This window comes from Elaeis guineensis, chromosome 6 (genome assembly GCF_000442705.2).
Source record: "Elaeis guineensis isolate ETL-2024a chromosome 6, EG11, whole genome shotgun sequence".
Lineage (NCBI taxonomy): Eukaryota > Viridiplantae > Streptophyta > Magnoliopsida > Arecales > Arecaceae > Elaeis > Elaeis guineensis.
This window is the reverse complement of record NC_025998.2, coordinates 82,314,330-82,386,418: the sequence shown is the minus strand read 5'-3', so window position 1 is coordinate 82,386,418 and position 72,089 is coordinate 82,314,330. Positions and strand designations below refer to the sequence as shown.

The 72,089-nt window shown below is 38.5% G+C and overlaps 1 non-coding gene across 1 annotated transcript; it reads left to right on the top strand.

The window, feature by feature from the left end:
* The first annotated feature begins 52,948 nt into the window (after positions 1-52,948).
* On the top strand, positions 52,949-53,055 carry LOC140858975 (small nucleolar RNA R71). Its single transcript, XR_012142377.1, has one exon. It is a non-coding gene; the product is annotated as a small nucleolar RNA R71 (small nucleolar RNA).
* Positions 53,056-72,089: the final 19,034 nt, after the last annotated feature.

The following is a 72,089-nucleotide window of genomic DNA, read 5'->3' as shown; positions in this document are numbered from 1 at the left end:
TCTAGGATTGACAATTAAATCTTAAGTCATCCTCGAGCATTAGGGTCAAAGGGATGAATTATACGGTAACCATACGCCAATAGGTTCTTGAATGTTGCTTCGTCATCATTCGACCTATCCAGATGTCAGATCATCATTGCTAGATGGTTACATCAATTGATTTAGAAAGTTATTCTTATGCTACTGGCTTAGGTTCGAACCTATGGGGTCACACTCAAAAAAAATTTCTGACTGATCATGTGGCTGATCAACGATTGAGAATCATTCAAGGACTTAATCATCAATTCGATTGATGATTAACCTTATGCAAAAATTATAATAAATTAATTTACCAAGTGTTAGTGAATTAATAGAGAAGTAATTAGTAATTAGATTACTGATTAGCTCAATTTGATTGACCAAAGAAGGATTAAATAAAATCTAGTTGAATTAGATTCAATTGGTTTGATCCAAATAGGTTATGAGATGACCTAATTGCTAAGGGAGAATTATTCCTGATTTGATCATGACTTTGATTCAATCAATTTTTAATTTGATTAAAATTTGATTTAAAATTGATGAACCAAATTAGATTGGATTTTATATATTTCATTTAGACTAAACCAGATGTGATTTGGTTTGGATTCAAATAAGGAAACATAGAGTCCTTGTTGGAATATGACTCTTCTCCCTGCACCAACCCAGTTTGCACATCATATATCTCCATGCACAAAATTTTTTTGTGTGAGATTTTCTTACATCAAAGAGTTCTTTCCTTTGTCTATCTCACTTCTAAATCTAATTTAGTTTTGATAAAAGAAAGGTTCTAAAATTAAATTTTAAACTATTTCTTATCAGAAGAATCTGTTCTCATCTAGATCAACCTCTCCACATCAATAAATTTTTTTCTCCTTTTATGTATGACATTTTGAGGAGATTGTTTATGGAAGATCAGTTGGAGAATTTATTTACCATGAAAAAATATGAAAATAAGTGTCCCATGTTTTTTTGGTATATTTTTGGGATGTAGAATTGTGAAGGAAAGCAAAATCCTGTAAGAGTCCAGGATCACTAGGACTCTTCACCCCATCTCTTTACATGCCTATTAAAGGGATTTTTGTAGTTTCTTTTATGTGTGTAAGATGCCAAAAGAGAATTATTCACATGATAGAAGCTTGGGCATGATTCATGGTATGAAAAATAGAGAGGAGGGTCCTCTCTCTTGGGGTGTGCACAAAAATCTGAATTTTAGATTTTTGGTTCTAAGGATTTGGGAGGAGAAAATAAATTAGAAAAAAATTATTTTCTTCTTTATCTTTCTTCTACCTATTCATCTCCTTCAGAAGTCCATCTTCAACTTTTAAAAAAGTTTTATAAATTTGAAAAAAAGATCTAGTCAGCCAAGAAGAAGGTCTTCGCGCGAGCTAGCACTCCCGAGAAGACTGATCAGATCGAGACTTCGAGTTGATTTTCTGTAGAGATCGGATGTGTATGCGGCTATGAGCAACCAGCAAGGATCCTCTCCACCATGTCTCCCAGTAGTGAAGAACATCGACCCATGATTAGGTATGGAGTTCTGAACTTAGATTAGAAGTAGATGTGATCTACTGCTCATATGCATGTATGTTGATTTTATCTTCAGATTATTTCATATTTTATGTGCAACATAACATGTCATAGATCCTAGAGTAGGTTGATTTGATGATTATATCATATGCATGTTAGATTAATTTGATTAATCTAGTTATCTTTCACTATAATTATTTTAAAAAAGTTTCAAAATATATGTATGAAATCACCTACGCATCCCAACAGATTCTGAAGGAAAAAACACATTTTTCTTTTGTAGGATCTTCCAGAATTCATCAAATTTGGGGCAGAATAATTTAAATTTTTTATCCTATGCTACTTCAGATCTAATATTTATTATATTTAATTTTATTATCTGATATTTAAAATCTAAAATTAAATCTAAAAGTATGAGAAGTATAGACATACCTCAAGGGTAATCTGATTACCCTGTAGATGATCTCAGCATAGCCCGAGGTTCTGATATAGCCACGCAAGTGCCTGGCCTCTACCTATATTTAATCAAGTAGGACTTGGAACATCTTCTCCTCATAAATCTATGCTCCAAAAATCAGATCTCTATCTAATTTGGAAGTGCTTTAGAACTCCTTCAGAAGTTGGAGCAGCAGCCTGTCGAAGATGTCCTGCAGCCTTCCTGTTCCAGGCATCACCATGCCTTTTCCTTGCACCAGATGAACATCCAACTCCTTGGACATGAAGAGGGGAGATCAGAGAGTAGGGAGGATATAGAGAAGAGGAGAGAATTCTCATTTTGGTTGGGTATTGAGCAGAAACTTACAAACCCTAGGCGCAGATAGGGATTTTATAAACCCTGTATGCTGCGCAGTGCCACATCATTCGATCAATCGAAAAATTCCAATAAATTTTGAAAAAATTTTGATTGGTGGAGTGATATCATCTGATCACATAAAATAAGAACCCCACCTTCTCTCCAATGTTGGCACCAACAATGGATAAGCACAAGGGAGATGGCGTCCAAGAGTCCATGTTGATCAAGACACCTTCCATTCTTATCCATTTGGGGCACCCACTTTAATCCAATTGGGCTCATGCCATAATCTGATTATGGCACCCAATTCAATATGGATTTGGCATGTAGACACTTCACAAAAAATCCTCCAATGAGCTCTCATCATTTTAAGACCCATATGTCAATATTTGACAGATGTCCTAAAATGAAATTGACGGGTGACAGGAATTAGCAGGTGCTTGTCTTAAATTCATCTCATGAATTAAGACAAGCCTTTTCTGAGCTGGACAAGCTTCATTTCAACTGAGAGAAATCTTTTTAAGATTCTCTGGATGAGTCAAATTACATTTGGCTCAGTAGAGACAGAAAAGATTACACAAGGAGAAAGTTAGGCTCAATCGTGTGCTAGCATGATTTCTTTTAACCTAATTGGATCTTATCCAAATCAATTACGTTAGCTCAATTGATGACATCTAGACCCGAACCCTTATTTGTGTGACTCAGTTAGGTTCAATTCTATATGGTAATGAGACATGTCGTGATCTCATCATCGACATCATCGAAACTCCTTTCGATGGACCAAAACTCTTCTGATTCATACAATTAGAATGATCGATCATCAAGATCATTCTAATTGCTCTCAAAATCCACCAATGACACCTAGCTGTATATGGTGGCAACCCATCAAAACTAAAGATGAACCTTTCAGTGCAGCTACCTGTGTGATTGAGTTCCTCTATCATGAGTCCCGACTAAATTAGGGTTAAGGTGAACTCGTCAAACCCAACATCAGTCATATGAATCAATCGATCAATTCGAGTCTCATGTGAAACCCTAATGGAAAACTCTTTTCTATTATTTCACTCTACCATAGCCATGGGCTTAAAGACTCAATCTTTCGATTACCATAGGACTACTCCTCTCTTCTATCGAGGTTGATAGATCCCATCTTGGTGCGACTTAGTTCCTACAATGAATATGCTACAGCCAACATACACCTCAGGGTTCTGAATGGCTAGGAGACTGAGTTATGGTGTAGTCAAACTATAACTCACTCAAGGTGAACTGTCGATGCACCTCAGGTCAAAGAACTAGACACACAACTGCAGCATTGAGCTAGTCATCGACGAGAAGGTAGACTCCTTATGACTGCTCGATATGGTCACGCTCAGTACTCTCATTCTCAATGAATATCTGTACTCTCACTCTGGTGTCTCCACACCATAGACTCAAGATACATCTATCCTAAGAAAGCGATCATACACCAATCTTTCGGATCAATCACCATCCTCGTGATGATCCTATGGTCAGGAGCTGTTTATAAGTTAGTTATGTAAATTCATGCCTTAAATTTTCAACTCTTGAAAATATGAATTGACATTCCTACTAACTCAAAGGATGTATCACAGACACAATGTACATAATGTGATAGAAGAATAATCCATTTATTGATTTATAGTCAAAATTATAAATTTACCCTTAGATTTGTACAGGAATGTGTCAGCCAATCTGGCATCTAGGGCACATATCTAACAAACTCCCACTTGACCTAATGCCAATTGGCTACATATCTAAGTCCCATCTTCTCAAGGTGGGCTTCGATCTTTTGCTAGCCCAATAGCTTAGTCAGCGGGTCTGCCACATTGTCTATGGAGTCAACTCTCTTGACCTCGACATAATCATTTTCGAGATAATCACAAATCAGATGGAATTGCCGCTCGATGTGTTTGGACTTTTGATGAGACCTTGAGTCCTTAGCTAGAGCTATGGCACCATTATTGTCGCAGTAAAGAGGTATAACATCCGATGACATCACTTCAAGCTCTACGGCAAACTTCTTGTACCAAAATACCTCCTTCGCAGCTTTCGATGCAGCAATATACTCTACCTCCATAGTGAAATCAGCAATCACCGTCTGCTTGAAACTCTTCCAGCTTACTGTACCACCATTGCAAATGAACAGACTCCCAAATGTCGACTTTCAATCATCTATATCAGACATAAAGTCTGAGTCTGTATATCCCTGAATCTGGAGTTCTCCATTCCCAAAGACTAGAAACATATCCTTAGTCCTTCTCAAGTACTTAAGGATACATTTCACAGAAGTTCAGTGATCTTCGCCTGGATTCGACTGATATCTGCTTGTGACACTCACAGCATGGGCTATATCAGGTCATGTACATAGCATGGCATACATGAGGCTCCTTATTATCGAAGCATAAGGGATCTTGCTCATGCGTTCAATCTCCTCAGGTATGCTAGGGCACATCTTCTTGGAGAGATGAATGTCATGTCTAAAAGGTAATAAACCTCTTTTAGAGTTTTTCATGCTAAACCTTTTTAGCACCTCCTCTATGTACATCTTCTGTGAAAGTCCCAGCATCTTATTTGGTCTATCTCTATAGACATTAATACCCAGTATAAAGGATGCCTCTCCTAGATCTTTCATAGAGAACTCCTTAGACAATCATACTTTAACTGAGGTCAACATGAGAATGTCATTTCCAATTAAGAGGATGTCATCTATGTACAATATGAGGAAGACAACTACGCTCCCACTGACCTTTTTGAACACACATGGTTCCTCCTCGTTCTTGATAAAACCAAATATTTTGATCACATCATTGAAACGAGTATTCCAGCTCCAAGATGCTTGCTTAAGTCCATAAATGGACCTTTGCAGCTTGCAGACCTTGTGATCATCATCACTGGATGTGAAACCAAGTGGCTATTCCATATAGATATTTTCCTCAAGATATCCATTTAAGAATGCCGTTTTCACGTCCATCTGCCATATTTCATAATTAAAATAGGCTGCAACAGCAAGCAATGTGCAGATGGATTTTAGCATGGCTACAGGCGAGAAGGTATCTTGATAGTCAATGCCTTCGCACTGACTATAACCTTTCATCACGAGCCTAGCTTTGAATGTCTCTATATTCCTATCTGCACCTATCTTTCTCTTGAAGATCCATTTACACCCAATAGGTACAATACCTTCAGGTGGATCTACCAAGGTACAGACTTGATTTGAGTGCATCGAGTCAATTTCTGATTTCATTGCCTCTAACCATTTCTCAGAGTCGATATCTGATATCGCCTCGTCATAGTTCTTGGGATCATCACCATGAACCCCATTTCTCGTGAGGAATATTTCCTCTACATCCTCTTGTATGGTACCTAAGTACCTTTCAGGAGGATGGAAAATCTTAGTCGATCTACGAGGTGGAAGAGATTGTGTTAGGACTGGTTCTGATTGATTTGGTTCCTCAGGTTTTTTAGCTCGTTGCTCTTGGGAGACATTCTCTTTAAGCTTAATTATTCTTCCGATGCTACCATCTTGAGTAAACTATTTTTCAAGAAAAATAGCATTTCGACTCATAATCACATTGTGGTCATTCAAAATATAAAAATAGTATCCTGATGACTCTTTAGGATATCCTATGAATCGAGCTCTAAAAGATCTGAACTCTAACTTGTCCGTCTGCTGTCTCTTGACATGATTCAGACAACCCCAAATTCTGAGATGATTCAGACTTGACTTCTTACCATGCCATATCTCATACGGTGTGGTAGAAATAGTTTTAGAGGGAACCCTATTCAATACATAAATTGCTGTCATGAGATAATATCCCCAAAAAAATTCAGGGAGGTCCGTGAAGCTCATCATGGAACAGACCATATCTAATAGGGTCCAATTTCTCCATTCTGAAATCTCATTGAGTTGAGGCGTTCCAGGTGGAGTCCATTGAGAGACTATGCCATTGTCCTTAAGATAGTCTAGGAACTCCCGACTAAGGTATTCACCTCTTCGATCTGATCGAAGAACCTTAATGGGCTTTCCTATTTGTTTTTCTACTTCATGTCTGAATTCTTTGAACCTTTCAAAGGCTTCAGACTTGTGTTTCATTAGAAACACATACCCGTACCTAGACATATCATCGGTAAAGGTAATGAAGTAGATATAGTTGCCTCTAGCCGGCACATCAAATGGGCCACACACATCCGTATGTACTAGGGCAAGTAGGTCTGTGGCTCTTTCCCCATATCCCACAAAAAGAAGCTTGGTCATTTTGCCTTGAAGGCATGATTCACAAACTGGATATGACTCGGAAGTCAACGGACTCAATAGCCCAGATTTTTCCAATTTGTTAACCCTGTCTTCCGCTATATGACCTAGCCTTAGGTGCCACAGATACCTATTATTAAGACTATCTCTAGGCCTTTTAATTCCTATGGCATTCACATTTTGCTCGATATTAAATACAGATACATCAACATATAACTGATAGAGACCGATAATGATAAAACCATTTGCAACTTTATTATTTTCATAAAAAATGTTACAATGGTCCTTATGAAAGCTAATCACATAGACTTCTTGTCCTAAATATGAAACAGAAATCAAATTTTTGCTTGCTGTAGGCACATAATAACAGTCTCTTAAAACTAAATCTAATCCTAACGGTAATCGCAGAGGGTAGGTTCCCATGGCCACAGTAATAACTCTTGCTTCATTTTTGATGCATAGGATCACTCCCCATTCCTCAGCCTCCTGCTCTCCTCAAGATCCTGCATAGAAGTGCACAAATGAGCACTAGAACCAGAGTCAAGTACCCAACTAGATGGAAAAAAAATTGTAATGTTAGATTCTATAACGAGTATACCTCCAAAAGGACCATCCTTCTTGTTCTTTAGGGTGGCCAGGTACTGAGGACAGTTTCCCTTTCTCTTCTTTCCATCCACCTTTTGCTTCTTCACAGATCTCTTTTTCTTTCCAAAATACTTTCTCTTGGAAGAAGTTCGCTCCACAGTAAGAACTAAGCCTTTTTAACCTTTCATAGAAAGCTCAGCCGTAACCAGCATGTTCATTAACTCGATGAAGGTACACTGCATCATATGCATATGAAAGTTCATGATGAACTGACCATATGCATCGAACAAGGACTGAAGGATCACATCAATCTAAAAATCCTTGTCTAAGATGATATCGAGTTTTTCAAGCTCCTCAAGGTCCTTGATCATTGTCAAACAATGATCTTGGACTGACTGCCCATCACGCATCTTGGCCTTAAAAAGTGTTTGACAGACTTGATACTTAGCTGTGCGACTCTGTTCACCAAACAACTCTTGTAGGTGAGCCAACATTTGGCAGGTAGTCAAAATATTTTTATGTTGGCACTGCAAGTCATCAGACATTGCACCCAACATGTAGTACCTTGCTTTGTTATCATCATCCGTTTATTTTTCCAGAGACGCTCTCTGTTTAGCAGTCGGACGTGCTGGCATGGCAGGTGGGTCCTGGTCCAAGATATGAGTCAATTTTTTGAAATCCAAAATAATTTTGTAGTTCCTCAATCAGTCTTTGAAATTTGGTCCAGTCAATCTGTGGGTGTCTAGTATTTTGGTCAAGGGGTTGGAGGTAGACATGTTTCCTGTAGAGAGTCGAAAGTTTCTAGTTAGATTTTGTAATAAGACTTAACCAATTTATTTAGGAGTTTTATTTTTAAATAAATTAGGCTCTCATGATTTTCTCAGATCCCTACACTCCCTTAGTAGACATGTGAAAATCTCCATGATCAGTGATTTCTAGTGGATGGTGTGGTCTCACCAACTGGCTCATCACCTCACCTAACAATTATTGGTGATGGGTCAACTGATGAGTGAACAACTCTTGTCTAATGATTCTTTAATCATGGTGCATCCAAAACTTGATCTCTAATTCATGAAGCTCATCGTGTCCAAAATATTGCTCCAATTCTTAGTTAAGTCAGACTCACCATTTGCACGAACTAGATTTTTGATTGGGTCCCTCACCGTATCTGAAATATTGAGCCCAACCCATCCTTTAATCCGTAGCATCCAATGCCTAATGGATATGGTTGCATCTTTCCGCTGCAACTGAGCCACTGTAACCAGTCGAGAACAATCAACCTCGGGAAGGACCAGCACATCCACAATGGTGGAAGACCTAGACTTAATATTTTCTTAGGGAGATTTGATTTAGGTCTCATTAAACTTGACTTGACATAGTCATAATAATTTTGACTAACCTAGTGGCATGGGTCAGCTCGAATTGTTAGCCACCTCAAATCAGAACTGGATTGACACATATGGCCAGGTAAGTGAGACCGATGGAAGGGATATGCCATTGACTTAACAAGAATGCATTCGAGTTGAGTAGCTCTCAATTAAAAACCAGTCGGTCGTATCTGCCCAACTTACCTTAGACACCAAATTGTCGAACCAGAACCAATTGTATTAGCCTACAATCCAGACTCTAACCACTGAGCCAAATTAGGTCTTAACTTGATCGAGTCACATCCAAATATGATTCGACCTTGACCCAGACTTAATTCTATTAGGCTGGTCAATTATTAGCTTTCATGATACTACCTAACCAACTCTTGATTCGATTTGATCAACTGCTAGACCTAATTAAGCTACCCAAGCCCGAACCTAATTTTATGAAAATATCTTAGATCTGAAATTCCCAATTTTAGACCAGATTGATTTCATAAACTTAATTCATTAATTAAGTTTGGGTTCATAAACAAAACATGTAAAATAAATCCTAAGATTTTAGGATCTAGGGTTTTGCAGAAAAGTAAGTTTTGATTTTTGATTAAGGATGAACGTGCGGCACCCCTACACATCATAAGAACACCCCATTGAATGGAAAGAGAGTGTTAGATGTGTGCCCTAGATGTCAGATTAGCTGACACATTCCTATACAAATCTAAGGGCAAATTTGTAATTTTGACTATAAATCAATAAATGGGTTATTCTTCTATCACATTGTATACATTGTGTCTGTGATACATCCTTTGAGTTAGTAAGAATATCAATTCATATTTTCAAAAATTGAAAATTTAAGGTATGAATTTACATAACTAACTCATAAACAACTCCTGACCATAGGATCATCACGAGGATGGTGATCGATCCGGAAGGTTGGTGTACGATCACTTCCTTAGGGTAGATGTGTCTTGAGTCTATGGTGTGGATATTGGGAATAGTGTCTCAAAGTCAATCGTCAGCCTGTTGATGATTGTGCTCTTTCTTATATTAGTATATGAATTATAAATAAATAAAAGTTATTTTGATATTTTTCATCACAAATTATTTCATCTTCTAATGAACTCCTGTGTTGTGGTGAAGTCCATAGGACTATTTAGACTCGACAAAGGAGGATTTGTCGTTTAGTCCTTAAACCTATTCACGACCAAATGATACATTGTTATCAAGGACAACAATATTTATCAAGTATAGATCATTGTGTGCCATATGGATTGGTTGTCCTCTTAACCAAGGAGTGTGGAGATATTGGTATGGTATATAGGTGAGATGTAAGGGTACATCTGCACTGAACGTGATCGACTCTGGAATTTTTTTTGCTGTCAAGATTTACTCCGATGGGATATGGGAATAACTGTCCCTCCGATCTGAGACCGCCACGGTGACTTGCAAGCAACTCACTGCACTTAGGCACTGGACTATCTGAATTTCTATTTTAGTGATGGAAAGCTGCTGGGTGTAGTCAAGTACTTGACTTGTCGGTGCGTGTGTCAAGATGGAATTGACCACTCTAGTTCAGGAGCTATGTACAGTCGTGTTTCAATTTAGCAAAATCTTGGCCAGGGTAGTCCTAGTAAGGAGTCACAGGACTGTTTGAGTTGAGCACGATTCGAATGATCTAATCAGGGTTGACAGTTAAAACCTGAGTCATCCTAAACACAGGGGTCAAAAGGGATGAATTATACAGTAACCATATTCGCATAGGATCTGAGTGTTGTGATTGCGACTATTCGACCTATCCAGATATTAGGTACCATTGCTAGATGGTCACTTCGATTAGTACAGGAATTGGTTCCTGTGCTATCGGCTTAGGTTCGAACCTGCAGGGTCACACACATTAGAGGTTCCTATCTGATCTAATGGCTGGTGAAGAGTCTTAATGCTCATGGACCTAATCTTAGTGCTGGTGAAGAGTAATTATTTTTGGATCAAGTTCATTTGAATTGGATTCAGTTGGGTTTGACCCGATTAGGTTAAGTGTTGACCTAATCGCCAAGGTGGTTTGGTCCCTGATCTGATCAGGGGTTGGGCTTAGTCAATTTCTAATTTGATTAAAATTTTATTGAGCCTAATTAAGCCTAATTAAGTTGGATTTAACTTAGTCTAATTGTGCCTAACCTATTTTGATTAGGTTGGATCAATTAGGTTGAAACCACCTTTTGAATTCTCTCCCTACGCCCCTCACTCATCTGCGCCCATTTGAATTCACGAGAAACAACTTCTTATGAATTTTCTCCCACAAAGAAGCCTTCCATGCCCCTCCATTTGTGCACCATTTGGGTGGATAAAAATGGTTGGTTGGCCATTCAAATTCAAATGAAGTTTGAATTTGAATGGGCAACTAATCCATGCGCCACCTAGCCTTATCCATTTGTGCGCCATTTGCTTTACACAAGAAAGAGTTTCTCCTGTAAACACTCCACGCACAAGGGAGCCCATGCCCTTCTCTTCTCATGCCAATAGTGGATGAGGATGGGTTGGTTAGCATTTGAATTCAAATTCGATTTGAATTCAAATGAGCAACCACCTATCTTTATCCTCTCACGTGTTTAAGACGTGTCTTGCATTGTTTTAAAAGTGAGAAGAAGGTAGGGCGTGCATAAGAGAGATTTCTGAGCAAGAAAAGTGGGCGTGAGGAAGCTTTCTGCATGATTTTGAAAAGTTCAAAAATTTCGAGAGGAAAGAAAAGAAAGAGAGTGGGCGCAGGGTTTTCTGAGAGCACCCTAGGGTTTCTGCCTAGGGTTCGGGAAGTGAGAAAGTGAGCTACAAGTGTTGTGAGCCCACAAGATTTTAGGGAGAGCTTCATCAACCTCTTAAGTACATCTGCTGATGTTCTGAAACATCCGAGGAGTCGGTAGATCAAGATCGAAGAAGTTCGATCAACATTGGTCGTCGAAAAGGTTCTACAACGAACTAGCATTCGTGAGGAGCCGATCAGATCGGAAGCTTCGTGTGGATGATCCACAGAGGCTAGACACACTGTGTGGCTATATTGTGATGATCAGACCCTCCCGAGGGTGATCAGATTGTGGTGATCGACTACCCGCATGAAGGTAATATGTTTTGAACACATAACAGTAAAATATTTACTATAGAAAATTTGAATTTCAAATTTAAATGCATGTTGTATATATCATATTTAGATCTTTATGTAGGGTTAATACATATTAGTTAATTAAATTAATTAATATTTTTCACTGTAAAATTATAATTTTGAAAAAGTTTTAAAATTATCGTTTTACCCCTGCACTCAAATTTTATTTCAAATGGTATCAGAGTAGGTTCTAGAATATGATATACATTTGCATGTGTAGATTAAGTAGTAATCTAAAAGTTTAAATTTAAAATTTGAAATTTAAAATTTGAAATTTAAAATTTGAAATTTAAATTTTGTTCGAAATTCAAAATTCAAAAATTTGAAATTCAAAATTTGAAATTTGAATTTTGAAATTCAAAATTCAAAATTCAAAAATTTGAAATTTAAATTTTAAAATTTAAAATTTAAATTTTTTTTGAAATTTGAAATTTGAAATTCAAAATTTAAAATTCAAAATTTGAAATTCAAAAATTTGAAATTTGAAATTTGAAATTTATTTAAAATTTAAAATTTAAAATTTAAAATTTAAAATTTGAAATTTAAATTTTGAAATTGGTATATTTAGATATACTTGATCCAAGTAGCAAGTAGTCTAATTGGGTTGGTTGCCATGGTCGTCCAGTCATAGGAGAAAAGTAGGGTTTAAAGGCCCTCTCCTCCCATTCGATGGAGTTCTCCTATGGCGGTAAGGGTGCCGATATGATTATATCCCATGCAGACAAAGTAGTGAAAGGACTTAATTGTAAAGATTCAATTATAAAATTTATCATGAATGTGTTAGATTAGATCTAAAAGAATATTCATGATTTATTTTGATTGAGTTATTTCTGTTATGTAATTAGCAATAGGATTGCTGTTTATGAAATGTGCTGATCTGTTTGTGAAATAAGTCAACACATTTGGTGAACAGAAAATAAAATCTTTCAAATTTGAAAATTATTTTTGAAATATCAAACCCTGACCCATCAGCCCAAATACTTAATTAAAAGAATTAAGTGTTGTCTAGTTGGTCTAGAATTGTGAATTAAGACCTAAGATAATTACATAAACTTGTGGGTCAATGGGTTAGATGGATTAAGTCCATAATTGGATTAGACCTAAGGTTAGCTTAAAGAAATGGACTAAATTAGAGTAATTGATCAAATCTAATCAAAAGTTGAATTAGATTAGGTCAAGGATACTCTAGACTCAACTCTAATAGTTGTAGTTGAATGGGTCCATATCTTTAACTAGACCAAGATGGACTTAATTCATGGCTATATGGTGGAACCCTATTTACTAAGTTGATCAAATTAAAACTAATGAATCGGTTGGTGTCTAAGATAAGTTCGACAGTCTGACCAGTGGTTTTTAAGTGGGAGCTACTCGCATTGATTCGATCTCTGACGAGTTAATGGCTTATCCTCACCACTGATCTCACTTACCTGGCCAACTTGGTGAGTTAGGTTTTGATTAGATCACTTGGTGATTAGGGCTCACCCATGTCATTAGGTAAATCAGTGTGACTGATTTAGGTGCTCCTAATGCCGGCTTTAATTAAATTCTTTTTTAATCTGACTCGATGAAGTCAGTGGGAGGATTGAAATTGACTGGTTAATTTCTTCTCTTCTATCCTTTAATAAAAATCTTCAAAAATTATTAGATCCCTAAAATGATTAAGTTATAGTGATAACTAAGTCATAGCCTCCCATTAAGTGAGTGATAATGAGTCAATTAGTTTAATAATCATTGGAGGCCCAAAGGCCTGGTGCTTATTGACTAATGAAATTATCATTCATAATATGATAATTTGGTTGAGTCTTTCTGATGGTAGTCAGATTGGCCGGCCAAAGTCGGGCCTGATCATTTATTGGTCTGATTCACCAAATCAAGTCATGTTAATGGTTGGACCTAACCAGATCTTTTTAGTGGAGGCCAAAGCCTGTCGATTAGGTTCTAGGATAAAATTAATTACTAGAAGTTGTTTAGAGAAACAACTGGTTATGAACCTACCCATAGATGCACATGGGTTGACCAACCAAAGTTGGGCTCGTGTGTAGTCTGTGTGGATTCTAGTACCCACTAAGAAATTAAAGTAATTCCTCGAATTGAAGGTTGAGGCTACCAGTTTGTAAAAATACTGGGAGAAACTTTAGACTAAAGTCCAAGTCTTTAGTATTAATAATTTATATACTAATTAAGGTCTGGTTTTTCTTTATGCAGCTATGGCCACTACCCTGTCACTTCGGTCATTATTAGATAATGATAAGCTCATGGGACCTAATTTCGATAGCTGGTATCAAAAATGAAAAATCATCCTTGAGCATGAGTGGATCATTTATGTAATAACGGATCCGGCACCTGAGGAGCCAGCCCCGAATGCTAGAGGGATGGTCCGAGATACTTACCAGAAGTGGCTCAACGATCGCACCACTGTTCGGTGCATAATGCTGGCAGCAATGAATGATGAGTTCAGCTACAGGTTTGAGAATGTCCAGCTGTAGGAGATGCTTCAAATGTTGAACGACTCCTTTGGCATGCCTGATGATGTTGAAAGGCACAAAAATAGTTGTGCCATTTTCAATGCTCGGATAAGGGATGGGGCCTCAATCACCGATCATGTACTGTACATGATCAAAATGATTGAGCGCTTAAGTAAACTGGGCTTTCCCTTGCACGAGCAGCTCGCTAAGAATGCGATCCTTAATTCTTTGCCCAAGTCTTTTCTCCCCTTCCTTACTCATTTTTGGATGACAAAGCCTGCAGTGAACTACCACGGCTTGTTGGGGTTGCTGCAAAACTTTGAGAAGGACCACCAGCTCCATAAGGAGTTGATGAATGTTGTGGGAGAGTCTTCTTCTGGACGTCGACCCTTTAAGAATGGGAAGAAGAACAAGAAGAAAAAGAATAAGAAGGTGCAGCCGCATGCTGGGACGTCTGCACAAGGTCAGACCAAGAAGCGCAAGCCCGATCAGAGCCAGGCAGAGTGCTTCTTTTGCAAGAAGCAGGGGCACTGGAAGAGGAACTATCCTTTATACATTGCCTCCCTGGACCCGAACAGGCCGAAGAAGAAGCAAGGTACTTATATGATAACACCTTGCAACTTTTTCATTTGTGATACTACTGCCTGGGTATTGGATACCAGAAGCCCTTACCATATTTGCAATTCGATGTAGGGTCTGCAGGTCAGTAGGAGATTTGATGATGGTGAGAGGTACCTGAACGTTGGAGATGGAAGCAAAGTTTCAGTTCTAGCTTTAGGAATCATGAACCTTGTAATCAATTCTCGTAATGTAATTCTGAGTGAATGTCACTATTGTCCAAGTTTTTTATTAAATATTATCTCTGTAGGCTTTTTGGTCATGTACAGTTATGAATTTTTAATAAAAAAAAATATTTGCAATATCATTTTGAATGGTGTTCTAATGTTTGTTGGACAACTAAATAATGGAATTTACTTACTATCACAGCCTGTTAATGTGGTTCAAACCTTCGGTAAATGCCCTAGAATGAGTAATGTGTCAGAAGTCTACCTTTAGCACTGTAGGCTAGGTCATATCAATAAGAATAGGATAAATAGGTTGGCTCAAGAAAAAATTCTTGAAGTTGGTGATTGTGAATCACTTCCAACCTGTGAGTCCTATCTTCTTGGGAAGATGACCAAATCACCTTTTACTGGAAAAGGTGAGCGAGCCAGTGAACTCTTGGGTCTGGTACATTCTGATGTATGTGGACCCATGAGCTCAAGTGCAAGAGGTGGATATTTCTACTTCATAACTTTCACAGATGACCTATCGAGGTATGGGTATATCTACCTAATGAAGCATAAGTCAGAGTCGTTTGAAATATTCAAACTATTCCGAAATGAGGTAGAAAAATAAACTAAAAAGTGTATTAAAACTCTTCGATCTGATCAAAGAGGTGAATACCTTTCCAATGAGTTTCTGACATATCTTAGGGAGAATGGGATTCTCTCTCAGTGGACACCTCCTGGAACACCACAGCATAATGGTGTGTCTGAAAGGAGGAATCGGACCTTGTTGGATATGGTTCGATCCATGATGGGGTTTGCTGATCTGCCGATCTCCCTCTGGGGATATGCACTCGAATCGATTTGTTACCTTCTAAATAGGGTTTCGAGTAAGTCTGTAACCAAAACACCATATGAGATATGGATAGGACGTAAGCCAGTACTCGCACCTTAGGGTTTGCGGGTGTCCGACTTATGTTAAACGTTTAATTACGGACAAGCTTGGACCTAGATCTGATAAGTGTTATTTCATAGGGTATCCAAAAGAGACTAAAGGGTATTATTTCTACCTAGCTGATGAGCAAAAGATGTTTGTCAGCCTTAAGGAAATCTTTTTGAAAAAAAAGTTCCTTGATGAAGGGACTGTTGCCTCTAAGGTCGAACTTGAGGAAGTTCGACAGGTAAAAAATCTGACATAAGTTGTTGAACATGAACCGGATTTGGTTAGATCAGATTCGGAGCCCATTGTTCATGCACCCTTAAGGCGGTCTGGTAGAGTACCACATCAACCGGATAGATACTATGGTTTCTTGGTCCAAGACGGCGATCCTGTCGAACTTGATGAAAATGATGAGGATCCGATCATCTACATGGATGCAATGCAGAGACCTGACTCTGAGAAATGGCTAGAGACCATGAAATCCGAAACGAAGTCTATGAAGGTCAACAATGTGTGGATATTGGTTGACCCACCCGAAGGACTAAAACCCATAGGGTGTAAGTGGGTCTTCAAGAAGAAGAGAGGCGCAGACAGAAAGGTGGAGACCTATAAAGCCCATCTGGTTGCCAAGGGATATCATCAATGTTATGGTATAGACTATGACAAGACGTTTCCTCCTATGGCAATGCTCAAATCCATTCGGATTATGCTTGCGATAGCTGCCCATCTAGACTATAAAATCTGGCAGATGGATGTGAAGACAGCTTTCTTAAACGGAGAGCTGGATGAAGAGGTGTATATGATACAACCTGAAGGGTTCACATCCATAGATGAGTCTAAGGTGTGCAGGCTACAGAGGTCCATTTATGGACTTAAGCAGGCTTCCCAGAGTTGGAACATACATTTTGATAGGATGATCAAGACGTATGGCTTCGTTAAGAATGGAGAAGAGCCCTGCATTTATAAGTGGGCTAATGATCCAGTAGTGGTATTTATTATATTGTATGTGGATGACATTCTCTTAATCGAGAATGATGTCCCTGCATTACAGGGAATAAAGATTTAGCTGTCATCACAGTTCTCCATGAAAAATCTGGGAGAAGCTTCCTACATCCTAGGGATGAAGATCTATAGGGATAGATCTAAAAGGTTGCTTGGCTTATTCTAATCCACGTACATTGATACTATGCTGAAGAGGTTCAGCATGAAAAATTTTAAGAAAGACTATCTACCGATAGGCCATGGAATTTCTCTCTCGAAGAGGGATTGTCCGACAACACCTCAAAAGAGAGAGCATATGGGTAGAATTCTATATGCTTCGGTAGTGGGATCTATCATGTACGCCATGACATGTACACGATCAGATGTGGCATACTCACTAGAGGTAGTTAGTAGATACCAATCTGATCCAGGGGAGAATCACTGGAAGGTTGTTAAAACCATCCTGAAGTATTTGAGAAATACTAAGGACCAATGGCTTGTTTATGGTGAATCGGACTTGAGACATATAGGGTTTACAGACTCTACTTTTCAGTCTGATCACGATGACAGCAAGAGTGTGTCGGGATTTATTTTTACCTTTAATGGTGGGGCTGTCTGCTGGAAGAGTTTCAAGCAGCACACAGTGGCTGATTCAGTTTGCGAGGCAGAGTATGTCGCTGCATCAGATGCTGCCAAAGAAGCGGTGTGGCTGAAAAAATTCATCATCGAGCTCGAAGTAGCATCCTCCCTTGTTGGTCTAGTTCTGCTCTACTGTGACAGCTCTGGAGCCATTGCTCAGGCGAAGGAATCGAAGGCACACCAGCGGACGAAGCATATTCTGCACCGCTACCATCACATCCAGAAAATCATGGATCGAGGTGACGTCGACTTTCAGAAGATCGACGGAAAGGAGAACCTGGCCGACCCATTCACTAAAGCCATTGCGGTGAAGGAGTTCGACGACTTCAAGTTAAAGATGGGTATTAGATACTGCACCGATTGGCTTTAGGCCAAGTGGGAGATTGTTGGGAATAGTGTCCCAAAGCCAATCATCAACTTATTGACGATTGTGCTCTTTCTTGTATTAGTATATGAATTATAAATAAATAAAAGTTATTTTGATATTTTTCATCACAAATTGTTTCATCTTCTAATGAACTCTTGTGTTGTGGTGAAGTCCTTAGGAGTATTTAGACTCGACAAAAGAGGATTTGTTGTTTAGTCCTTAAACCTGTTCGCGATCAAATGATATGTTGTTACCAACGACAACAACATTTGTCAAGTATAGGTCATTGTGTGCCATATGGGTTGGTTGTCCTCTTAACTAAGGAGTGTGGAGACATTGGTATGGCATACAGGTGAGATGTAAGGGTACATCTGCACTGAACGTGACCGACTCCAGAGCTTTTTCTGCTGTCAAGATTTACTCCGATGGGATATGGTTATAATTGTTCCTTCGATCAGAGACCGCCACGGTGACTTGTAAGCAACTCACTGCACTTAGGCACTGGACTACCTGAATTTCTAATTCAGTGATGGAAGGCTGCTGGGTGTAGTCAAGTACTTGACTTATCGGTGCGTGTGTCAAGATGGGATTGACCACTCCAGTTCAGGAGCTGTGTACAGTTGTGTTTCAATTTAGCAAAACTTTGGCCAGGGTAGTCCTAGTGAGGAGTCACAGGATTGTTTGAGTTGAGCACGATTCGGATGATCTAATCAGGGTTGATAGTTTAATCCTGAGTCATCCTAAATACAGGGGTCAAAAGGGATGAATTATACAGTAACCATATTCGTGTAGGTTCTGAGTATTACGATTACGACTATTCGACCTATCCGGATGTCGGGTACCATTGCTAGATGGTCACTTCGATTAGTACAGGAATTGGTTCCTGTGCTATCAGCTTTGGTTCGAACTTGTGGGGTCACACACATTAGAGGTTCCTATCTGATCTGATGGCTGGTGAAGAGTCCTAATGCTCGTGGACTTTGAGTCCTATGTGTCTGAAACTATGTGATCGAGAATCAGGATTCTCTAATCATGAGTTCCACACATTTTGTGTATCGGGGTCAAGATTCCCACTGGTTTGGGACTTTTTGATCAGGGTTTCATATCGATGGACTTTGATGCCCGATTGTCCATCAGATTTGGACTTAGTATTTATGAGAGGTTTAATTAGTGATTTGATCACTAATTAACTCAATTTGATGGAGTAATTATTTTTGGATCAAATCCAATTGAATTGGATTCAGTTGGGTTTGACCCGATTAGGTTAAGTGTTAACCTAATCGCCAAGGTGGTTTGGTCCCTGACCTGATCAGAGATTGGGCTTAGTCAATTTCTGATTTGATTATGATTTTATTGAGCCTAATTAAGTCTAATTAAGTTGGGTTTAACTTAGTCTAATTCTGCCTAATCTATTTTGATTAGGTTGGCTCAATTAGGTTGAAACCACCTTTTGAATTCTCTCCCTGCGCCACCTCACTCATCTACGTCCATTTGAATTCACGAAAAACAACTTCTCATGAATTTTCTTCCACAAAGAAGCCTTCCATGCCCCTCCATTTGTGCACCATTTGGGTTGATAAAGATGGTTGGTTGGCCATTCAAATTCAAATGAAGTTTGAATTTGAATGGGCAACTAATCCATGCACCACCTAGCCTTATCCATTTGTGCACTATTTGCTTTATACGAGAAAGAGTTTCTCGTGTAAACTCTCCATGCACAAGGGAGCCTACACCCTTCTATTCTCATGCCATGAGTGGATAAGAATGGGTTGGTTAGCATTTGAATTCAAATTCGATTTGAATTCAAATGAGCAACCACCTATCTTTATCCTCTCATGCGTTTAAGATGCGTCTTGCATTGTTTTAAAAGTCAGAAGAAGGTAGGGCATGCATAAGAGAGATTTTTGAGAAAGAAAAGTAGGTGTGAGGAAGCTTTCTGCATGATTTTGAAAAGTTCAAAAATTTTGAGAGGAAAGAAAAGAAAGAGAGTGGGCGCAGGGTTTTCTGAGAGCACCCTAGGGTTTTTGCCTAGGGTTCGGGGAGTGAAAAAGTGAGCTACGAGTGTCATGAGCCCATAAAATTTTAGGAAGAGCTTTATTAACCTCTCAAGTATATCTGCTGATGATCCAGAGCATTCAAGGAGTCGGCAGATCAAGATCGAAGGAGTTTGATCAATATTGGCCGTCGAAAGGGTTCTGTAATGAACTAGCATTCGTGAGGAGCCGATCAGACCGAGAGCTTCGTATGGATGATCCATAGAGGCTAGACATACTATGTGGCTATATTGTGATGATCAGACCCTTCCGACGGTAATCAAATTACGGCGATCGACTACCCGCATGAAGGTCATGTGTTCTGAATACATAACAGTAAAATATTTACTGTAGAAAATTTAAATTTCAAATTTAAATACATGCTGTATATATCATATTTAGATCCTTGTGTAAGGTTAATACATGTTAGTTAATCAGATTAATTAATATTTTTTACTATAAAATTATAATTTTGAAAAAGTTTTAAAATTTTTGTTTTACCCCTGTACTTAAATTTTACTTCAGTGGAGACACCAGAGTGAGAGTACAGATATTCATTGAGAACGAGAGTACTGAGTATGACCATATCGAGCAGTCATAAGGAAGTCTACCTTCTCGTCGATGACTAGCTCGATGCTGCAGTTGTGTGTCTCGTTCTTTGACCTGAGGTGCATCTATAGTTCACCTTGAGTGTGTTATAGTTTGACTACACCATAACTCAGTCTCCTAGCCATTCGAAACTCTGAGGTGTATGTTGGCTATAGCATATTCATTGTTAGAACTAGGTCGCACCAAGATGGGATCTATCAACCTCAGTAGATGAGAGGAGTAGTCCTATGATGATCGAAAGATCGAGTCCTTAAGCCCATGGCTATGACAGAGTAAAATAATGAAAAAAAAAATTTCCATTGGGGTTTTACATCGGACTCAGATCGATTGATTGATTCATATGACTGATGTTAGATTTGACGAGTTCACCTCAATCCTAATTCAATCGGGACTCATGATAGCGAAACTCAATCACACAGGTAACTATACCGAGAGGTTCATCTTCAGTTCTGATGGGTTACCACCATATATTGTTAGGTATCACTGGTAGATTTTGAGAGCAATTAGAATGATATTGATGATCGATCATTCTAATTGTCTGAATCAGAAGAGTTCTAGTCCATCGAAAGGAGTTTCGATGATGTCGATGATGAGAACACGACATGTCTCATTACCATATGGAATTGAACCTAACTGGGTCACACAAATAAGGGTTAGGGTCTGGATGTCATCAATTGAGCTAACCCAATTGATTTGGATAAGATCCAATTAGGTTCAAGAAAATCGTGCTAGCACACGATTGAGCCTAACTTTCTCCTCGTATAATCTTTTTTGTCTCTACTGAGCCAAATATGATTTGACTCATCCAGAGAATCTTTAAAAAGTTTCTCTCAGTCTAAATGAAGCTTGTCCAGCTTAGAAAAGTCTTATCTTAATTCATGAGATGAATTTAAGATAACACCTGCTAATTCCTGTCACCTGCCAATTTCATTAAGGACATCTGTCAAATGTTGATATATAGGTCTTAAACTGAAGAGAGCTCATTGGAGGATTTTTGTGGAGTGTCCATATACCAAATCCATATTGAATTGGGCACCATAATCAGATTATGGTGTGAGCCCAATTGGATTAAAGTGGGCACCCCAAATGGATAAGGATGGAAGAGTCTTGATCAACATGGACTCTTTGGCGCCACCTTGCTTGTGCTTATTCAAAGTTAGTACCAACATAGGAGAGAGGGTGGGGGTTCTTATCTGATATGATCAGATGATATCACTCCACCAATCAAAATTTTTCCAAAATTTATTGAAATTTTTTGATTGGTCGAATGATGTGGCACTGCACAGCGCAGCAGGGTCTATATAAACCCGATCTGTGCCTAGGGTTTTATATTTTTATGAAAAACCATCATAGCTGTCACCCCCTCCCTTCTTCTCCACATTCTCCCTGCTCTCCTATCTCCCCTCTTCATGTCCAAGGAGTTGGATATTCATCTGGTGCAAGGAAAAGGCATGGTGATGCCTGGAACAGGAAGGCTGCAGGACATCTTCGAAAGGCTACTGCTCCAACTTCAGAAGGAGTTCTGAAGCACTTCCATATCAGATAGAGATCTGATTTTTGGAGCATAGATTTATAAGGAGAAGATATTTTAGATCCTACCTGAGTAGATACCAGTAGAGGTTAGGTGCTTGCTTGGCTACATTAGAACCTCGGGCTGTGCTGAGATCATCTACAGGGTAATCAGATTATCCTTGAGGTATGTCTATACTTCTCATACTTTTAGATTTAATTTTAGATTTTAAATATTAGATAATAAAATTAGATCTAATAGATATTAATCTAAAATAGTATAAGATAAAATTTTTAAATTATTCTACCCCTGATTTGATGAAATCTGGAAGATCCTACAAAGGAAAAAGGTGGTTTTTTCTTCAAATAGTATCAGAGCCAGGTTGTTGGCTCTATTTCAGATCTAAGTTAGATCTGATTTTTTATTTATTTATCTGATATTAAAAGATTTTAGATGTCATATTAGATGTGATAAGATCTAAAATTAAAATATTTAAAATTAAATCTGAGAAGATCTAACATGTATGAGATACATAATTAGACTAGGATTAGTTGAATCCATGAACAGTCTTAAGTTTTATGTTTTAATGAGATTAAAATATGAATTAAATCTAATTTATTCTTTATTTTTTTGATGTTATAAATATTATAATTAGATCAAAAAATAAAAAATAAAATTTTAATTTTTTCATAAAATTGATCTGTTGCATGCCTAGACTAGTTGTAGAATTGTTCCAGTAACTTGTCTAGAAGAGATTTAATTTTTAATAGTTCAATTTAAATCTTATTTTTTAGATATTACATGTGATGTATCCGATCTGAAAGAATGTTAATTAGATCAATTTTTGATACATGAGATGTGTTGGGTATAAAATAATCCCAGTCGAAGTTCGTAAAAGGCCGACCCTCCTAGGCCGTCCGAGCTTCCACAATACCATCCGGACTCCCCCAGCAGTCAGCCTTCCACAATGTCCTCCAGATTCCTCCAACAAACGAACTCCTATCATGCCATTCGGACTTCTCCAATAATAAGCTCCTCCATTCATCTACCGGGCTGCTCCAAATGCTTTCTGAGCTTCACTATCAGTCGATTCTCTACAGTGATCGGCTATTCTCCGAATCTCTTCCAGACTTCTTCCAGCCACGATCGACTCTACTCCGAACCTCTATTACAAGCGAACTTCATCCATGCTCTTACAAGAGCCGGACTCCATCTGAACTTCTACAACAGATGGGCTCCACCAGTCAGATTTCTATTTCGAACTTCTTCTGAACTTCGTCAATGACCGAGCATCTCCAGCAGCGGGACTTCTACAATAAGAAGTCTCCATCCAAGCTTCCATAACAACTGGTCTTCGTCCAGACTCCTACAAGAGTCGGACTCCATCTGAACTTCTATAACAGAATCAAATCCCAGACTCCTCCAACATTCGACCTTCCACAGTGTCCTCAAGACTCCTCCAGCAGACGAACCTCCACAACGCCATCCGAACTCCACTGTAGGTCGACCTTCTGTTAGATTCCTCATGAAATCGGACCTCTCCGACGGACAGTCCTCAGATGAGCTTCTACATCAAGAAAATTTTAGATTAACTTCTCTAGCAATCGGACTCCTGTCGGACTTCTCCAACAGAAAGTCTCCATCCGAGCTTCTACAGCAGATGACTTCCGCCTGCAGCATCAGCGCCCAAGGCACCCGACAATAGTGGACTCGTCAGCAACTTCGAAAACATCTGAGCCTCTCTTAGATTACTAAGACAGAGAGCCAGTTCGCTCCCTCAAACATCCCATCCGAACTTCAGCCGTCCAGCTCGAACTCTCCGGCAAGTCGCGACAACGGACACCACTCCACTCTCCATAACAAACTCCACGTGGCTTTGAACAGCCCACTGATGCCACTACTCTCTGTAACAAACTCTGTGTGGCTCTGAATGGCCCACTACCAGGCAATTACGGACATCGCTGTCAAATCAGTTACGCTCTTCTATCTATAAAAGAGATCCTCAGATACATTTTTCTTTAAGCTCTAGACTCTATCTCGAAACTCTGCTAAAATTCCATTTGAGTGCTCTATTTCTATTGAGGTAGAGTACTGATTTGAGCATCGAAGGGTCTTGCCGGAGCACCCCCAACTCCGGTTTAGACTTCCCTTGCAGATCCCGACGGCGACCGCGATCCCCTCAACTCAAGCTTCTCTGACGTCGGTGAAATTCTGCACCAACAGAATTGGCGCTAGAGGAAGGGTGCGCTGTGTCTTCACAGTACCCTTGTTCTTAAAGGAGTACTCAATGGGATAGTCTTTGGTCATCTTCTTCGATATTTTCTCCTTCTTCTCCTGTCAGATCTCCACCTGATGCCTCCTCGAAAGGCATCCACCAGGCGATCCATGGCCTCCGTGGCCAGATCTCAGTGAGACCCGCAAGCTCTGGCCTCGTCCCCAATTTCCCAGGCTCCTCCTCCTCCGACAACGGCAGTCGGCATGAAGCAGTTCGACCTGCTGGTTCAGCAGGTCAGAGGCCTCACCGAAGCAATACAGGCCATGCAGCAGCAGCCACAGGCATCTGTGCGGCTGGAAAGAGCATCGTCGGAGTTTCAGAATCTAGCGATCGGGTGGGCCACTTGGGCCAGTCGCCCTGTCTTCCCCGAAAAAGGGAAGCAGAAGGTGGAGAGCCCTCCGTCCGATCACGATTCCACCCCCGGAGGGTCCCTACCTCCATTCTACCAGAAGACCCTCGAGACTCACAGTCGAGAGGACCTCCTAGATCAAAGATTCCAGGAGATGAACCGGTGGATCGAAGAGCTCCACAATGCTCCCACTGCTTACGGTGAGGACATCTAAACTGACCCTCCTTTCTCTCAAATGATTATGCAGGAACCAATCCCGTCAAACTTAAAGCTCCCCCAATTCGAGAGCTACGATGGGACTTCAGATCCGGTTGACTACCTGGAGGCCTTCCGGACAATGATGCTGCTCCATGGTGCACCAGACGCCATCCTGTGCCGAGCTTTCCTGTCTACCTTGAAGGGAGCAGCAAGAAATTGATACTCGATACTGAAGTCAGATAATATATTCTTTTTTGATCAGATGAGCCATCAGTTTGTTGCTCATTTCGTCAGCAGCCAGCATCCCCAAAGAGGTTCGGAGTCCTTCATCAACATCGAGCAGAAAGAGGGAGAATCCATCCAAACTTACGTCAACCGCTTTAACGCCACCACATTGGAGGTTCGAAACTTGGACCAATCGGTTGCAATGGCCGCCCTGAAGAGCGATCTTCAAAAGAACGATCTTCTATTCTTCCTGAAAAAGAAGTATCCCAGGGACTTCGCTAATTTGCTGGCTCGGGCCGTGGGATATGCCCGAGTGTTGCTCCTAGATTGATTTTGATGATTACAAAGCAGATTGAAGGGATACAAATATTTTTATTTGAAAAAGTCTTTATGCTCTTCAGAGGCAAAATCATAATTTTACTAAAATTCTGATTTGATAGTATCATTTGGTAGAACAATGATTTGTAATCTATTAGTGAAAATTTCATTATTTTTGGACTTATATTTTTGAAGTTATGAATGTTTGAAGTGCATGAGTCGACTCATGAGTCAACTCATGGCACAATGAGCTGCTTGGCACGCTAAAATTTCCCTTGGCATGCTGGTTTTTTGGCTTGGCACGACCTGTGAGTCGACTCATGAGTCGACCCACAAGGCATGAGTCGACTCATGAGTCGACTTCTGCTGTTTTGGGCCAAAATATCCAGAAACCCAAATCTCTGGTTTTTTGCAACAGAGGTCGACTAATGAGTCGACCCCTGAAGCATGAGTCGACTCATGAGTCGACCCCTGCGACGGGAATTATCCACAACGGCTAGTTTTTTGCCCATTTTAGTTGCCTTTAATGCTCACTTTAAATGCTCTAACGGCTCTTTTTCTGTCTAAAATATTTTTTCTTGTTTCTAAAAGCTATAAAAGGTTTCAAAAGGTGAAAAAAACAAAAAGGGGATCTACAATATACACGAGAGATACAAGAGATCTACAATATACACGAGAGACATACAAGAGATTTTGAAAGAGAAAAGCAAGAGCATTCAAAAGGGCATTCAAGAGCATTCAAAGAGAGGGTTTTTCAAGCCAACTTTTCAACCTTGATCAAGAGCTCTTTCAAAGCCTTCAAGAAGCCTTCAATCAAAGCTCACCTATTCCTCAAGCGTTCATTCAACTCTTCATCCATCTTGAGGAAATCCAAAAGGGGATTCTTCATTTGAGTAAAGTGCATTTAATGTTATATTCGCTCATTTAAGGAGCTATTCTTGTACTTATTTATGCTCTAAACTGTCTTACTCTTTGTGAGTAATTATTCTTGTTTTTGAAGGGTTTCCAAAATAAGGGAAGGTTGATCCGAACCTGAAATCGGAGTGTTTTGGGTTGGCTTGTACCCGAAAAATAAGTGGACTAGCTTGGGATAGCTAGTGTCGGAGGTTCTGACGTTTGTATTCGGGTTGAATACAAGTATAGTGGATTGGAATTCCCAAGTAGGAGCTTGGAGAGTGGATGTAGGTGCAAGGTTGGCACCGAACTACTATAAATCCTTGTGTTTGTGGTGTGCTTTATTGTTTCTCTTTATTTCTTTATTATATCCTTGCATTCTTGCTTTAGGTAATTAATCTTGAACTAAAGTCTTTCTCCTCATTCATCAAGCTTCTAACAAATACTTTTCATAAGTAATTAGTTAAGCTTAAATTTTTTAAAACCCAATTCACCCCCCCCTCTTGGGTTGCATAGCTGGGCAACAAGTGGTATCAGAGCCCGGTGCTCTAGCCCTTCTTTGATCTAACAATCAAAGAGCCAAAGATCTATGGCAACCCATGTCGGTACTTCTCTAGCCGAGGGGCAATCTACCAACCGACCTCCACTTTTCAATGGGTCTAATTACACCTATTGGAAAGCTCGGATGAAGATATTCATACAAGCACTCGACTATGATATGTAGAGTATCATAGTGAATGGTCCTCACACACCCACCAAGATTATAGATGGTGAGGAGTCAACCAAACCCGAGAAAGAATGGGATGAGGTTGATAAGAAATTGGCACAATTAAATGCTAAAGCTATGAATGTTCTTTATTGTGCACTTGATGCAAATGAATTTAATCGCATTTCTACTTGTGCATCTGCTAAAGAAATATGGGATAGGTTAGAAGTAACCCATGAGGGAACAAATCAAGTAAAAGAGTCTAAAATAAACATGCTTATGCATAAATATGAATTATTTAAAATGGAGCATGATGAGTCCATAACTGCTATGTTTTCTCATTTTACTGATATAATTAATGGTTTGAAGAGTCTTGGCAAATTTTATACTAACAGTGAGCTTGTAAGGAAGATTCTCAGGTCATTGCCAAGAACTTGGGAAGCCAAGGTGACTGCCATCCAAGAAGCAAAGGACTTGAACACTCTACCTCTAGAAGAGCTTCTTGGATCCTTGATGACTCATGAACTTAGCATGAAGCAACATCAAGAGGATGAAGTCAAAAAGAAAAGAACCATTGCCCTCAAATCCACAGCTTCGCCTGATGATGAAATGGATGACACTAAAGATGAAGAACAGGATGAAGAGATGGCTCTCATCACCCGAAGATTTAAGAAGTTTCTAAGAAAAAGGAAACAGGGGATGAGAAAGAAGTCATTCACAAAAGGGGAACAAAGCAAAGAGAAAGAGAAAGATCAACCCCTTATATGCTACGAGTGCAAGAAGCCGGGACATTTCAAATTCGAATGTTCACAACTGAAGAAAGGTCCCAAAAAGTTCAAAAAGAAAGCAATGATGGCGACTTGGAGTGCGAGTGATGACTCAAGCTCCGATGAGGAAACCTCAATAGAACAAGCCAACCTGTGCCTTATGGCACACGAAAATGAGGTAACTTCTGAATCCCCTAGTAAATTTACTTTTGAAAAATTGCATGAAGCATTCTATGATTTAATTGATGAATTAAAGAAACTAGAGATGAAAAACAAAGAACTGAAATTGAAAAATCAGTCCTTAGTGAAACAAGCTGAAAACCTTTCAATTGAAAAATCCACCTTGATTCAAGAAAATCAAAGCTTAAAGAATGAAATTAACAAGCTGAAACCTATAGTAGATAAGTTCACCTTAAGTTCGAATAAACTAAATATGATTCTTGATAATCAAAAAGCTGTATATGATAAGGCTGGACTTGGCTATAACCCCTTGAAGAAACAAAAATTTCTGAAGAATATTTATGTAAATTATTCAAGTAACAAGTCTACAAATATTACTTGTTTCAAATGTGGTAGAATAGGACATAAATCATACACATGCCTTATTAACAAATCTGCAAACACAACTATAAAGAAAATATGAGTTCCAAAAGGAACCATTTTGACTAACCTAAAAGGACCCAAGAAAGCTTGGGTACCTAAGACAGAAACTTGACTTTTGCTTGCAGGTGTGTCTAGCATCCCAAGGAGGAAACATGAAATGGTATCTTGACAGTGGATGCTCGAGACACATGACTGGTGATGAATCACAATTCATCACGCTTGATGCTAAGGATGGAGGGATGGTCACCTTTGGAGATAATGGCAAAGGAAAGATCATCGGGATAGGTAACATTGGTATCACTCCCTCCAAATACATTAAAAATGTTTTGTTAGTTAAAGGTTTAAAGCATAACTTACTTAGCATTAGTCAATTTTGTGATAAAGGGTATAAAGTTGTTTTTGAATCATCTGTTTGCATTGTGACTAGTCCTATTAACGATGGCATTAAATTTATAGGACATAGGCATGGCAATGTTTATATGGTAGATTTGAATGATTTAGCCAAATTAGACATGCAATGCCTAGTTTCCTTGAATGCTAAAGTTAATGAGACTAGTTGGCTTTGGCATCGTAGACTTGCACATATTAGCATGCATTCTCTTTCAAAATTAATTAAGAAAGAATTAGTTCTTGGTTTGCCAAAACTGAATTTTGAAAAGGATAGATTTTGTGATGCATGCCAATTAGGTAAACAAACTAGAGTTTCATTTAAATCCAAAAATATTATTTCAACTTCTAGACCTTTAGAGCTCTTGCATATGGACTTATTTGGACCAACTAGAACCACTAGTTTAGGAGGAAAACGATATGGTTTTGTAATTATAGATGATTACTCCCGATTTACTTGAGTTTTCTTTTTGGCACACAAAGATGAAACTTTTCATATTTTCACTAAATTTCACCGAAAAGTCACTAATGAAAAAGGGTTTTCAATTCAAAATATTAGAAGTGATCATGGAACTGAATTTGAAAATCAAGACTTTGAAAATTTTTGTGATGAAAATGGAATTGGCCATAACTTCTCTGCTCCTAGGACACCCCAACAGAATGGGGTAGTTGAAAGGAAAAACAGAACCTTAGAAGAAATGGCCCGTACCATGCTTTGTGAAAGCAACCTTCCAAGATATTTTTGGGCGGAAGCAATTAACACAGCATGTTACATTTTAAATCGTGCTTTGATTAGACAATTTTTAAAGAAAACCCCCTATGAACTTTGGAAAGGAAGAAAACCAAATATTGCATATTTTCATGTTTTTGGTTGCCGATGTTTTGTATTAAATAATGACAAAGAAAGACTTGATAAATTTGATGCAAAATTAGATGAAGCAATCTTTCTAGGTTACTCCTCCACTAGTAAAGCATTTAGAGATTTCAACAAAAGAACTTTAGTAGTTGAGGAGTCCATACATGTTGTTTTTGATGAATCTAACGATCTTCCTTCAAGGAAGAATGAGGGTGTTGATGATGCAGATCCACTAATAGAAGGTATGAAGGAGATCTCTCTGAAAGATTCAGCAACTCCAGAAGACAAGGATCAAGAAGACAAACAAGATGAGAGAGGTAAAGAAATTCAAGAACAACTTCAAGGTACAAATGACCTACCCAAGGAATGGAGGTATGTTCACAACCACCCTAAGGAGTTAATTATTGGTGATCCTATGCATGGGGTAAAAACCCGTTCTTCACTTAGACATGTAGTTAATCATTGTGCTTTTGTATCTCATCTTGAACCTAAAACTTTTGAAGAAGCTGAAAATGATCATAATTGGATTAATGCAATGCAAGAGAAACTTAATCAATTTGAAAGAAATAATGTTTGGACCTTAGTATCAAGACCTAAAAATTATTCAATAATTGGCACAAAATGGGTCTTTAGAAACAAATTAGATGAGCATGGAAATGTAATTAGAAATAAAGCAAGACTGGTTGCTAAGGGATATAATCAAGAAGAAGGAATTGATTTTGATAAAACCTTTGCACCTGTTGCTAGATTAGAAGCTATTAGACTTCTACTTGCATATGCTTGCTTTATGAAATTCAAATTATTTCAAATGGATGTTAAAAGTATATTTTTAAATGGATATATTGCTGAAGAAGTATATGTAGAACAACCCCCTGGATTTGAAAATCATGCTTTTCCTAATCATGTCTTTAGATTAAATAAAGCTTTATATGGATTAAAACAAGCACCTAGAGCATGGTATGATAGGCTAAGTAAATTTCTACTAAATAATGATTTTTCAAGAGGTAATGTAGATACAACCCTCTTTATTAAAAGAAATCAAAATGATATGCTAGTTATACAAATTTATGTTGATGACATAATTTTTGGGTCTACTAATGAATCCCTTTGTCAAGACTTTGCTAAGCTTATGCAGGGGGAGTTCGAGATGAGCATGATGGGAGAACTCACCTTCTTCCTCGGACTCCAAATCAAACAATCAAAAGAGGGAATCTCTATCACCCAAAGCAAGTACACCAAGGAACTACTCAAAAGATTTGGAATGGAAAACTGCAAACCAATTGGCACACCAATGAGTCCCTCATGTAAGCTTGACAAGGATGATGAAGGTAAATGTGTAGACTTAAAATACTATAGAGGTATGATTGGCTCATTATTATATTTAACTGCAAGTAGGCCTGATATCTTGTTTAGTGTTTGTTTATGTGCTAGATATCAATCTAATCCTAAAGAATCTCATTTGAATGCTGTTAAAAGAATCCTTAGATACTTAAATGGTACTCAAACTCTAGGGTTATGGTACTCTAAGGACTCACAAATTGATTTATTAGGATATTCAGATGCTGATTTTGCTGGATGTAAATTAGATAGAAAAAGCACAAGTGGAACTTGCCAATTTCTTGAAGTTAACCTAATCTCATGGTTTAGCAAGAAATAAAATTCGATGGCACTGTCTACGGCTAAGGCCGAATACATTGCAGCCGAAAGTTGTTGTGCTCAAATCTTGTGGATTAAGCAACAACTCGAAGACTTTGGAATCAAACTTAATGAAACACCAATAAGATGTGACAACACAAGTGCCATAAATCTATCTAAAAATTCAATTCAACACTCAAGATCCAAACATATTGAAATAAGACATCATTTTATAAGAGAACATGTTCAAAACAAAAATATAATTCTTGAATATGTTTGCACTGAAAATCAATTAGCTGATATCTTTACAAAGGTCCTTAGTGAGGATAGATTCTGTGAAATTAGGAGAAATCTAGGAATTCTAGATCCATATGCCTAAATTTTTTCTCAATTTCCAAGAATTGATGTCAAAAATTCTTAGAGCTCAATTTCCAACATCTATCCTGGTTCCAAAAGCTCAAGTTTATCATTCTAAAAACTTATCTTTGAGCAAAACTCCTTCTCCCAAAATTTCAAATTTTTTTGGAATTTATTCACATTTTTTTCTGAATTTCTGAACTTCATGAGTCGACCTCCATGAGTCGACTCAATGGCAAACTTGTTATTTCCTCAAACTTCCCACAGGCTCATTGTTTTTATATGGGATCCTGTTCGTGAGCCGACTCATCCTTTCATCTTCCTCCTTCCAAAAGCCGACTTCCCCATTTCCTTTTGCTCCAAATCCAAGGATCTAGCTCGAGGCACTTCTCCCTCCTCCTCTCCACCAAAAATCGCCACCTTGGAAAGGGATTTTTGTGCTTTCTCCCATTGTTTGGCATGGTTGGAGCGTGCCCTAGCACTCCACCATTCTTCCCAAATCCACCTCTTTTCTCCACCAAAATCCCTCTTCACTCTCTTGTGATCCCTCCTCCACTCATTCACTTGTTCCTCCAAGTCTCCTTGCTTGCTACTGTAGTGAATATGGCTCCGAAGATGAAGCTTCCCCAAAGAAGAAAGTCAGTCCGTGAGCTTGAAGAAAATGTCCGAAAGAAAAGGCAAGCTGCTCAGTCTTCCACTGCTCCCACTCCAGCTTCAGTATCTGCTCAAGGTCCCCCTCAATCCTCCCTAAGCCCCAGTAAGAATCCTCTATCTGATAGAAAAGTTGAAACCGGGAAGAATATAGATTTTCGGTTCTTTGAAAAAGAGGGTTTTACATTTGCAACCAAGATTAAAAACCAAGGATGGGGTTTCTACTGCTCCCTTAAGGAAGTCACCTATGTTGACCTCGTTAGAGAATTCTACCAGAATCTACATTATGGAAATGGGTCAGTGACTTCAACAGTCAAGGGTATTGATATTTGCTTGGATTCTAGTATATTGGGAGAAATACTTCATTTGCCTAGTGAGGGTTACTCTTATATAGAACTCCCAGTAAAAGAAGAGGGGATCAGTGTTATACTAGGAGGAACTTATTCAGGGAGTTTAAAGAAATTGGAAGCAAAGATTTTGTCTATTGAGATGAGGATCCTGCATCAGATGGTAACGAAGCTCTTCTTTCCTAGGAGTGGTAGGCATGATTTACTTTCCAGCAGAGATGTTTGTATCATGTTTCATGTCATCACTCAGACCCCCCTGAACCTCCCTGCACTTATGATAGAGGCCATGAGAGAGACTTTGAACAGATCCAAGGCACACTTTCCTTTTAGTATGGCCCTTACTCGAGTATTTAGGAGGTTTGGAGTTAGCTGTGAGGGGGAGGCTTCTACTAAGCTCTCTCATGTGGACACCTTCAACCAACACACCCTGCACCGAATGGGATTTACAAAGACTGATGGTGGTTGGATCAAGGGATCTGAGGAGAGAGCTGAGGAGAGAGCTGGGGAGAGAACTGAAGATAGAGCTGAAGACAGAGTTGAAGACAGAGCTGAAGAAGAAGGTCCATCATCTCCTATTCATGACTTCAGGGCAGCATCACCAGATATCCAGTTCATTCCTGATACAGAGGCTGGCCCTTCAGAGTTTACTAGGATGCCCACACAAGTGTATCAGCCAGAGAGCAGAGCACCTCAATCAGAGTTCAGACTGGCTGACGATCAGATCGAGCAGATATCACAGCATGTGGCCTCTTTGCTATCTAGTCAGTGGAGCAGTACTACTTTTGCACCAGGAGCCACTTCTTCTGATCAGACCATGACTCCCCACATATCCACTGTGTTTCAGATGATATCAGATCAGTCCATCCGGATTCAGCAGCTTGAGGACACCGTTTGGAGACTGACTGGCAGAGTTCTTGACTTGCAGGGGCAAGTCCTTGCTTTGGCCCATCCTCAGCCACAGGAGTCCACTATTGAGGTCACAGATCTCACTGCAGAGGCTGGCAGGCTCAGAGGAGCACTGGAGGGTGGATATGAGTTACTGAGGAAAGAGATCCGAGGATCGAGTGAGCATGCATCCACTCAGTTCACTGCTCTACTTCAGTCTATTTTCAGAGCACTGAACGTACTTGATTCCATCAGACTCACCCTTTCTGTTCAGTCCTTAGCCTCTCAGCGTTCTCAGCCACCCAGTTCATCTCGCTCTCCTGCTCATGCCAGAGGCAGACGGGGTAGAGGATGCACTTCTGATCGAGATCCATCAGCTTCTCATCCCATATCTGATGACTCCGATCCATGACTTGTCATGATCATTACTAAATCCTAGGTGTTAGTGTCTTGTTCTAGGATCTGTATTTTGGGGCCATGTATTGACAATTAGCTGGTTGACTTTTATATTATGAACTATGTATTGAAACAATTATGGTTTTATAGTATCATCTTTTACTTATATTTCTATCTTTTGTAATGATGTCGATCATATTTTGGTTATATATATATTCTCCTTGTTGAAATATTGTCTTCTCTTTGTTGTTGTTTGCTGTTAATAATTGCTGTATTAAGGGGGAGCAAACATCTGTGATAAACTCTAAAGGGGGAAAAATTAAAGAATGTTTCAGAAAAAGGAGGAGTTAACCATGTTTGATGATGTCAAAAAGGGGAGAAATTTAAAAAAAAAAAAAAATCCATCAAAAGCAAAATCATAAATTATGAGCAATTAAAGAAAAAGCAATCCATCAAAAGCAAAACCATAAATTATGAGCAATTAAAGAAAAAGCAACCCATCAAAAGCAAAACTACAAATTATGAGAAATTAATGAATGAATTGGAGAATTTAAAGAACAATATCAAAAGTACAATGCTAAGTACAATGCAAATAAGTAACTTTTAAATTACTTCTTTACATATGCTCTGATTTGCTTTAAAAATTTAAATATGCTCTGATATACTTCAAAATTCCAACTTGCTCTGATACATCTTTTGAAATTTTATTTACCTTGATACATCTTAAGAAATTTAACTTACTCTGATACATCTTAAAATTTTTAACTTGCTCTGATACATTGTAAAATTTTTTTTCTGATAACATTGTAAAATTATTTTTCTTGCTCCGATACATTGCAAAATTTATTTTTCTCTTGCTCTGATACATCTTAAACTCAAAATGATCTAATACACTTTCCAAATCAACTCTTAAACATGCTTTGGCACACATAATTATTTTTTGTATCAAAAGCAATTAAAGCACATAATTATTTTTGCTCTGATGCTAAAACTAAAATCAAATGAGAATGAGCAAATTTTCAAAATACAGCTTGATCTGATAACAAAAACAAATTTTCTGCTCTAACACCAAAATCACATAATCCAATGAGCATATCTTCAAATCTTTAAGCAAATGGGCAAACTATTCTTGCATATGACCATTTATATCACATGCCAAAAGAATCATACTCTTTTCAAGCATATAAATCTATAATGCATTCACATAAATGCTTTTGTTCAAGTGTTTTGTCATCATCAAAAAGGAGGAGATTGTTACTCCTAGATTGATTTTGATGATTACAAAGCAGATTGAAGGGATACAAATATTTTTATTTGAAAAAGTCTTTATGCTCTTCAGGGGCAAAATTATAATTTTACTAAAATCCTGATTTGATAGTATCATTTGGTAGAACAAGTGATTTGTAATTTATTGATAAAAATTTGATTATTTTTGGACTTATATTTTTGAAGTTATGAATGTTTGAAGTGCATGAGTCGACTCATGAGTCAACTCATGGCACAATGAGCTGCTTGGCACGCTAAAATTTCCCTTGGCACGCTGGTTTTTTGGCTTGGCACGACCTGTGAGTCGACTCATGAGTCGACCCACAAGGCATGAGTCGACTCATGAGTCGACTTCTGCTGTTTTGGGCCAAAATATCCAGAAACCCAAATCTCTGGTTTTTTGCAACAGAGGTCGACTCATGAGTCGACCCTTGAAGCATGAGTCGACTCATGAGTCGACCCCTGCGATGGGAATTGTCCGCAACGGCTAGTTTTTTGCCCATTTTAGTTGCCTTTAATGCTCACTTTAAATGCTCTAACGGCTCTTTTTCTGCCTAAAATGTTTTTCCTTGTTTCTAAAAGCTATAAAAGGTTTCAAAAGGTGAAAAAAACAAAAAGGAGATCTACAATATACACGAGAGATACAAGAGATCTACAATATACACGAGAGACATACAAGAGATTTTGAAAGAGAAAAGCAAGAGCGTTCAAAAGGGCATTCAAGAGCATTCAAAGAGAGGGTTTTTCAAGCCAACTTTTCAACCTTGATCAAGAGCTCTTTCAAAGCCTTCAAGAAGCCTTCAATCAAAGCTCACCTTTTCCTCAAGCGTTCATTCAACTCTTCATCCATCTTGAGGAAATCCAAAAGGGGATTCTTCATTTGAGTAAAGTGCATTTAATGTTATATTCGCTCATTTAAGGAGCTATTCTTGTACTTATTTATGCTTTAAACTGTCTTACTCTTTGTGAGTAATTGTTCTTGTTTTTGGAGGGTTTCCAAAACAAGGGAAGGTTGATCCGAACCTGAAATCGGAGTATTTTGGGTTGGCTTGTACCCGAAAAATAAGTGGACTAGCTTGGGATAGCTAGTGTCGGAGGTTCCGACGTTTGTATTCGGATTGAATACAAGTATAGTGGATTGGAATTCTCAAGTAGGAGCTTGGGGAGTGGATGTAGGTGCAAGGTTGGCACCGAACCACTATAAATCCTTGTGTTTGTGGTGTGCTTTATTGTTTCTCTTTATTTCTTTATTATATCCTTGCATTCTTGCTTTAGGTAATTAATCTTGAACTAAAGTCTTTCTCCTCATTCATCAAGCTTCTAACAAATACTTTTCATAAGTAATTAGTTAAGCTTAAATTTTTTAAAACCCAATTCACCCCCCCCCTCTTGGGTTGCATAGCTGGGCAACACCGAGCAGAGGAAGCCTTCAAGCTAAAGGATGAGGAGGCCACGAAGGAGCGGTAGGCAGGTGATTCCAGCAAGCTTGTAGTTAAAAAAGGGCCGAGTAAAGCTCGGCCACGTTCTCGAACTCCCTCCGAACACAAGCATATCCGAACTCTCCCCCGAGCTCGTAGGCAGAGGAGCTCAGACCACAGGGTTCAGTGGAGCTCTCCCCCAGGAAGATTCCACAGCTATGCCCCCCTCAATGCTCCAAAAGCTAAGTACTGATGGAGGTCAAGGAGCAGCTGTCAAGACTGGAAAGGATGCGCACACACCCCGAAAAGTGCAACTCTAACAAGTTCTGCCTCTATCATCGTGACCACGGCGATACGGAGGAGTGTATTCAGCTCTGAGACGAGATCGAGGAGTTCATCAGATGAGGTCGGCTCGACAGATTCATTCGACGTCGGCCTGAAGGTAGGGAAGATCGATCGAGGGTCCTACCATAACCGGAGCCACCAAGGAGGGAGAAACAGCCTGAAGATCGGCCTCCAATCAGAATCATCAACACCATCTCTGAAGGACCCCGATGGGGAGTAGACCTTCCACGACTATGGGATTCGAAAAATCTATGAATGTATTATCGATAACTTTATCTTAAATAAAAGTTTCTTTCATATTTGCATATCTTTTCTTTTGGTACGAGCTTATAACGACAGGGAGTAGCTCCTTCAGACAATCGAAATTAAGCATGTCAGGAACAAGAGGAAAACCTCATCCTGACACGAACAAAGGCCCGATTATTTAGAGACTGGATGGGGGAGAGGCCCGTGCAACAGCCCTTATGCACCCCCACAGCCATGTTAGGAACAGGAGGAGAACCTCGTCCTAACATGAGCAAAGTCGAAGGTCCGATTATTTAGAGATCAGTTAGGGGGAGAGGCCCTTGCAACGGCCCTTATGCACCCCCACAGCCATGTTAGGAACAGGAGGAGAACCTCATCCTAATATGAGCAAAGTCGAAGGCCCGATTATGTAGAGACTGGATGGGGGGAGAGGCCCGTGCAACGGCCCTTATGCGCCCCCACAACCATGTTAGGAATAGGAGGAGAAGCTCATCCTAACATGAGCAAAGTTGAAGGCTCGGTTATTTAGAGACCGGATGGAGGGAGAGGCCCTTGCAACGGTCCTTATGCGCCCCCACAGTCATGTTAGGAATAGGAGGAGAACCTCATCCTAACATGAGCAAGGTCGAAGGCCTGGTTATGTAGAGACCGGATGGGGAGAGAGGCCTGTGCAACGGCCCTTATGCGCACCCACAGCCATGTTAGGAACAGGAGGAGAACCTCATCCTAACATGAGCAAGATCGAAGGCTTGATTATTTAGAGATCGGATGGGGGGAGAGGCCCGTGCAACGGCCCTTACATGCCCCCACAGCCATGTTAGGAACAGGAGGAGAACCTCATCCTAACATGAGCTGAAATTGACTGTGTCGGGAACAGGAGGAGAACCTCATCTAGGAGAACCTCATCCTGACACAAATGAAGATCTGGTCATTCAAGATCAGATGAGGAGGAAAGTCTCCTCAGCGGCTCCTCTACACCCCTACAACCCCGTTAAAAGCAGAGGAAAAACCCTCACTCGAACATAAAAAAAAAAAAGAGTAGAGAAAAGGAGAAAGCGACAAGCCACGCTAGTGATAAGGGAAAAATAAACTACATCAAAGATACAAGGAACCTCATCTCAATAAGGAAGGAGACTCTCATCAAAAACCCTCAATCTCTAAGAGGGAACCCAACACTGATAGAAGAAAATTGACTTCCTCAAGGTAACGAGAAGTTCGGGCCTCCAAGCTCGAGATCGGGAGGAAGCGTCAAACTCGAGTGGCCTCGAAAAGACCTTCGGTCATGAACAAAAAGAGCAAATCAACACGACGATGATCAGGAACCTTCAAACAATGTTGACATCGAACAAGACAAAAGATGAAAGAAGCTCGATAAACAATAACTCAAAGCAAGAATAGACAAGGTAATGAGAAAATTCCTTTTCATTTCATTAGTAAAGTGTGCATTATAAAGCCTTTGAAGGCCAAAAAAGAAAAATGACAAGAAAAGAAAAGAATACATGGAAGAACAAAAGGTAAAAGAAGCTCTAAGGAAGCTCGGCTTCTTCCGACTTCGAACTCTCAGTTCCAGTCATTGTCAGGGATTGCTTTAAGTTTTTGACTTTTTCTTCTAGTTCCTTCTTTCTTAAAAGTATCTCCTGGTATATTTGGTGGAACCACCAACTTTCACCCTCCGACTCTCGAAGCCTCTTCCTCAGAACCTCGGACTCCACCTTGGCATCCTTGATCGCCTGCTGCTCGTAGGCCAACTGAATCTTCGCCACTGCAGTTCGACCATCTCCTGCCCAGGGGCCATGGACAGTTCTTCCATGGTTCCCCTCAAGGAGCAGAGCTCGTCGAAGCCTTGTGTAAAGACGGTCTGAACTTTCTCAGACAACTACCTCTGAAGGGGGGCAACCTCGTCGGTCGCCGTCTTGAGCTTCCATCGATAGTCATCTACTTGCCCGCACCAGCCGACTCGATAGGCGTCATAGTTTGTCTCGACATCCTGCAGCTGCTTCTGAAGGTCAGAGAATTTCTTCGACCAGTCTCGATGGTGTTCGGCCTGAGTTGTGAACCAGGATGAGCTCCCTTCCAACTGGCCGATCTTCTCCTGTTCAGCCGCCAGCTCAACCTCAAGGGAGCTGATCTTGGAAGCCTGAGTCCAAGATCAGTTGCTGGCATATTTTCGGAGTTCCTCAAGCTCCTTCACGAAGTCAGCCTTCCTCCGAGTGTAGTCCATGAACTCTTTCTTGTGGAGGTCCTGAAGGCGAGTAGCCTCCGTGGTAGCTTCCGAATGGCTCTTTCTCAGCTGGTGAAGTTTGTCATCCAGTTTCTTTGATTTTTTCGTTAGGTGATGAACTTCCCTTTTGAGGTCCTGGATCATCGACTTCAGAGGAATCTCCTATGGTAGGGGAAGAGCTTCGGTAGGACACTGTCGTTGGGAGACAAGAGCGTCACAACACAAATCAGTGCAAGAAAACAAAAGAGAAGAAAAAGAATGCAGAGTAAAAAAAAGGAGCTCTTTGTAAAGAAAAATCCAATTTCATTGATCAAACAGTTATTAAGTACAAGATAACAAGGAAAAATTGTAAAAAAAAAAAAAGAATAGAACACAAAATTAGAGGTTTCAGACCTTTAGGGAAGGAGTGTGGAGCTCGACGCCCCCAGAAGGTCGACCACGGCAGCCGCGGCAGTCGAGGAAGTTTCGGCTGGAGGAAGATCGACAGCAGCTTCGGAAGGCCCAGCTTCATCATCGGATGCTTCATTCAAGAAGCCGAGGTCCAACTTGGAAAACTTTCCGACCATCTTTTCTTGGCAGAGCTCGAAGCCCTTGATGAAGGTGGCCTGGCTAAGCTCGACCTTCAGATCCCTCATCTCAAAGGAGGTTTTGAACTCCTCCACTGCCCGAACCATTGCTTTCGAGACCAGGGATGGGATCTGCGCCTTCAACTCGAAGACCTCGGCCTCTGCTTTCTTTCTTTCCTCCTCCAAGGTGGCCCTCAAGTCTATCGAGGTCTGCTCCTCCTTCTGTAGTGCCTCTTGGAGACCCACGACTTCGGTGATCTTCTCCTTGAGGTGGGCGGCCTCGGCCAGGTGGCTTTTCTCTACCTGGGCAGCCTCCTTCTTAGCATTGTTCATCACCTCGATGTTAGCGATGAGTTGATGTCCAATCTATAAGAGCGGCCAGGAAGTCAATATAAAAGCTGAGGAATAAGCTAAGTAAAGAGGCGAGAAGAAGAAAGAAGGAAATTAACCTACCTTGAGAAAGGACCCCAGAGAGTCCCAAACCCACTGCTCAGGATCGACGTGGACGATCCTGTGGATGACTTCGGGCAAGATGCACCCGTCGATCAATCTCTTTATTAAATCCCTATTGTTGAAGGGATTCTCCCCCAGGTCCTTTTCAGAGCCGTCGGCCCCCTCGATGGCCGCCCTGTTGCTACAGCTCTTGCGGGCCAATATTTTCTTTCTCCTCCTCCGTTCGACCCCCGGTGCCTCCTCGGGCCTAGCCTCTGGGGCGGGAACCTTGGCCGAAGGGCTTTTTGAAGAGGCCCGGAGGACTGCAAGCTCGACGTCAGAGGGAATATCGAGGGCAATGGCCGCCTGAGCAGGCACGGTCGAGCTAGTCTCTTCTGCCCTTGCCCTCTTCGTTGCCCTCGAGGATGCTGCGCCTTTCCTTTTATGGGTCTTGAGACCCTGGGCTAGCATTCGAGCTGTGTCAACATCCATGTCTGCAATGAAAGAGGATCGACACAGCTTAGCAAAAGAACAAGAAGAAAGGGGAAGCAGCGAATGATAAATATATGTATGAAAATACCGACAGGGTTGAGAGGGCTTAGGCCGACGTTGAACAAGAGTTGTTCCTTCATGAGGTTGGAGAGAAGAGGAGCTGGATAAGCCTCAAGTTTATTGGAGGCTTCGAGGTCGTCTTGTCCCAGGCTGGGAGCCCGACGGACGAAATCCCTTAGGGAGCCCCAGGGGGGCAAACCCAGCTCCAAGGTCGGGCATCGGACATAGAAGTACCTCTCCTTCCAATTGTGGATAGAAGAAGGGGTGCCTTTCAGCAACCCCTTTCTACTGAACTGGGGGGAGAAGTACCACCAGTCCTTCACCGAGGGATAACGCTTGAAGGTATAGAAATTTTTAAACAAAGAAAGAGTTGGCCAAACTTCTGCTAAACTACAGAGGAAAAGAAAACCATCAGAAACCTAAAAGAGTTCGACGCTACAGAAACCAAAGAAATATTTAAGAAGCGAAAAAAAGCAATGACGAAGGGTGGAAGCGAAAGTCGAAGCCCGATGCGGAAAGCTTCTTGGTATAAACAGAAGCAGTCGGGGGGAGGGGCGCTAGCCCGGCCAGTCGGCCCAAGAAGTTCCAGCTCATACTCTGGAGGAACCCCATATTGAATCCTAATCAGTGAGAGTTCCTCTAGAGTCAGAGAGCTGGGGATGGTGTCCGGTACAAAGACCAAACGAGGTTCATCTATAGAGCTAAGATTTAGAGGGGTTGGAACAGATGAACTCCTAGAACTGCTAGAGGAGGAAGTGTTGGAGGATATTTTGAATCAAGTGAAAATCCTAAAAATCCTAAAAAAATTAAAAAAAATAAGAAACAGGATGCTCGTAGAAAATCGAACAGGCAAAATGTAAAGGAGGAAAAATAGAAGAAGAATAGCAAGAAAAAAAAAAGAAAGAAAGGGAGTTCTGGAACTAACCTAGGCTAGTCCGAGGGATGCAGAGATGCAGAAATGGGGACGACTCGAAGAATGCCTAAGGCTGAGAAGGACGCTGAAGAAGAACGGGACTCTCAGGAAGAAGGAGGGACTGAAGAAACTCTTAGACAAAGTGAGACCCCTGAAGAAGGAAGGCGGGTTTAAATAGGCGATGAGGTCCAGCGCAATGATGATTGCGGATGTCCTCTGGCCGATCTACAACCGCCACGTATCCCACTCATCATGGTAGGCGACCGAAAGTGACTGACAACTAATAGAATCATTATTGCGCCATACCTAGAGCAACGCTCCAGCAAAAATTTCGAAAAAATCTTTTCGGATCACCTCGATTTGAAAAGACTCGAGCACCAGCACGCCAAATGCCAAAATATCTGGAAACAATCGAGTGCGAAAATCAAGGAGGGCAACTTCGGCTGTGAAAATTTCTCTGTACTTCCTTCATTCAAAACTCGAACTCGAAAGTAGGGGGACTGGTGTTAGGTATAAAATAACCCCAACTGAAGTTCATAAAAGGCAAATCCTCCTAGGCCTCTTCCAGCTTTCGACCCTGTGCGGCGTCTTTCTGAACCTTCTCGGCCGTCTGAGCTTCCACAATACCATTTAGACTCTCCCAGCAGTCGGCCTTCCACAGTGTCCTCCAGATTCCTCCAACGGACGAACTCCTATCGTGCCATCCAGACTTCTCTGATAATGAGCTTCTCCATTCAACTATCGGGCTGCTCTAAATGCTTTCTGAGCTTCACTATCAGCCGATTCTCTACAGTGATCGGCTATTCTCCAAATCTCTTCCAGACTTCTTCCAGCCACGACCGACTCTACTCCGAACCTCTATTGCAAGCAGACTTCATCCGAGCTCCTACAAGAGCTGGACTCCATCCAAACTTCTACAATGGACGAGCTCCACCAGCCAGATTTCTATTTCGAACTTCTTCCAGACTTCATCAATGATCGAGCTTCTCCAGCAGTGGGACTTCTACAATAAGAAGTCTCCATCCGAGCTTTCACAACAACAGGTCTTCGTCTAGACTCCTACAAGAGTCGGACTCCATCCAAACTTCTACAACAGAATCGAATCTCGGACTCATCCAATGTTCGACCTTCCACAGTGTCCTCAAGACTCTTCCAGTGGATGAACCTCCACAATGCCATCCGAACTTCATTATAGGTCGACCCTCTGTCAGATTCCTTATGAAATCGGACCCCTCCGATGGACAGTCCTCAGACGAGCTTCTACATCAGGCAAATTTCAGATGAACTTCTCTAGTAATTAGACTCTTGTCGGACTTCTCCAATAGAAAGTCCCCATCCGAGCTTCTACAGCAGATGACTTCCGCCTGCAGCATCAGCACCCAAGGCACCCGACAATAGTGGACTCGTCAGCAACCTCAAAAATATTCGAGCCTCTTTTAGATTGCTGAGGCAGAGAGCCAGTCCGCTCCCTCAGACATCCCATCCGAACTTCAGTCGTCCAGCCCGAACTCTCCGACAAGTCACGACAACGGACACAACTTCACTCTCCATAATAAAATCCACGTGGCTCTGAACGGCCCACTGATGCCACTACTCTCTGTAACAAACTCCACGTGACTTCGAACGGTCCACTACTATGCAGTTACGGACATCGCTGTCAAATTAGTTATGCTCTCCCATCTATAAAAGAGATCCTCAGATACATTTTTCTTTAAGCTCTAGACTCTATCTCAAAATTCTGCTAAAATTTCATTCGAGTGCTCTATTTCTGTTGAGGTAGAGTATTGACTTGAGCATCGGAGGGTCTTGTCGGAGCACCCCCAACTCCAGTTTAGACTTCTCTTGCAGGTCTCGATGGCGGCCGCGATCCCCTCAACTCCAGCTTCTCCGACGTCGGTGGAATTCTGCACCAACAAGATGTATGCAAAGCATGTATTGGTTAGATCTTAAATTGTATATGAGATATGTAAATTTAGATCTAACTAGTTTTGTAGTTAAATTTATATTTCTGATTAAGGTGTTCCTCATAGCCGTTCGGTCATAAGAATGAAGTAGAGTTTTAAGACCCTCTCTTCCCATTCAATGGGGCGTTCATATGACATGTAGGGGTGCCGCGTGTTCATCCTTAATCAGAAATCAAAACTTACTTTTCTGCAAAATCCTAGATCCTGAAATTCTAGGATTTATTTTACATGCTTTATTTATGAACCTAAACTTAATTAATGAATTAAGTTTATGAAATCAATTTGGTCTAAAATTGAAAATTTTAGATCTAAGATATTTTCATAAAATTGGGTTCGGGCTTAGGTAGCTCAATTAGGTCTAGTGGTTGATCAAACCGAATCAATAGTTGGTTAGGTGGGATCATGAAAGCTAATAATTGACCAGCCTAATAGGATTAAGTCTGGGTCAAGGTCGAATCACATTTATATGGTATTGGGCAGATGCGACTAACTGGTTTTTAATTGAGAGCTACTTAACTCGAATGCATTCTTGACGAGTTAATGGCATATCCCTTCCACCAGTCTCACTTACCTGGCCATATGTGTCGACCCAATTCTGATTAGAGGTGGCTAACAATTCAAGCGAACCCATGCCACTAGGTTAGTTATAATTATTATAACTAAGTCAAGTCAAATTTAATGAGACCTAAATCAAATCTTCCTAAGAAAATATTAAGTCTAGGTCTTCCACCATTGTGGATGTGTGGATCCTTCCCGGGGTTGATTGTTCTCGACTGGTTACAGTGGCTCAGTTGCACCGGGAAGATGCAACCATGTCCATTAGGCATTGGATGCTATGGATTAGAGGATGGTTTGGGCTCAATATTCTGGATACGGTGAGGGACCCAATCAGGAATCTAGTTTGTGCAAATGGTGGGTTTGGCTTAACTAAGGATTGGAGCAATATTTCGGATACGGTGAGCTTCATGAATTAGAAACCAAGTTTTGGGTGCACCATGATTAGAGAATCATTAGACAAGAGTTGTCCACTCATTGGTTGACCCATCATCAATAACTATTAGGTGAGGTGATGAGCCAGTCGGTGAGATTGCACCATCCACTAAAAATCACTGATCACGGAGATTTTCACATCTTTACCAAGGGAGTTGTTAGCCTATTTCGCAAGTGCACGAAATTGCTCAAGTAATATAATGATAAATAAGAGATCGTTCCCATGAGGACTGAGTTTAATTACCAAAAATGAATGCTAATTTTACTAATATCTAAACGATCGAAACTGAATGACAGTGGAAAATAAAATTAACTCTAAAGAACTTAATGAAAGCTGAATCAAAATTCGATTGATAAAGCACTAGGGTATATCTGATTTTACTTGGACCAATTATCAATTCCAGCTATTCTGATTAATAATATAAATTTAATTATTAATACAATGATAAATAATCCTAAATTATTTAATAATCTCTCTCGAGTCTTATTAAATATACTAATTAAAATCTATAATCTATCTTCCAATAGTAAAATAGATTTCAATTAGTTCAATAAGCACAGTGATTATTTCCAAGATCCCACAGGTTAAATCTTCTGCTCCCGCTCCAATTATTATTCCGATGATGTTTGTTATTAACTCCAATTTATAATCTTCCTTCCCAGTATCAATTATAAATCAAAATCAATCAAGTACCAAAGATAATAATACTTAAAAGCATTAAGTGCAAATAACAAACAATTGCATTAACAAAGAAAATTAATACAAGATTTTGGAATTAAAATTAAATCCAAGCTACATCAGGTACCCTAGCTAGAAATTTAGCTTTTCATCATATCAAAATCAAACTCAAATTTACTTGAATAAAACTTTAAAATCATCCTAACAATGAGTTTTAGAAAATAAATTCAAAGTAAACAAGAGAAAGAATTAAAAACTCTGAAGGAATTGCAGAGCCGAATGAATCCTCTCTTCAAATCTTCCAGATACTCCAAACTCTCCTTGCTTGATTTCTAGCTTTCAAAGATGATTCTTCTCTCTCTTTTGCTGGTGTTTTTTAATCTTTAAATAGGGCTAGGGCTAGGGTTAAGGTGGTATTTTTTCCATGATTTTATTCTATATATCATTCTTTCTATTTGGTATAGAATCTCTCCTCCTTTGGATAGGCTTTAAGCAACCACCAGCCATCTACTCCTTATGCTGCCCAAATTTTCTGATTTTATTATGATTTCTATAGTAAAAGAAGGAAATGAGGCATGGTTAATTAGAGAAGAAGAATTTCTTCCTTCCTGGGTCCACAAAATCTGCAAAACAAAGTAAGGTTTCGGCTGCCCAAATCAAGTTTTCCAAAAATTGGTTCCAATTCTTTCTAAGTTTGCTCCTCATGCAGAATTAGTTTGGACTCTGATTTTCTTCCATTTAATTCTTTCCAAGATAGCTCTTTGCCACCCAAAATTGGTTGCCATATCAGATCTTTGTGCCAAGAAACACTAAGAAGAATCTGGGTGTATCGGGTGTTTCTTGTTGTGTCCAACATTGTTACCAACTTCAACCTACTGTAGGCACCTCATCTGGAATCCAAATTCAATTCTGAAAATTATGTTCCTTTCTTGCTTCTCTCAAAATTTTGTAGGATCTAATCTTGCTCAATTTGGAGTCCTGTAGCTTACCTTTTAGGGGTCCTCATACCAAAATATCCAGAATTTAGATTGGTTGACTAGATGGGAGAGATTAACTACTTGATTTATTTTCTGCACCTCTAGTTTCTTTTCTGGCTGATGATGCCAAAAAGGATAAGGTGTGGGGTCAATTGATATCTTGATTTGGTTATTCTGCTTTGAGGTGGACTCTGATTTTGATGCAAGACCTGATGACTCCGGATGACAAACCCTGCTGAATCGGACTCAACCAATTTCACTTAATTTGACCTTTAAAATATGGTTAAGCCCAATTAGGTGTGACCTGGCTCAATTACCTACAATTGACAAAAAACATATCAGATTCTTACATTTATTTAGTTAATTATTATATCAATTTCATTAAAATCATTAAAAACTAATAATAATAATTACTATAAAAATGCAATACATCAAATACCCCCAAACCTAAGTTTTTGGTTGTCCCCAAGCAAAAGAAAAGTCCAAATAAAAAATGGAGAATCTCAAAAAATTAATGCTAAAAACTTTATTTAACATTAATATACTCAAAATCTATCTAGACACAAAGGAGTAATACCCAAATGCCATGGTTTAACCACCTCAACCCAAAACCGAAAGGCAAACCCACAAGCTAACTATTCCAAACTCATTGATGCTCAAACAAAATTATGCACAATCAATAGCTACCTTGCTTTCTTTAGGTTTTAATAAAATAATTCGGTTCAAACATCCAATCCTGAATGTAAAATCCTATCAGCCCATCTCCAATAGTGCAAACAACGTACTCAAGAGATCAATAGGACTTTTTCGGGTTAAAAAATGGAAAGCAAGCAATAAGAATGATGGTTATGGTCACATAAGTGAAAATAAATTAACCACAATAAATTAGAGCATACTCAATTACTTATACTTTCATCCCTTCCTTTATTTGTTTTATTTTATACTTTTAGAACAGCCTATACACTTTTGCACTCTTCCTTAAGTCATCATTTGCCTTTTTATGCGAATACCGACATTGGCGATGAAGGCACCCGGTTACTCAGCAAGTCATATACTCAAAGTGCTTTGCATACTCATAATTCAAGTCACTGTTTGACGTAAAAGCAAACATGGGACTCATGAATGCTCCTAGTTACTAGGCAACTTGAAACAGTGGAGTAGATTGTGCTTTTTTTTTTTTTTTTGAATGGAAGGAAAACTAAAAATTCAGTATGCTCTAACTATTATAATCAATTTATTCTCAAAAAATATGAACAGTAGATATGAGATAGGATAAAAAGAAAATACAAGGGGTCAAAAAGGGTATGCCAAAGGAATGCCTATATCATTTCTCCCAAGTAAATTGTCTACATTTTATTGCAACAAAGCTCACAAATAGGATTGACGAAGCAAAGTAACTATCTCCTATACGAGATTTTATTTAAGTATTTATAAGTTTAAAATAGTCAATCCCTGAATTTGACTTCCAAATTTTAAAGCTAAGATAGCCAAACAATAACACAAAAGTAAAATTATCCCCCTCTATATCCTTACAAGTGATCAATGAATCAACATTCCAATTTTTTTTTTAATTAAATTTTATTAAAAAAATAAAGACAAAGATGCAAACATAATGGCAATCCTATATTATTAACATGAAATGCTCATGCAAATGCACCCCCAAATCTGAATTGGACATTGTGCTCAATGACAAGATCATCATCACAATACATATTATAGCAAGGCATTCTTAAAGGTTAGGGGTACTCCCCTTTGTAGCATGCCTATACGCTTATGCGAGTTTGCTACTCATCCTCAGTCATTTCATCTCTCTTGTCTTCTTCAATGTGCCTACAAAAAGTGAACAACGTCCATTCAAACCTTGAAAATATAGTGAGGATTAAAATTGACTCAAAAAATAAAGAAAATAAAAAGAATTTTGCTTGGGTTGCCTCCCAAGAAGCGCTAGTTTATAGTCGTTAGCTTGACTATCCCAATGCATTATGTCAGTGATATGGAGGTTTTTGGTTGCTTAAATCCTCCATCTATGTGTTCCTTCAACCTTTGCCCATTAACCTTGAAAGTCCTATCACCACTCTTCAGCTCAACAGCTCCATGTGGAAAAACTTGTATAATCTCAAATGAACCTGACCACCTAGAACAGAGCTTGCCTGGAAATAGCTTTAGGTGGGAGTTATACAGCAATACCTTTTGTCCTACTTGGAATTCATGCCTCACAATATGCTTGTCATGCCATCTTTTCGTTCTCTCCTTGTAAATTCTTGCATTTTCATATGCATGGAGGTGGAACTCATCAAGTTCATTAAGCTGTAATGATCTTTTCTCCCCAGCAGCTTCCATATTGAAATTTAGCAACCTAGTTGCCCAGTAAGCTCGATGCTCTAGCTCCACAGGTAAATGGCATACTTTTCCATAAACTAGATGATACGGGGACATCCCAATTGGCATTTTGAATGCTATTCTATATGCCCATAATGCATCATCTAATTTTAGGGACCAGTCCTTTCTTGATTAGTTGACAGTAGTCTCCAATATTCTTTTAATTTCACGATTGGAGATCTCTACTTGTCCACTTGTTTGGGGATGATATGGTGTTCCTACACGATGAGTAACACCGTATTTTGTCAATAGAGAATCCAAATAACGATTACAAAAATGCTTACGTCCATCCGTGATGATAGCTCTTGGAATACCAAAGTGTGTGAATATGTATTTCTTTAAGAACTTGAGCACACTCTTGGCATCATTAGAGGGAAGTGCTACTGCCTCAATCCATTTGGATACATAATCCACCGTCACCAGGATGTATTGATTTGAATGAGAAGGTGGAAAAGGCCCCATAAAATCTAATCCCCACACATCGAACAGTTCTACTTCAAGGATATTGGTTAGTGGCATTTCCTGTCCAAAAAAAATATTTCCAGTTCTTTAACATCGGTCACAAGAAGAAACAAAAGCAATAGCATCTTTAAACAGGTTAGGCCAATAAAAACCACACTGTAATATTTTAGCAGCTGTTTTGTTGGGTCCAAAATGACCTCCACACTCTAATGAATGGCAGTGTTTTAAAATATTTTTAATTTCATTATCAGGCACACATTTCCTAATAAGCTGATCTGGACAATACTTATATAAATATGAATCCTCCCAAAAATAATATTTTGCATCATGTAAATTTTTTTTTTTTTTTTGGTAATTAAATTCAAGAGGAATAATATCACATGCCTTAAAATTAACAATATCAGCATACCAGGGTGTACTAGATGTGAGTAATGCAAATAATTGCTCATCAGGGAATGACTCATTAATGGATACCTTAGTGTTCTCAATTTCTTTACTTAACTCTAACCGAGACAAGTGATTTGCTACAAGATTTTCTGCTCCTTTCTTGTCCTTAATCTCTAAGTCAAATTCCTGCAATAAGAGCACCCAACAAATTAGTCTCAGTTTCGCATCCTTCTTTTCAAGTAAATATTTAATTGCTGAGTGATCAGTATAAACTATTATTTTTGCTCCTATAAGATATGGCCTAAATTTATCAAAAGAAAAAATAATGACGAGCAACTCTTTCTCTGTGGTGGCATAGTTCAACTGTGCATTATTCAGTGTTCGACTCGCATAGTACACCACATGAAGTCTATTCTCCTTTCTTTGTCCCAAGACTGCTCCTATAGCATAGTCGCTTGCATCACACATGAGTTCAAATGGTAGATTCCAGTCAGGTGCAGTGATGATAGAAGCTGAGATTAATTCTCTCTTTAACCTGTTAAAAGCAACCAAACACTCATCAGTAATTTTAAAAGGCGCATCCTTGATCAATAAATTACAAAGAGGTTTGGTAATTTTAGAGAAGTCTTTTATAAATCTTCTATAGAAGCCAGCATGCCCTAAGAAACTCCTCACTCCTTTAACAGATGTTGGTGGTGGTAATTTTTCAATGACCTCCACCTTTGCTTTGTCTACTTCTATCCCTCTAAATGAAATCTTATGGCCTAAAACTACTCCTTCCTGCACCATAAAATGACATTTCTCCCAGTTCAATACAAAATTAGTTTCTTCACAATGCTGTAGAACTTGGGAGAGGTTAGTCAAACACATATCAAAAGAAGGACCAAAAACTGAAAAATCATCCATAAAGATTTCAATAAATTTTTCAACCATATCAGAGAATATAGACATCATACATATTTGAAAAATTGCAGGTGCATTACGTAACCCAAATGGCATTCTCCTATATGCAAATGTTCCATATGGACAAGTAAATATAATTTTTTCTTGATCCTCAGGTACAATAGGAATTTGAAAATATCCTGAATAACCATCTAAAAAATAGTAGAAGGGATATCCGGACAATCTCTCAAGCATCTGGTCAATAAAAGGCAAAGAAAAATGGTCCTTTCATGTGGCTTTGTTTAACTTCCTATAATCAATACACACACGCCAACCAGTGACTGTTCTAGTAGGTATCAGCTCATTTTTATTATTTATAATAACAGTCATCCCCACTTTCTTAGGAACTACTTGAACAGGACTCACCCAACTACTATCAGAAATAGGGTAGATAATTTCTGCATCAAGTAATTTCATTACTTTAGCTCTAACTACTTCCTTCATATTAGGATTTAACCTACATTGATGCTCAATTGAAGATTTGTAGTTTTCTTCCATTAAAATTTTATGCATGCATATACTGGGACTAATTCTCTTAATATCATCAATAGACCAGCCTAGTGCTTTCTTATGCTTTTTCAACACATGCAATAATTTTTTCTCTTGTTCAGCAGACAAATGAGCAGATATAATGATAGAAAAAATAGATGAGTCTCCCAAGAATGCATATCTTAAGTGAGAAGGGAGCTGCTTAAGCTCAAGCTTGGGGTTTGGCTTAGCCTCTATTGAATCCTCTATTTTGTCAATTATTTCACTAACAAATTTATTAATCACATCTAATCTAAAATATTCATCATTCTCAAGAGGATATTTAGAAGAATTAAGCACGTTAAAAATTACCTCTTCTTGTCCCACTCTTAAAGTAAGCTTACCCTCATGGACATCTATAAGTACCTTACCAGTTGCAAGGAATGGACGCCCCAATATCAAAGGAACCTCTCTATCTTCCTCCATATCCAAGACAATGAAATCCACTGGTAAGATAAATTTGTCCACCTTGACTAATACATCCTCCACTATGCCTTTAGGATATGTCACCGATCGATTAGCTAGTTGTAATGAGACACTGGTCGGTTTCACATCCCCTAGTCCAAGCTTCCTGAAAATAGATAAAGGCATTAAGTTAATGCTAGCACCTAAATCGCACAATGCTTTAGTGAATTCGATATTGCCAATATTGCATGGAATTATAAAACTCCCTGGATCCTTTAATTTTGATGGCAACTTATTCTGAATGATTGCACTGCACTCTTCGGTGAGCATGACTGTCTCATGGTCCTCTAGCCTTCTCTTTTTGGAAAGGATGTCCTTCAAGAATTTGGCATAGCTAGGCATCTGAGCTAATGCCTCCGCAAATAGAATATTTATGTGTAGTTTCTTGAAGACCTCCAAAAACTTCAGAAAGTTCTTGTCATCCTTACTTTGCTTGAGCCTTTGAGGAAAAGGAACTGGTGGATTGTAGGGCTTTACTGGCTCTTCCTTTTTCTCTTTTAGCTTCTCTTTGACCATAGTCTCTTCTTGAGTTTGTTCCTTTACTTGTTCTTTAATAGGCTTTTTCCCTTGTTGTTCCCCTAGTTGTTTTCCACTCCTCAAGGTAATTGTCTTCACATGCTCCTTCGGGTTCGTTTCAGTATTGCTAGGCAATGACCCTTGAGTTCTGTTAGCTACCATGTTGGCCAACTGTCCCATTTGTATTTCCAAATTTTTAATGGCAGCTTGCTGGTTTTGAAAATTTGCCTTAGTTTCACCCATGAAATCAGTAGTGGCCTTGGTGAGAGTTGCAACCAATTCTTCCAGGTTAGACTTCTTTTCTTGCTGTGAAAAACCAGGTGGTCCTCTATTCTGATAATTCTGTTGTTGCTATTGATTTCCCCAGGAAAAATTTGGATGGTTCTTCCAGGCAGGCGTGTAGGTGTTTGAGTATGGATTGTTCTGTTTCCTTCCTTGGTTTGCCACATATTGCACTTGTTCTTGTACTGGAGGCATGAATGAGCTGTCAATCAAGCAATCTCGAGTAGCATGTTGTCCGGTACACATCTCACAGGTCTGCACACAAGTATTGACAGCATTAATAGACAAATGATCTATTTTTTTGAAAAGAGTGTCTACCTTTGCATTGAGTGCAGTAATAGCGTCTATCTCATGAACCCCAGCAGGTCTCCTCGTCATGTTTCTCTCATTGGGCCATTGGTAATTGTTGTTGGCCATTTCCTCCAAAAGATCATTGGCCTCATCAAGCGACTTCCCCATCAATGAACCTCCAGCAGCAGCATCAATATTAATTCTGGTATGGTTGTTCAGCCCATTGTAGAAGGTTTGCACAACCAACCATTTAGGCAGCCCATGGTGTGGACACCTCCTAAGCAAATCCTTGAACCTTTCCCAGGCTTCATATAAGGTCTCCATATCGAATTGCACGAAGGTTTGGATGTCAGTCCTTAACTTGGTAGTCTTAGCAGGTGGAAAGAATTTTGCCAAAAAAATTTTTTGTGCTAAGTCATTCCAAGTGGTGATCGAGCCAGCAGGAAGAGACTGTAACCATGCTTTAGCTTTGTCTCTAAGTGAAAACGGGAACAATCTTAGCCGAATTGCATTATCTGACACTCCATTATGCTTAAGGGTATCACATATCTCCAAGAAGTTTGCAATGTGCACATTAGTGTCATCATTGGGCAATCCTCCAAACTGAACTGCTGTCTAGATCATTTGGATCAAAGCAGGCTTGATCTCAAAGTTGTTTGCTTGCACAGGTGGTCTTGTGATGCTAAATGAAGCTCCATTCACGGTAGGCATGGCATAATCCCGCAGTGCCCTGGGGTTTGCCTCTCTAGCAACCTTATTATTCCCTACTAGGATTACTTCTCTCCTTGGATCTTCAGCCATTCCTGGATCTACTTTTGCCTCAGATTTCTTCCCTTCTCTGACTGCTTTAATGTTTTGTTTACAAGTGCATTCAATTTTTTGACTTGAAATGGGGTTTGATTCAATTCTCACAAGTCAACCCGATTCTCTTTTCTAAGTTGTAATTTTGAAAGATTATTATCCCTTTTTTTTTTTTTTTAAGAGAAGAGAGAAGAGGAAAGAGAGAAAAAAGAGTTCTAGAGATGAGTCCTAAGGAGTCCTAAATCTAGAGATGAAAGAGAAGAGTGTTTTAATTATGTTTAAATTTTAATGGCAAACAAGTTAGCACAAAATGGACTTTCTATCCTAGGGTTAACCTAGATCTAGACAGCTCCTAACTATTCCAAGATCGCCTTCAAGCACTCCAAGCCCAAAACTGACTAACTGTCTCGACCAGGTAAGTGTAAGATGTGGGAGGTCCCCTGCTTGTTGCTTTCCTTAGACACCAACTGAGTTGGCCAGGTCAAACAATGGAACCAATTGAAAACCACCTTCTTAAACCACTTGCCTTAGACACCGAGCAATTAATCAATTCGAACCTGGTCTAACTTTAGGACTTTCTTATCCTATTGAGCTCGAATATCCTAGGGCCAATGTTTTAATTGATTTAAGATTAAGGTCTAGGTTATGCAGGATGAAGGATGTGGTTTTTGGGCTAAGGAAGGGTGATCAAATTCTCACCTTATCTGATTAATGGGTTAAGTGCCCTTAAAGTTAATTAAGAAGATGCAATGCAAAGAAACAAGATGTCCAATCAAGTTTGATTTTTTTTTTTAATATTTTTGATTATACTATATTAGTTAAGCATTATGAAATGTCAGTGATTTTTTTTTTAAATATCTAAGAAATAAAATATCTAGATTACTAGTAAAATCACCTATTCTTGATATTAAAGCACCAGTCCCCGGCAACGGCGCCAAAAAAACTTGTTAGCCAATTTCGCAAGTGCATGAAATTGCTCAAGTAATATAATGATAAATAAGAGATCGTTCCCACGAGGACTGAGTTTAATTATAAAAAATGAATGCTAATTTTACTAATATCTAAATGATCAAAACTGAATGACAGTGAAAAATAAAATTAACTCTAAAGAACTCAATGAAAGCTGAATCAAAATTTGATTGATAAAGCACTAGGGTACATCTGATTTCACTTGGACCAATTATCAATTCCAGCTATTCCAATTAATAATCCAAATTTAATTATTAATGCAATGATAAAGAATCCTAAATTATTTAATAATCTCTCCCCAGTCTTATTAAATATACTAATTAAAACCTATAATCTATCTTCCAATAGTAAAATAGATTTCAATTAGTTCAATAAGCACAGTGATTATTTCCAAAATCCCACAGGTCAAATCTTCTGCTCCCGCTCCAATTATTATTTCGATGATGTTTGTTATTAACTCCAATTTATAATCTTCCTTCCCAGTACCAATTATAAATCGAAATCAATAAAGTACCAAAGATAATAATACTTAAAAGCATTAAGTGCAAATAACAAACAATTGTATTAACAAAGAAAATTAATACAAGATTCTGAAATTAAAATTAAATCCAAGCTACATCAGGTACCCTAGCTAGAAATTTAGCTTTTCATCATATCAAAATCAAACTCAAATTTACTTGAATAAAACTCCAAAATCATCCTAACAATGAGTTCTAGAAAATAAATTCAAAGTAAACAAGAGAAAGAATTAAAAACTCTGAAGGAATTGCAGAGCCGAATAAATCCTCTCTTCAAATCTTCCAGATACTCCAAACTCTCCTTGCTTGATTTCTAGCTTTCAAAGATGATTCTCCTCTCCCTTTTGCTGGTGTTTTTTGATCCTTAAATAGGGCTAGGGCTAGGGTTAAGGTGATATTTTTTTTATGATTTTATTCTATATATCATTCTTTCTATTTGGTATAGAATCTCTCCTCCTTTGGATAGGCTTTAAGCAACCACCAGCCATCTACTCCTTATGCTGTCCAAATTTTTTGATTTTATTATGATTTCCATAGTAAAAGAAGGAAAGGAGGCATGGTTAATTAGAGAAGAAGAATTTTTTCCTTTCTGGGTCCACAAAATCTACAAAACAAAGTAAGGTTTCGGCTGCCCAAATCAAGTTTTCCAAAAATTGGTTCCAATTCTTTCTAAGTTTGCTCCTCATGCAGAATTAGTTTGGACTCTAATTTTTTTCTATTTAATTCTTTCAAAGATAGCTCTTTGCCACTCAAAATTGGTTGCCATATCAGATCTTTGTGCCAAGAAACACTAAGAAGAATCTGGGTGTATCGGGTGTTTCTTGTTGTGTCCAACATTGTTACCAACTTCAACCTATTGTAGCCACCTCATCTGGAATCCAAATTCAATTCTATAAATTATGTTCCTTTCTTGCTTCTCTCAAAATTCTGTAGGATCTAATCTTGCTCAATTTGGAGTCCTGTAGCTTGCCTTTTAGGGGTCCTCACACCAAAATATCCAGAATTTAGATTGGTTGACTAGATGGGAGAGATTAACTACTTGATTTATTTTCTACACCTCTAGTTTCTTTTCTGACTGATGATGCCAAAAAGGATAAGATGTGGGGTTCATTGATATCTTGATTTGGTTATTCTGCTTTGAGGTGGACTCTGATTTTGATGCAAGACCTGATGACTCCGGATGACAAATCCTGCTGAATCAGACTCAACCAATTTCACTTAATTTGACCTTTAAAATATGGTTAAGCCCAATTAGGTGTGACCTGGCTCAATTACCTGCAATTGACATAAAACATATCAGGTTCTTACATTTATTTAGTTAATTATTATACCAATTTTATCAAAATTATTAAAAACTAATAATAATAATTACTATAAAAATGTAATACATCAGGAGTGTAGGGATCTGAGAAAATAGTGAGAGCCTAATTTATTTAAAAATGAAACTCCTAAATAAATTGGTTAAGCCTGATTACAAAATCTAACTAGAAACTTTCGACTCTCTACAGGAAATATATCTGCCTCCAACCCCCTGACCAAAATACTAGACACCCACAGATTGACTAGATCCAATTTCAAGGACTGGTTGAAGAACTACAGAATTATTCTGGATTTTAAAAAATTGACTCATATCTTAGACCAGGACCCACCTGCGATGTCAGCACGTCCGACTGCTGAACAGAGAGTATCTCTGGAAAAATGGACAGATGATGATAACAAAGCAAGGTACTACTTGTTGGGTGCAATGTCTGATGACTTGCAGCACCCACATAAGAATATTTTGACTACCTGCCAAATGTTGGCTCACCTACAAGAGTTGTTTGGTGAACAAAGTCATGCAGCCAAGTATCAAGACTGTCAAAGACTTTTTAAGGCTAAAATGCATGATGGGCAGTCAGTCCAAGATCATTGTTTGACAATGATCAAGGATCTTGAGAAACTTGAGAAGCTCGATATCATCTTAGACAAGAATTTTTAGATTGATGTGATCCTTCAGTCCTTGTCCGATGCATATGGTCAGTTCATCATGAACTTTCATATGCATAAGATGCAGTGTACCTTGGTCGAGTTAATGAACATGCTGGTTACGGCTGAGCTTTCTATGAAGGGTTCAAAAGGCTCAATTCTTACTGTGGAGTGGACTTCTTCCAAAAGAAAGTCTTTTGGAAAGAAAAAGAGGTCTGCGAAGAAGCAGAAGGTGGATGGAAAGAAGAGGAAGCAGAATTATCCTCAGTACCTGGCCACCCTGAAGAACAAGAAGGATGGTCCTTCTGGAGGTATGCTCGTTATAGAATCTAACCTTATGGTTTCTTCTGCATCCAGTTGGGTACTTGACTCTGGTTCTAGTGCTCATTTGTGTACTTCTATGCAGGGTCTTGAGGAGAGCAGGAGGCTGAGGGATGGGGATATGATCCTACGCATCGAGAATGGAGCAAGAGTTACTGCTGTGGCTGTGGGAACCTACCCTCTGCGATTACCGTTAGGATTAGATTTAGTTTTAAGAGACTGTTATTATGTGCCTGCAGCAAGTAGGAATTTGATTTCTATTTCATGTTTAGCACAAGAAGGCTATGTGATTAGCTTTCATAAGGACCATTGTAATATTTTTTGTAAAAATAATAAAGTTGCAAATAGTTTTGTCATTAACGGTCTCTATCAGTTACATGTTGATGTATCTGTATTTAATATCGAGCAAAATGTGAATGCCATAGGAATTAAAAGGCCTAGAGATAGTCTAAATAATAGGTATCTATGGCACCTAAGGCTAGGTCATATAGCAGAAGACAGGGTTAACAAATTGGAGAAATCCGGACTATTGAGTCCATTATTTTTTGAGTCATATCCAGTTTGTGCATCATGCCTTCAAGGCAAAATGACCAAGCATCCTTTTATGGGACATGGGGAAAGGGCCACAGACCTACTTGTCCTAGTACATACAGATGTGTGCGGCCCATTTGATGTGCCGGCTAGAGGCAACTACGTCTACTTCATTACCTTTATCGATAATATGTCTAGGTACGGGTATGTATTTCTAATGAAATACAAGTCTGAAGCTTTTGAAAGGTTCAAAGAATTCAGACATGAGGTAGAAAAATAAATAGGAAAGCCTATTAAGATTCTTCGATCAGATCGAGGAGGTGAATACCTCAGTCAGGAGTTCCTAGACTATCTTAAGGATAATGGTATAGTCTCTCAATGGACTCCACCTGGAATGCCTCAACTCAATGGGGTTTTAGAATGGAGAAATCAGACCCTATTAGATATGGTCCATTCCATGATGAGCTTCACAGACCTCCCTGAATTTTTTTGGAGACATTGTCTCATGACAGCAATTTATGTATTGAATAGGGTTCCCTCTAAAATCGTTCCTACCACACCATATGAGATATGGCATGGTAAGAAGCCAAGTCTGAATCATCTCAGAATTTAGGGTTGTCCAGCTCATGTCAAGAGACAGCAAGCGGACAAGTTAGAGTTCAGGTCTTTTAGAGCTCGATTCATAGGATATCCTAAAGAGTCATTAGGATACTATTTTTATATTTCGGAAGACCATAATGTGATTGTGAGTCAAAATGCTATGTTTCTTGAAAAATAGTTTATTCAAGATGGTGGCATCGGAAGAATAATTAAGCTCAAGGAGAATGTCTCCCAAGAGCAACGAGCTAAAGAACTTGAGGAACCAAATCAATTAGAACTAGTCCTAACACAACCTCTTCAACCTCGTAGATCGACTAGAGTTTCTCATCCTCTTGAAAAGTACTTAGGTACTATACAAGAGGATGTAGAGGAAATGTTCCTCACGAGAAATGGGGTTCATGGTGATGATCCCAAGACCTATGACGAGGCGATATCAGATATCGACTCCGAGAAATGGTTAGAGGCAATGAGATCAGAAATTGACTCGATGCACTCAAACCAAGTCTGGACCTTGGTAGATCCACCTGAAGGTATCGTACCTATTGGGTGTAAATGGATCTTCAAGAGAAAGATAGGTACAGATGGGAATATAGAGACATTCAAGGCAAGGCACATAGCGAAAGGTTATAGTCAGCGCGAAGACATTGACTATCAGGATACCTTCTCGCCCGTAGCCATGCTAAAATCCATCTGCATATTGCTTGCTGTTGCAGCCTATTTTGATTATGAAATATGGCAGATGGATGTGAAAACGGCGTTCTTAAATGGATATCTTGAGGAAAATATCTATATGGAACAGCCACTTGGTTTCACATCCAGTGATGATGATCACAAGGTCTGCAAGCTGCAAAGGTCCATTTATGGACTTAAGCAAGCATCTCGGAGCTGGAATACTCATTTTAATGATGTGATCAAAATATTTGGTTTCATCAAGAACGAGGAGGAACCATGTGTGTTCAAAAAGGTCAGTGGGAGTGCAGTTGTCTTCCTTGTATTGTACGTAGATGACATCCTCCTAATTGGGAATGACATTCCCATGTTGACCTCAGTCAAAGTATGGTTGTCTAAGGAGTTCTCTGTGAAAAATATAGGAGAGGCATCCTTTATACTGGGTATTAAGGTCTATAGAAATAGACCAAATAGGATGCTGGAACTTTCACAGAAGATGTACATAGAGGAGGTGCTAAAAAGATTTAGCATGAAAAACTCCAAAAGAGGTTTATTACCTGTTAGACATGGCATTCATCTCTCCAAGAAGATGTGCCCTAGCACACCTGAGGAGATTGAACACATGAGCAAGATCCCTTATGCTTCAGTAATAGGGAGCCTCATGAATGCCATGCTATGTACACGACCTGATATAGCCCACACTGTGAGTGTCATAAGCAGATATCAATCGAATCCAGATGAAGAGCACTGGATTTCTGTGAAATGTATCCTTAAGTACTTGAGAAGGACTAAGGATATGTTTCTAGTCTTTGTGAATGGAGAACTCCAGATTCAGGGATATACAGACTCAGACTTTATGTCTGATATAAATGATCAAAAATCGACATCTGGGAGTCTGTTCATTTGCAATGGTGGTACAGTCAGCTGGAAGAGTTCCAAGCAGATGGTGATTGCCGATTCCACCATGGAGGCAAAGTATATTGCTACATCGAAAGCTACGAAAGAGGCATTCTGGTACAAAAAGTTTGCCACAGAGCTTGGAGTGATGTCATTGAATGCCATACCTCTTTACTACGACAATAATGGTGCCATAGCCCTAGCTAAGGAGCCAAGGTCTCACCAGAAGTCCAAGCACATCGAGCGGTGATTCCATCTGATCCGTGATTATCTCGAAAAGGGTTATGTCGAGGTCAAGAGAGTCGACTCCACAGACAATGTGGCAGACCCACTGACTAAGCCATTGGGTCAGCAAAATATCGAAGCCCACCTTGAGAAGATGGGACTTAGATATGTAGCCAATTGGCATTAGGTCAAGTGGGAGTTTGTTAGATGTGTGCCCTAGATGCGAGATTGGCTGACACATTCCTGTACAAATCTAAGGGCAAATTTATAATTTTGACTATAAATCAATAAATGGGTTATTCTTTTATCACATTATGTACATTGTGTTTGTGATACATCCTTTGAGTTAGTAGGAATGTCAATTCATATTTTTAAGAGTTGAAAATTTAAAGCATGAATTTACATATCTAACTCATAAACAGCTCCTGACCATAGGATCATCACGAGGATGGTGATCGATCCGGAAGGTTGGTGTACGATCGTTTTCTTAGGATAGATGTGTCTTGAGTCTACGGTGTGGAGACACTGGAGCGAGAGTATAGATATTCGTTGAGAACGAGAGTACTGAGTGTGACCATATCGAGCAGTCATAAGGAAGTCTACCTTCTCATCAATGACTAGCTCGATGCTGTAGTTGTGTGTCTAGTTCTTTGACTTGAGATGTATCGATAGTTCATCTAGAGTGTGTTATAGTTTGACTATACCATAACTCGGTCTCCTAGCCATTCGAAACCCTGAGGTGTATGTTGGCTGTAGCATATTCATTGTAGGAACTAGGTCGCACCAAGATGGGATCTATCAACCTCAATAGATGAGAGGAGTAGTCCTATGATGATTGAAAGATCGAGTCCTTAAGCCCATGGCCAGGGCAGAGTGAAATAATGGAAAAAAAGTTTTCCATTGGGGTTTCACATCAGACTCGGATCGATCGATTGATTCATATGACTGATGTTGGGTTTGACGAGTTCACCTTAACCCTAATTCAGTCGGGACTCATGATAGAGGAACTCAATCACACTGGTAGCTGCATCGAGAGGTTCATCTTCAGTTCTGATGGGTTGCCACCACATACTGCTAGGTGTCATTGATGGATTTTGGAAGCAATTAGAATGATATTGATGATTGATCATTCTAATTATCTGAATCAGAAGAGTTCTGATCTGTCGAAAGGAGTTTCGATGATGTGGATGATGAGATCACGACATGTCTTATTACCATATGAAATTGAACCTAACTAGGTCACACAAATAAGGGTTAGGGTCTGGATGTCATCAATTGGGCTAACCCAATTGATTTGGATAAGATCCAATTAGGTTCAAGGAAATCATACTAGCACACGATTGAGCCTAACTTTCTCCTTGTGTAATCTTTTCTATCTCTACTGAGCCAAATATGATTTGACTCATTCAGAGAACCTTTGAAAGGTTTCTCTCAATCTATATGAAGCTTGTCCAGCTCAAAAAAGTCTTGTCTTAATTCATGAGATGAATTTAAGACAACACCTGCTAATTCCTATCACCTGCCAATTTCATTTTAGGACATCTGTCAAATGTTGACATATGGGTCTTAAATTGAAGAGAGCTCATTGGAGGATTTTTGTGGAGTGTCCACATACCAAATTCACATTGAATTAGGCACCATAATCAGATTATGGCATGAGCCCAATTGGATTAAAGTGGGCGCCTGAAATGGATAAGGATGGAAGAGTCTTGATCAACATGGACTCTTGGGCGCCACCTTGCTTGTGCTTATCCAAAGTTGGTGCCAACATAGGAGAGAGGATGGGGGTTCTTATCTGATGTGATCAGATGACATCACTCCACTAATCAAAATTTTTCCAAAATTTATTAGAATTTTTTGATTGGTCGAATGATGTGGCACTGCGCAGTGTAGCAGGGTCCATATAAACCCTGTCTGTGCCTAGGGTTTTATGTTTTTATGAAAAACCATCATAGCTGCTGCCTCCTCCCTTCTTCTTCATATCCTCCCTACTCTCCTATCTCCTCTCTTCATGTCCAAGGAGTTGGACATTCATCTAGTGCAAGAAAAAGGCATGGTGACATCTGGAATAGGAAGGCTGCAAGACATCTTCGAAAGGCTGCTGCTCCAACTTCAGAAGGAGTTCTGAAGCACTTCCAAATCGGATAGAGATCTAATTTTTGGAGCATAGATTCATGAGGAGAAGACATTCTAGGTCCTGCCTGAGTGGATACCAGTAGAGACCAGATGCTTGCGTGGCTATATCAGAACCTCGGGCTGTGCTGAGATCATCTACAGGATAATCAAATTACCCTTGAGGTATGTCTATACTTCTCATACTTTTAGATTTAATTTTATATTTTAAATATTAGATAATAAAATTAGATCTAATAGACATTAGATCTGAAATAAAGTAGGATAAAATTTTTAAATTATTTCGCCCCAGATTTGATGAAATCTGAAAGATCCTACAAAGAAAAAAGATAGTTTTTCTTTCAGAGAGGGTCTTAAAATCTTATTTTGTTCTTATGATCGGATGGCTATGAGAAACACCTTAATCAAAAATATAAATTTAACTACAAAACTAGTTAGATCTAAATTTACATATCTCATATACAATTTAAGATCTAACTAATACATGCTTTGCATACATCTCATGTATCAAAAATTGATCTAATTAATATGCTTTCAGATCTGATACATCACATGTAATATCTAAAAAATAATATTTAAATTGAACTATTCAAAATTAAATCTATTCTAAACAAGTTACTGGAATAATTCTACAACTAGTCTAGGCATGCAACAGATCAATTTTATGAAAAAATTAAAATTTTATTTTCTATTTTCTGATCTAATTATAATACTTATAATATTATAAAAATAGAGAATAAATTAGATTTAATTCATATTTTAATCTCATTAAAATATAAAACTTAAGACTATTCATGGATTCAACTAATCCTAGTCTAGTCATGCATCTCATGCATGTTAGATCTTCTTAGATTTAATTTTAAATATTTTGACTTCAAATCTTATCACATCTAATGTGATATCTAAAATATTTTAAATATTAGATAAATAAATAAAAAATTAGATCTAAATTTGATTTGAAATAGAGCTAAAAACCTGGCTCTGATACCAGTTGAAGAAAAAAATACCTTTTTTCTTTGTAGGATCTTCCAGATTTCATCAAATCTGGGATAGAATAATTTAAATTTTTTATTCTACACTATTTTAGATCTAATATCTATAAAATCTAATTTTATTATTTAATATTTAAAATCTAAAATTAAATCTAAAAGTATGAGAAGTATAGACATACCTCAAGGGTAATCTGATTACCCTATTGATGATCTTAGCACAGTCCGAGGTTCTGATATAGCCATGGAAGCACCTAGCCTCTACCAGTATCCACTCAGGTAGGACCTAGAACATCTTCTCCTCACAAATCTATGCTCCAAAAATTAGATCTCTATCTAATTTGAAAGTACTTTAGAACTCCTTCTGAAGTTGGAGCAGCAGCCTGTCAAAGATGTCCTGCAGCCTTCCTGTTCCAGGCATCACCACGCCTTTTCCTTGCACTAGATGAATGTCCAACTCCTTGGACATGAAGAGGGGAGATGGGAGATCAGGGAGGACATGGAGAAGAGGAGAGGATTCTCATTTTGGCTGGATATTGAGCAGAAACTTACAAACCTTAGGCGCAGACAGGGATTTTATAGACCCTGTATGCTGCGCAGTGCCACATCATTCGATCAATCAAAAAATTTCAATAAATTTTGAAAAAAATTTAATTGGTGGAGTGATGTCATTTGATCATATCGGATAAGAATCCCACCCTCTCTCCAATGTTGACACAAACAATGGATAAGCACAAGGGAGATGGTGTCTGATCAAGACACCTTCCATTCTTATCCATTTGGGGCACCCACTTTAATCCAATTGGGCTCACGCTATAATCTGATTATGGCACCCAATCCAATGTGGATTTGGCATATGGATACTCCATAAAAAATTCTTCAATGAGCTCTCTTCAGTTTAAGACCCATATGTCAACATTTGACAGATATCCTAAAATGAAATTGGCAGGTGATAAGAATTAGCAGGTGCTTGTCTTAAATTCATCTAATGAATTAAGACAAGCTTTTTTTGAGCTGGACAAGCTTCATTTAGATTGAGAGAAATCTTTTCAAGGTTTTTTGGATGAGTCAAATCATATTTGGCTCAGTAGAGACAGAAAAGATTACACGAGAAAAAAGTTAGGCTCAATCATGTGCTAGCATGATTTCCTTGAACCTAATTGGATCTTATCCAAATCGATTGGGTTAGCCCAATTGATGACATCCAGACCCTAACACTTATTTGTATGACCCAGTTAGGTTCAATTTTGTATGGTAATGAGACATGTCATGATCTCATCATCGACATCATCGAAACTCCTTTCGATGAACCAGAACTCTTCTGATTCAGACAATTAGAATGATAGATCATCAAGATCATTCTAATTGCTCTTAAAATTCACTAGTGACACCTAGTAGTATATGGTGGCAATCTATCAGAACTGAAGATGAACCTCTCAGTGCAGCTACCTGTGTGATTGAGTTCCTCTATCATGAGTTTCGATTGAATTAGGATTAAGGTAAACTCGTCAAACCCAACATCAGTCATATGAATCAATCGATTGATCCGAGTCCGATGTGAAACCCTAATGAAAAACTCTTTTCCATTATTTCACTCTGCCATGACCATGGACTTAAGGACTCGATCTTTCGATCACCATAGGACTACTCTCTTCTACCGAGGTTGATAGATCCCATCTTGGTGCGACCTAGTTCCTATAATGAATATGCTACAACCAACATATACCTCAGGGTTTCGAATGGCTAGGAGATCGAGTTATGGTATAGTCAAACTATAACACACTCAAGGTGAACTGTCAATGCACCTCAGATCAAAGAACTAGATACACAACTGCAGCATCGAGCTTGTCATCGATGAGATGGTAGACTTCCTTATGACTGCTCGATATGGTCACGCTCAGTACTCTCGTTCTCAATGAATACCTGTACTCTCGCTCCAGTATCTCCACACCGTAGACTCAAGACACATCTATCCTAAGAAAGCGATCGTACACCAACCATTCAGATCGATCATCATCCTCATGATGATCCTATGGTCAGGAGTTGTTTATGAGTTAGTTATGTAAATTCATGCCTTAAATTTTCAACTCTTGAAAATATGAATTGACATTCCTACTAACTCAAAGGATGTATCACAGACATAATGTACATAATGTGATAGAAGAATAATCTATTTATTGATTTATAGTCAAAATTATAAATTTGCCCTTAGATTTGTACAGGAATGTGTCATCCAATCTGGTATCTAGGGCACACATCTAACAGATTCAACCATGGAAGTCAAGTACATTGCCACCTCTGAAGCTGCTAAGGAAGTCTTTTGATTCAAGAAGTTCGTTGAGAGCTAGGTGTGATGCCATCAGATATCACTACACAGCACTACAACAACAAAGATGCCAAAGCCCTTGCTAAGTGTTGGATTTGTGCCCTAGAAGCCAATTGTTGGCTGACACATTATGTAAGTCTAGGGCCTAAACTTGTACTTGTAATCTTTTTTTATCAATAAAGGACTTTTTCTTTTCAATCATGTTTAGGTGTCCATGATTTATCCTAAAAATTAACAAAGATAATTTTTATATATTCTTAAAGAGTTAAGAATTTGAGACATACATTAATTAGTGATTAATTTTTAAATACTCCCGATCAAAAGATCGTCATGGAGGACAGTGATCAATCCATTTGAGATCGGTGCATGATTCATCTCTCTTGTGGGCAGATGAGTCTCGAGTCCATGATGTACAGACAGTAGGATGAAGGTGTGGGTGGTTGTTAGAGAATAACTTGCATTGAGTGTAACCAACATGAGAACCACATGGATGTCTACTTACTCATCAATGGTCTTCTCGATGCTGCAGTGGTGTAAGTGGTCCTTTGACCTGCGGTGCTATTGGCTATCACAGTAAGGCTACTGGTTTTGACTACACGTTTCCTTGGTCTCTAACCATTCAGATCCTTACTATGTATGTTGGCTTCAGTAGGTTCAGGTTCACTATTTGGAGTAGGATATACCTAGATAGAATCTATCGACCTTGGTAGAAAAGAAAAAGTCCTATGCGATTTGCGAGACTAAGTTTAGAAAGTCTTTGGCTAAAGCAAATGTGAATACTGAAAAAGAGTTTTCACAGGATTCATAAATAAATTTGAATCAAGCCAATCTTGCATATGATTGATGATGGGATCTGACGAGTTCTCCATGATCTCCAACAAGTCGAGACTCACGATAAAAGGACTGAATCATATGATAATTATATCTAGAGGTTTGTACTTTCATTCTACTGGATCATTACTACATACAACTAGGTATCACTGATGGATTGTGAGACTCATCGGGCATCATCTTGATGATCGATGGCCCTTGAAAGATAGAATTAAAAATATTCTAATCTATCAAAAAGAATTTCTATGATATTATGATGGAGATCACAATATATCTCATTACCAGATAGAATGAAATCTATTGGATCACACATTAAGGGATTTAATCTCGAATTTATCAATTGAGCTTATGAAATTCTAATTGGGTTAGGGATTATTGAAATCCTATTAGGTTGATGAGAACAATGCTAACACACGGTTAAACCTAATTCTTCTTGGGACTTTGATTTGATCAAGTTTATTACCTTGAACCTAACCTAAATCCATTTGAGTTTAATTGAGCTCTTAATTATTTGCTCAAGAGGATTTGATTAAGTCAATTAGTTGGCATAATTATCCTAACATTATCTCTTCTTTATTTTCTAATTATCTCTAAGTGTGCATGTAGAATAGATGGAAGATTGGGTGGCACCTTCCTTCTCTTTTGGTAGGAATTGGGTGCCAAATCTTTGAGTGGCCCACCTTCTCTTATGTGGCATGGTGTGGAGGAACGAGAGGGTGGGGTCATGCCCCTCTCTTATTTGGCTAGAAATCTCTTTGTGGGGTGCCAAGAGTTGGCACCCCAACTATCTGACATGTATTAGATAGGTACCTCTTGTACCTGCTTAAAGGGACTAATCATATGCCATTTATATCTAATTTTAATTGAAACAAATCAGATTAAAAAGGTAGAGGATTCTTATGAGATAAAGATCTATCTTTTTAAGATAATTGGATTCCTATTATGTGTCAGGGTAGTACCTATATAAAGGGTATATCTCTAGGATTTCTAGCTAATTATTTTTGATGAAAAATCTCTCTCTCTCCCTTCTCCATGCCTCCTCTCCTCCCTCTCTTCCTTCAATGCCCAAAAGTTGGGCGTCTCCTTTTCCACATGCCAAGAGACAGTACTTTGTGACTTCAAGAGTGAAGATCGAGGAGAAGAAGAAGAAGACTGCTGATCAAGAAGTTGATCCCGCAATCTAGATCAAAGTGTTCAAGGCTAAGATTCTTCTTAGAAAGAAGAGTCTTCTATAAGGAGAGATCAGTTCAAGATTAATCTCGATGGATATCCGTAAAGATCAGACACGTGTGCGGCTCGAGCATCTACGAATCTGTGATCATCAAAAATGGTGAATATCTACCCACACCAAGGTAATGAGATCTAATCTGATATTTGTTTCAAAAGTCTAGATTGTATATATGTATTTTCTCTTGAGCTTGTGTAGGATTAGATTTGATCTCTAGCATGTGGGGTTAAAAGTTTTAACCCATTTTGTTTTTCACTGTGTATTTCAAAAGTTTTGAAATCTACACATACTGCCTATCTGATTTTCTAACAGTGATATCAGAGCTACAGATTTTTGAAAACACATATGATCTAATTTTTAGATTAGATCTAAAAGTTTTAATAATTTAAAATCAATTTTATGCTAATTTAAGATTGTCTTGATATAGGGTTTATCTCCTATATTGCAAAGATTATCATAGCACAAGATTGATCAATTTTGAAAATTATTTTTGAAATAAATTAAATCAAATCTTTTAGATCTAAAAATTAACATATATGATATGTTTAATTTTGAGTTTAAATCTGAAATTAGAATAATTAAAAGTTTACATCAAACTGATATAAGGTTGTCCTAATATGAGATTTACCTCCTATATTGTAAGGATTGTCCAAGTTTGATGTAAATAGATTTTAAAAAAAATATTTTTAAAATATTTTAATCATTATTTTAGATCAATTTTACATATATTTGATATATGTAAATTTAGTTTTAGATCTAAAATTTAATATATATATATATATGATCCATATTTAATTTAGATCTGAAACTACATATATTTGATATATGAAATTAGGTTTAGATCTGAAACAGTTTCAAGATCATAAGCCACTAATAGCATGCAATGAAATATAATCTAAAAATTACTTTTAGATTTAAATTATATTATTGCATGTGAGTATGGGTTGATCAAATTAGGTTTAGTGATCAAACTATAATTAGGATTTAATTGATTAGATCAGGCTAGAACCCATTTTCGATTTTAAACAGTTGATTGAATCTAATCGATAGAAGATTAGGATTAGATTAAAGAGGCTCAAAGTTGAGTTTAGTTATAGTTGGTCACATCGATTCATATTTTGATGTGAGTTGATTGACTGAAAACTGAATTTGGCTCAATGGTTCGGGTCTGTTTCAATAGGTTAAACTAATCGATGCTTGAAAGAATAATACCCTACAAGCCAATCGCATATGGGTTGCGATAGAGTATTCTTATAATTTATCTTCCAGACTCATGTAATTAACACTTATATTATTAATAAAATAAGATATATTTGATTCATATAATTAACACTTATATTATTAATAAAATAAGATATTTTTGATTCATTATATGCTGCATCTTATTATTCTTAGATTATAATGAACCCCATAGGTCTGGGTAATGATTTTAGGACCGTGATGAGATCACACTAGTGAGATCTTAATTCTTAATATCTCTGACCTAAAATATTTCTAGTCATTGATACATTGAGTCGGGGATCAATGATACCGGTAAGACTGGCATGTCCTATATATGCTCAAAAATAAGGGTGGTTGATCTCACAACCACTTGTGTGGTGATACTAATACAAAGATATTGATATTAATTAGAGAATGAGTTCACTGAATTAACCTATAAGAGAATATCAAATGGAGTCTTATTTACATGTCAATAGATGATTCTCTAGTGGGAGTTGTGTAAGTGATCCTTGGACTTGAGATCACCATAGTACCATGTGTACTTGGATCTATATTTTGATCCACTTTCTAATTTGATTTTTTGATCCTTGTATGAGGTGATCTGGATATGGTGAAGAATGTATGAAGGTTGTGAGTGATCAATAAGGGATCAGTCACTCCTAATAAAGGGAGCGAACATCCTATGTGTTCTCATAGGTTGATAATTCAAAAGTCTTTGGCCAAAATAGGATGATAATTAGAAAAAAAATTTTAATGTATCATCCACCTAATCATCACCTTTAGATTGAGATACATAAAGATAAGTGATTGAGTTTGACATATTTTCATACCTACAGCTCATCTAGGATGTTATTTGACTGAAGGATTGAATTACACGAAAACTTATCATTGAAAGATATTTTGATAATTTTTTATCAAAATTTTAAATACTTTGGATAGTCATGATATATTGTTAAACATCAATCTTGACTTATAAATTCATCAAAATTAAAAGAATTTGATTCTGAAATCAATTTGGAAGAATTCAAGTTGATTAGGACTCTTCGGGTGACCTAATCTCATCGGATTAGGGTTACGTCAAAAGTCTTGATCAACTACTAGCTAGATTTGAAATCCAATGGATTACATATTTTGAGATTTATCCTTGGTCTAATTTAATTAGAGTTTAATATAAATTTTATGGGTTAATTTGATATGCTAGCACATTGTATTAACCCAAGTTCCAAAATTGGTTGAGATCAAAGTGTTTGAGCTAACCTAGACCAGTTGCCTTTGATCTAATGGGCTTGGGTCAATTTAAATTGAAACCTTATCCAACTTGAACTAGTTTCAAGCAAAGAAGGACTCCTCTATGCCTACCAAAAATCACAAAAAAAATAAATGCCGCCCCATCTCAAATTAGCATGTGAAATGGAGAGTCCTTCTTAAAGAAGGCTCTTAATTATATGCATTGCCTTAAAAGATAAACCACATATCCTATGATTTAATGCCAAAATTGATTGGATTTTTTATGACACATAGAATAGAGAGACTCCTTCTTCTATAGGTATCTAATACACCAAAAATTTATATGGTGAATTTATTCACCGCATGATAAGATGAAGCACCAAAGGTTGGCGCCCCTTCATCCCATATGACATCCTTTGGTCCCCTATTTATATGAGACACCTCACTTATTTTCTTGCTATAATTTTTGGGTTGAAAATATAGAGGAGGGATGTGAAAATCATAAAAAAAATTATAAAAAAAATTTGAAAAAAAAGCATGAGAAATTTGAGTGGCAAAAGTTGCAAGAAGGGTGGTGAGATTTTTAGCAAGTGTTGCTAGTATGTCCTAGGATTTGGTTTTTTCATATGTTAGAGCTAAAAATTAAATAATAGATTATATGACATCTAAAGGGTATCTTCTTGTGTCATTTTTATGGTAAGATCAAAAGCAACTGAGCTTTGGTGTGATCATAACACAAGTTTGAAGCCGGTAGTATTCTTGAGAAGATAAGGCAGCGATAGCGCATCGATTGGAAAGGATCTTGGCCAACTTTCGTGTGGATCACCACTGGAGGACTTCTACCTTAGAGTCTCAGGTAGAACACCAATATGTCACTTTTTTATTTTGGTAAAAGTATAAAATTTTATCCCCTTTGCACGCTTGTGTTTGTTTTATCGATATCGACAAGGTGATTCTAGGGTTCAGATTCCGACTCGATAGTTTTATTTGAAAAAGCTATTAATTTGTATAATTTTAAAATTTTTAAAAATTATTTTTTACTATTCTATCTGAATCCAACAGTGGTACCAGAGCCATCCTTATCTGATTCGATCAAACAAATGTAAGATTGTAGCATAGAATCATTCTTGTGCATATCTTGCCAAAATTTTGCATTGATTTTTTAGCATTAATCTTTTAAACTCAAAAATTATTTTTGACTTTATATATACAATGATGTTAAATTTTAGTTATTAAATTATAAATTTATGATAATTTTGAAATTTATATTATCATGGTAGTATGATGCTTAAATTGATGCATTGTTAAGGGTGTTATGCATGCCTAATGAGATTAGGGTTTGCTATTTTCTTCGATATGCTTGTCATATATTTTGATCTCAATTGCATCCTTATATATTTTTTGATATGATTATATGATTGCTATTATAAATAGTTGAAGCATGTCAAAATGCATAATTTGTAGTGTACATTTTATATAGTTATAGTTAGGATGTGCCGAGACCAGTTTAAAGTCCCTCGTAAAAATTATATTAAGTTATAATGTTGGGATTCACTTTTAAATTAAAAGTTAAATTCTTAAAATTAATTAGTATCGAAGAAAGTGTGAATGGTGATTTTCTAATTAGGTCTGTATGCTGGCCTACGGAGAGCCTCCCACCTACTTATCTAGCCAATTTGATCATGTTGAATTTCGGACTTAGATTGATTAGTGATGTAGACACTACAATGGCCTTTCTTCAAACTTGATCGATAGAGTATGTCAAAATTTTAGTGAGCTTGTTGTGCTATCCACAAAGCTTACTATAGAAATTGATGTGATGTTGACCAAGTATATTTTGATGCTTATGGCTTATTTTGGATAATATTTTTTTGTTGTGCTATCCACAATGACAGCATTGTTTAAGTATGATCATATGGGATTGAAGGGTCAACTTAACTAGAACA